This window comes from Juglans regia, chromosome 1, assembly GCF_001411555.2.
Source record: "Juglans regia cultivar Chandler chromosome 1, Walnut 2.0, whole genome shotgun sequence".
In the NCBI taxonomy this organism is placed as follows: Eukaryota; Viridiplantae; Streptophyta; class Magnoliopsida; order Fagales; family Juglandaceae; genus Juglans; species Juglans regia.
This window is the reverse complement of record NC_049901.1, coordinates 7,459,865-7,531,953: the sequence shown is the minus strand read 5'-3', so window position 1 is coordinate 7,531,953 and position 72,089 is coordinate 7,459,865. Positions and strand designations below refer to the sequence as shown.

Below are 72,089 nucleotides of genomic sequence, written 5' to 3'. Positions count from 1 at the left end.
ATCGTTAATTGGGAAAAATGCTTTATATAGACAAGATCGACGGTTGATCTCCTGAGGCGATAGGAACTCATGCGCTCCACTGGACACTAGAATCTCACAATCGCCACTATTCCAACAGAGCGTATCCAATGATGCGATGTGGGAAATAAATAACCGCCTGATGCGAAGTAATGATAAAGGGACTGAAGGGGGCCATTTAATGCGGAACGGAACAGTAAAAATACAGCCATGAAAACTAGAGACGAATCGTTGCAAAGTATAGAGTAAAGACAAAAGGCAACTCGGACATAGCTGGAGAACAGGAAGGCAACAAGCAACCGCCAAGAGGTCTACAAACCCCACCCCAGGAAAGTGAAGAGTGCATAGTCCCGAGTGCTAAAGCTGGTTAATCAGGGGAAAAAAAGGAAGAATTCTCCTCGGACTCGTCCGAGTGGAATTGGTAGGGTAACTATAAGGAGATTTTTCCCACTTCACAAGCCCCTTGGGCCTAACCCAATACCTGGCCCTAAAGTCCAAGGTCACCCATGAAGCAAGACGCCTACAAGGAAAAACAACCAAGTGGCTGATGGGACGGACTTGCCTGACATCGCTCGACCACACGTTAATCATGGGAACTTGTACAAGTCAGAGCGGGAAATATGGAGAACCATTGATCCTCTGACATGAGAACATCGACGGACAACCAAAGGTAAAGCAAGGTCAGGGAACCATGCTGCATTAATGATGCTATTACTCGAGCTAGACACCACATTAATGACGTCATCGTAGAGTCACACTGCATTAAATGACATTGACAAAAAGAACAGCACAAAGGGCATGAACTCTATAGGGACAGACACAATTTGTCCCCCTCCTAGACCTTGGTATAAATAGCAACTCTCAAGTACGAGAAACTCTCTCTAACTCCTAAGCTCTCATACTTATTTACAAATTTCAAAGAAAATTTACTGACTTTTGGTACCAGAGACTCTCTAATCTCAAGGTCACCCTCTTCCAAATTGCCTTAATCTTCTCCATTTCATAGGCTCAAGTTCTAAAAATTTAAATTGCTAGAACTTTGACCAAAGACGTACGAGAAACACGATGCTAACCGTACCTTAATTGTTTCTTACCCAAAATCCTCTTGTGTCACAACTATTAATGAAATATATATATATATATATATCTCTATTATATAATCTATTATATAAGAGGCTATCAAATGGAAATTCTTGTCAAAACAGAGCTACAATAATTTTAATTGCTTTCTGTTAACTTTCTGTTTGATAGCCTCTATCTCAATTTTAAAAGTTGGAAATTCTCAGATTTTAAAAGTGGAAAATTCCCCCTCTCTAGAAACCAGACCCTCTCTCTCTACAAACTGGCTCGTCCGAATCCAGCTGGGGGGAAGGGGAGCTTCAGCTCCTTCTTCCTCTTCCTCTCTTCCCTCTCCTCGCCGGCCCTTCGTCTCCGGTGGTTTCGTTCGTTTTTTTTTTTTATTTTTTTCAGGTTTTCGGCTGAATAAAGGGGGTAGCCATTTCGAGCTTCCCCGGTGACCATTGTCTGACACGCGCTCCATCGGGAGAAGCCTCACCCGCCGATCTTGCAGTCGATCGGATTGGGAGCCAATCAGAGAAACGCGTGGGGTTCTCAAACCACCGCGATTCATCTTCCGTTTTGTTTTTTCCTATCGGTTCACATATTTCCATTTTTACCCCCTCCATTTTGTTTGTTTCCCCTTTTTGTCCTTCTTACTTGCGTCAGACATGACTCCACCGCACGCCGACATTGCACAATCTTTGTTTTTGTGACGGTGCTGTGTGGATATGGTTTTTGTTGATTCTATTTCTTTTCACTCTATGGGATGTGAATTTGAAGGATGGTTTGATTTTTTTTTTCCCATTTCGTGTGGATTTTTTTATTTCATTCTTTTGCTTGTTGGGTTTTTGTTCTCCATTTTTTTTTTATGTGAATCTGCTTGTTGGATTTTTGTTCCTCGGTATGGACCATTTTCTGGAATTTGAGGATGTTTTGAATTATTTTTTTTCCTGTTTCGTGTGGATTTTTTTATTTCATTTTTATGCTTGTCGGGTTTTTGTTCTCCAATTTTTTTTTTTTTTGGATTTGTCAATTGCTTGGATGTGAGCTTCTTGTTCATTCTTCTAGGTATGTTTTAGTTTTTAGTGTGGATCCTCTCTCTTCTCTTTGTGGGATATGAATCTGAAGAGCAGTTTGAAAATTCTTTCCAGTCTTGTTGTTCAACGACTCAAAACCAGTGTTATTCTTTTTTCATTTTTCTGCTTGTTGGATTTTTCTTTTCCATTTTTCCTTTGTTGGGTGTAAATCTGCTTGTTGGATTTCCGTTCGTCATTATGGACCAAATTTTTTTGGCTCGAGCAGTTGCTTGGATGTGATTTTGTTTTTTGCTTCATCCAGGTATGCTTTACTTTTTTGCTTCATGGTTGATAGATTAATTAACTTAATCATGTATGTCCTACTTTTTTTATGTCCTACTTTTTTTTAAAAGAGAAGCATACCGGATCTTTTTTATGTCCTACTTTTTTTTATCTTTTCTTTTGATTTAAATTAGATCGATCGAGATTCGACCAAAAAGAAAAAGAATGATCATTACCATTGAATTGTTATGGTAAACTGCATTAAGATTTTAATTTTAATTTTCTTTTTAACTTGTTGGAAGGCTTATGCAAGATCACAAATCCTGTAGAGCATCATTTTATTATGCACCAGAACAAATAAGGACAGAGGATATCTTGCTCCAAAATGGTTATTCTTATGCATGTACACAGGCCTGACTATTATTTGGGCATAGCACTGTTCATTGGGGCCCAATTTTTTCCCAGCCCAGTCCGGAACCCCGTGTTCCGGCCAGGATCAAAACGGATCGAGAACTCGGATTGTAAAACCCGGACCAACACAGTCCGGGTACCGGGTTTAAACCCAGTACCTAGGTCTTTTTTAAAAAAAACCCATGTGATTGGCCCCCCCCCCGACTCACTTCTCTCTCTCTCTCATTGCACTGCGGCAGAAGAAGAAACCCTAGGTCCCTAGCCGCCGCCATCATGACCCCGTCGCCGCCCATCACCGCATCTTTGTCGCCGTAGACCTTTGCCTCTAGGTCGTTGTTCCGGTACTCTCTCTCTCTCTCTCTCTCTCTCTCTCTCACTCAATTTGAAGAAACCCTAGCCTCCCTACCTCTGTGTCGACAAAGAAACGCTAACCTCCCTCCCTGAATGCCGATGAAGAAACCCTAGCCTACGTCCCTTAGTGCTGACGAAGAAACCCTAGCCTTCCCCCTCAGTACCGATCGAAGAAACCCCGTCATCCTAATGATCCCATCATTGTCGTTGCCGACTCGCCTCATCCTCGTGACTCAAGGTTTGTTCTCTGCAATTTGGGTCTGTTTTATTCTGATTTGGGTCTATTTTATTACGATAAAAAAATGCTATATGTTGATATTTATTCTCACCTCAATCTCTCTCGCTTCTCACCCTCTCTATCTCGCGTCGTTAGATACCTTGGAATGACGACGATGAAATGCTACGGCTTGTGTAGCTTTTGTTCAAGTAAGATTTGTGCTATGAAATTATGTGCTAGCTTCCATCTTCTTCTGCTACAGCTACGACATTCTGTGCTAGATCTGGATTTTTTTTGTTATTTTGTTAAACATAGGTATAAAGTATATGCTGTTAGTTTGATAGATTTGGGTTTTTTTTTTTTTGTTATTTTGCTAGTAAAATGGGTTAGAGATTAGAATGTATTTCCATTTGGTGGAAGTGTTGGTCCATCGCATATGCTCTATCTCTCTCTCTGTTATCTACGATGTTGAACAGTGGAAGTGCTTGAGCTTGGGATCCAAGAAATTAGAACATATTTCTATTTGTGTATGTTTTCTTTCTTCCCTCTGTTTTGTTCTCTCTTTGTTGATTTTGGATTATTTTTTATGGGAATGTTTGAGTAGTATTTTTATGGGTTAGATCTGTTTGAATGTTTGAGGAGTATCTGTTTAGATCTATTTAGCTACAAAATGCTAGAGCCGTGAGTTTTTATTATTTGGAAGATTTGTTTATATCTGTTATATCCAAAAACATATATATATATATATATATTATAAAATGAAGATTTGTTATGATTTGGAAGAAATGGTTTTTAGGATTTTGTATCTTTCATTTTTCTAGATTTTTTTTTAAAAAATTAGTTGTGTTTTTGGGTGGAGTTTGGAAAAAACATTGGGGCCTTTGGGTTCCAAATTATTTTTAGGAAAAGCAAAAACTTTAGAGAGTTAAGCTAGGTTCAATCTAGTTTTAGACTTTAGAAGTTGTAGCCTTCCGCTTGTGGTCCATTCCCATTGCATGTTCTGGTTCATTGCCCTGGTAGTTTTGTTTAGGTGGGAAGATCTACATTGGCTTACATTTTTTAAAACTTCATATTTCCATCAAGCTGATTCATTATCTTTGGTGAAGTAGCTAGTCCTCTAATCACCTTTCAATATTTAATTGTGAATATCTATTGTAAGTTTCAACCTCATGCATTTATTTTTCTTATTAAATATCCACTTTGAGGCCAACTTTGCGGATCAACAACAATTTCTTCAGGGTCATGGTATTGCACCAACTATTTGAACTATAGTTTGTATAAAAATACTTGAAAAAAAAAAGGTTTGAAATTGCATGCTTCAATGAAACAAAGAGGATGTACATCAATCAAGTTTTGTTGCATGCTTCAATGAAACAAAGTTGAGTACGTACTAGGACAAGTACTACTGTATTAAGCATTTTGATATTCATATTGTTAAGCGAGTGAAGACAAAGAAAATGTGTATCTTTTTTATAGTTGAGTACTCCTCTGTTTTACGTTCTTGTTTACTAATTTTGCTAAGAGAAGTGGTTGTCTAGGGATATTCTATTTGAATGAAAGCTCTACAAAATATTTGTTAGTGTGGGTGTATTTGGAAATAATAATAATAATAAGAATCCATTCGCATCTTCAATCTTTAATTTCTTAAGTGGAACTTGTCATAATCCTTGTAAATAATCATTGTTCAAAACTGTATGTTTTGCAGGATCTCAGTCAAATTACTTGAAGTTGCTATTTGGTGTGGAGATAAAATCATTGATGGACATGTTACTGATTTTGCAATTTATATATTGTAATTTTGTATATTATAATGTAATGTATAAATATCAAATAATGTAATACATAATGGATTGCTTTGTTATGCATGCATGGATGAATTTATGCATTTAGTATTTAAAACACATTATGTATTCCAACTTGACTTCTTTATAAAAAAATTTTAAAAAATAAAGGCTTTTGAATAAAAAATAATTATGGTTTGAAATTTTTTGTGTTTTGCTAATTGAGCTTTTAGAACACAAATATTTTTAATAAAATAAAGGCTTTTACTAAATATAAAAATAAGAAAAAAAAAATCAGTGTACAACCTGGAACTTGAATTTCTGGATTTCAAAAACTCGAATACACCCGAGTTCCGGCCTAAGTCTGACCTGGATTAGATCCGGATTTGAAACCCGAGTTCCCGATTCGGAACTCGGATGAACACCCCTATTTGGACATTTCTCAACACTTTTGCATTACAAGTGATTGCCTTCATCGTCATAATCTCAATATGGTGGCAGGTATATTAGCTAGATAGGCTTGTTTGTAGACTCTTATATATACACTACTATATGCTCATTGGAATCACCTAATAATCAATCATCTGAACTTCACCTATCAACGTTCATTTAATGAATATTGGCGTAGCTGGTAAGCCTATAGTAAACTTTCATATTAATTGATTAGTTGTTATTGTCACTACGTTTAATTAATATAATAATTTTTAGTAAAATATATATATTATCGCTCAGGCTGCTTTTGACATAAGCGCCATACATGTTCCATACAGACACAATTATGGACCGTCAAATTAGATACCCTTACAAAGTTTGTTAATTTTCTTTTACTAATAAATTGAATTAAATTAATCCCTGCATTTTGTAACATTAATAGTAGAACTCATGCATTCAGCCTCAAAGTCGTCAAATTCAGTATCTGAAAATATTGTGTACACCGTTGTAGGAGGATCGAGATAGATATTGATAGGAATGATTAGAAGTTTGTCTGTATATGTAAATAACTAATTTAAACCTATCCTCTTGAAATGAAAAACAGTAATATTCTAACATATATTAATCTTGGGGCGTCGGCCTAGTAGGTGAGATATATTACCCCAAAGGTAATATTGTAAGAGCATTGGCATTGGATTGGTTATTTTACTCTTTAAATTTTGAAGAATATGTAACTTTTTCACTTTTAGCTAATCATTCAAAACTTAAAGTCTATATTAAATTAGTCATCACACTCTCTATAATAATAAAATATTATTATTTTTTATTTTTATAATTAATTTTTATTTTTTAATTAATTCTATTTTCATAACCTCCTATAATGTCTAACAATCATATGGGGAAGAAAATGGGGAAGAAGAAAAACAGAGAAGAAGAGAAAAAAAAAAAAACTAGAAAAAGAGAAAGAACGAAGAGATGCGGGAGAGAGAAGAAGAGAAGAAGAGAAAAAAAAATAGATAAAGAAAATAGAGAAAGGAGACGCGGGAGAGGAAGAATGAAGAAGAGAGAGAAAGGAAACACTGGAGAGAGAGACGGATATTAATAAATAATTAATTTGAAGATAAAATAGTGCTTTTCATATTTGAAGAAAAAGATAAATTTACTGTAGTTAATATTTAGGATGAAAAGTGTTTGGCTAATTCAATAAAATTATTTGAAGAAGTCAATGTGAATGCTCTAACTGCGTAAAGATGCCTCAGCCGTACGCGCCTGCTTCGGAATTTAATACCAACATCCCCCACTCAATTCGCTTTTGGTAAAAGTAGCATGGATGACTTGAGAGTGGTCGGACCGTCGGAGGTCCTCATAATCAAAGAAGGAAAGAAAACAAAATTAAAATATCCTCTTAATTATCAAGTGCGTGCGTGGTAGCTAGCTAGAAGATCAAGACAAAGACAAATAAAAAATATCCTGAGTTTGAATTCAATTATTTAAGATTTTGTATGGTAAGGACTATAAGGAGTTACACTTTATCTGAATATATTATTTTTAATAATTTTGTCTTTTTCTTTCAAATAGATAAATGTGACAAACGCAATTTAAACCTTAAATTACTGTTAAAAAATTTCAGATAATTTATTACTATTGATTTTTGTTTTTATAAAAAATCACATAATTTTTATAAAAAATCTAAACTAGACACGTCTCTCGGACGTTGCTCTATTATTAGTGTGTATATTATAATCAATTCTGCTGCTTGCAACCGCCGGTGCGAAACCGGCGCGGAACCGGCTGACTGTCACGTCAGCCGGTATTTAAATAATAATAAATTAAATTTAAAAAAAAAAAAAAAGGGGGAAACGAATGAAATGGCTGAAAGGGAGGGAAACGGGAGAAAAGAAGCTCGAAGCGCGTTTGTCATCGCTGAACCCCCAGAGACCCTCGGAAGTTGATTCCTCTGTCCTTGTCGCTGCCGTGGAGTAAAGAAGTGGTTGTTGCGGTCGTCGTCCGTCACATGGCCCAAGGATCTGAGCCGGCTTGGTGGTTCTGCTCTTGATTTCGCCGTCTCCCTTCTTCCACTGTATAACGACAACGTAAGAATTTCTCATTTGATTTTCTGTTGTTCTTCACACATTCTGAACGAAATATATAGAAGAATTTGTCTTTGTGTTAGATTTGATTTTCTGTTGTTCTTCACACATACGAAATATACAGAAGAATTTGTCTTTGTGTTAGATTTGATTTTCTGTTGTTCTTCACACATTCTCAACGAAATATACAGAAGAATTTGTCTTTGTGTTAGATTTGATTTTCTGTTATTCTTCACACATTCTCAACGAAATATATAGAAGATTTTCTCTACATAATACATCCTCATACATTCCCGGGTGAGACTTGAGCTGATGACATCAATACAGAAAGTATCACGCTACTATAAAATTGAAGATTTGCATCACAAAATTAGAACATATTCAAATTCAACCAACCTGTTGAATGATCTGTTCTCTTACAAAGCATGGTACTCTGGATATATTTACCATTGATCAGATAAAGCACGAAACTGAAAAAATACAGACCAAAAAGATGTCTCTTAAGTTCATAATATTGGGAAATGCATAAGTGGAAGGTATTTTTGGTACAAGAAACAACAATAGGTAATAACAATACCAACTGTAGCTGACAAAGGAACCACACCTATCTATCATACAAGGTTTTTTTTTTTTTTTTTTCCCTCTCTTTCCTTTTTGTGAACTGATAATATGCTCAAATGAAACATTTAAATAGCAGGATTACCCTCAATCCCAGAAGAAAACTCAAATAAAGGTTTGGTACCCTCATCGGATGCTTATTAACTATTCAATGCGCTTCCATATACACTAGTCCCAAATTACTTGGGACCCCTTTCCCACTTTGAAATTGAAGAAGTCTGAACCCTAACTATGCATTTTCATAAAAATAAGGCTGATATCCTTTTGCAATATATAGTTTTTTTTAGGTTATGGACTCGGAAAGAGAATAAAAGATATGATCAGCAACTGACATAAAACATGCACTATAAACTGCATAGGCATTTGATAAATTAGATCACTTTATTGCTGTTTTTTTATTTTTTTTGTTTACTGTCCTGATATCCTTTTGCAATATATAGTTTTTTTTAGGTTATGGACTCGGAAAGAGAATAAAAGATATGATCAGCAACTGACATAAAACATGCACTATAAACTGCATAGGCATTTGATAAATTAGATCACTTTATTGCTGTTTTTTTATTTTTTTTGTTTACTGTCCACAACATGGAAACTATCATTCACATTTGCAAGAATTAAGTACTTCAACAGAAAAGGTAATGAGGAAAAAAAAAACTAACCTGCCAGTTACCATCTCCTGTTTCTATAACTGATAAAAATGTACTAACAACTCTTGACAAACAAATTTCTTTCAAAGGCAATTTCACAAGGGCCACCACATAACACTTGTGCATGGCCAAGCAGATGCAAATGGGGTCAACACATGGAGGGAAGGCCAAATCTTTATCAATAACATGGGAAACCAGAAATCAATATCAATAACACCCAAATCTTTAGGCTTTATATGAACAGCTGCTTACTAATTTGAATTGAAAGGTGAATTCAAAGGTAGAACCAAGTGATTTAATGAAATCTTCACTCTAATTCTCCCTATACTAAATTACAACGCTGCCCAAATACCAAACAACATAGTAATTGCTTTCTTTTTTAAGCAATATAGTAAGAGTAGTTTTAGTTATCACTTTTTTACAGCTATTATTGTGATATGCTTGAAAGGTAAGAGTAGTTTAATTCCCTCTACCCTCTCCCAATTATTAAAAAAGCTCAAAATGGCATTTCATTCTCCATCTGCAATCCTACCTTTCTCTGTTATCTTTTTTGATAAGCAAATATCACTCTTGTTAAAAAAAAGGGTCTAGACCAGTACATAAAGAAGAGATAACAGAAAAGAAAAAAAAAATTACTCCATAAAGCGCATATCATCCACGTACACTCTTGCATCGCCACATGCTCAAATAAATATTAAATATTTTATTTGAAATGAGATCTATTGTACGAGTTCATATATTTTAATGTGGTTGGAGTTAAAGGAGTTTTGCTATTGACAAGATTCCTTTGTGTCCCTCTTAGCATGGAAAAAGAAAAAGAACAGCCATCTGCCTTAAGACCATCTAGCTCAAATCCTCCATCCGCGGTATGTTATTTTATTTGCAATATATCAATAAAATTAGATTCGAGATTAGTTGATATTTATTTTCTCAATACATCAATAATTTATCCAATAACATTTCAGGAGATACCATCAACTTCTCCAAACATCCCAATGCACGGTTATTATGGACCAGTGCCTGCATGGTCACCGGGTTTTCTTCCATTTTCTGTTGTCAACCAATATCCAAACAATATACAGGTGGTGATGTCATGTTCGCCGTTTAATTTTAATAAGTTAGTTTACTTGGGATATTAATTGTAGTTGGTTTTTTGTTTTTAAGAGTTTAATTGCACTTTTTATTTCCTTGTTTCCAGAATGCTAATTACACATTTCAACCTGGCATGGAAGGCCAGTTGTCTCTCAGCAATACCTCCGTTACAAGCAGATTTTTGGGTACCGAGGATACCGAGGATAATAGACCCTCAGTTGGGCAAACTGAATCGCCAGCTACATCTTCTGATGTTGAAGAAATTCATCCTAATAGAGCAGGTGCAGAAGAAATCGAGTGTGGTAGTGCTGGAACATCAGAGAAAGTGCAAATGGATGGTGATGATGATCCAGTTTCGGGGATGATGTTTAATTCCGTAGAAGATTTAATGACTTATTATAAGGAATATGGCCAGTTCACTTGGATTAATCCAAAGAACTCATCACTGCTTGATTAGCCTTGGTTTTGAAAACTGAAAACTGCACATCCAAATTTTATTTTATTTTCATGTAATGAATAATTAAGTATTACTTTAAGAAATTTGTGAACTTTATAAATATTGTGCAAATAATAAATTTGCACTATCATTAGCATGCAGAAGTTACATTGTAATGTGCAATAAAGTATTTCCCATAATGGTTGAGATTTGAATGTGCAGTTCATCGTGTGAAGGCATGCGCACCTGAAGCCAATCCATGTTTTAATCATTTATTTATTTTATGTTTTAAATTGATTACTTTTAAGTAAGACATTTCGGTATTTGAGGTAGTTTTTATTGATTGTGTTCACAGATTAGTAAGCATGAAGACGAGAAGCCGTCACCTGAAGCCAATCCATGTATAGTCATAATGAATTTGCTCCAAATGTACTGCCCTTGTTTTGATTTCAAAGGAGTTTTGGGAGTCATGGCTTGTATTCCGTTCAGCACCAAGCAGTTGTTTAAGTCTCGTTGTAATGGCTATGTATATGATCTGTTATAAAATGTATAGTGACTTATGAGACCTTAGAACTGATGTATTAATGCAGTTGGTTTGACTTTTGGGTTTGGTTTGATTTGTAATGGGACGAATGAAATGGAAATTATTATTTATACATTTACATGGGAATTGAGCTTGTACATGGCTTTGATTTTTGCCAGCTAACAGTAAGGGAAAAAGAAACACGTAAATCAGCAAATCAATATGCCCAGGATGTGTGAAAACCTATCATTGTATCAGGAAAATTGAGTAAAATCTGAATATTGTGGCAACCAGAAAATTTCGGCAGCATGTGTTGGACTACAAAAATTTCATGACAGCTTGCCCATCTGATATAAGCAGTACAAGATGGATGCAGTTTAGGATATTTAAGCAACATCCCATTCTTACACAAGTTTCAAAAAAAATCACTCTTACAAGTTCACAAAATAAGGAAAACAAAAACAAACCGAAATACATTCAGTGAAATAAACCATCTATAATGAACATCTGCATTAATTTTCCTGATCTCATCCAACAAAAGAGCAGCAGAAATTTATCCGAACCAAGCAAACACTATTACAGTGATAATTTATCCGAACCAAGCAAACACTATTACAAAAGTGACAACCCAATACAAACACAATAACTTTCGCTTTTCCTTTCTTAGAGTCTTTGCCATCTCTCTCACTTTATCTTCTCTTTTGCGAACGGCATGCTCGCGCTTTAATACATCATCCCACGTCTTCGAAACCTTATTCTCCCTTAATAAAATGTTCTTTTCTACCAATTGAAATATATCCGGCCATACTAAGAAATCACACATCGCATCTCCCTGTACACAGTACATAAATCCAAGTTAACATGGATCCCTATACACCATCAATCAGCAAATCAATATGCAAATCTAACCAATTTAAAGTTGATTTACCGTATTATACTTTGGGCAGGCAAAGAATCTCCTTCCAGGATTTTTCTTAGTGTAGGACGTCTTTAGTGGTGTTTTTAAACCACACCAACAAGTTGGTGATTCTATGACATTATCATTAAATGAAGCTGATGATTGAGATGATGCCATGTATGATTCTGAAGAATCAATTCGTGGATCCCTTGTATTAGTCAATGCACACTTAAAATTGATAAGTAAAGCCATGAATGGTTTTCCAAGTTATTTTCATGCTTGATATATGCTTAGCTGAAACCAAGTGCATGCATAGTACTAGGAGCAGTTTTACTTTAGTTGAATGTAAAAATCACTCTTGTTGATAATTTAGACATTGACAGACCTGAGATAGTTGGTAATATGTTTGATGTGAACATGAGCCCCCCGTGGTGAATTAGACAAACAATTTTCAGCCCTTTCAGATAGAATAAGCATGGAGTAGGAGCAATGGCAAAAGTTGTAGGGGTTCAAAATAAGTTAAACTAATCTTGGCTGGGGTTTAGTTGTTAGTCATAATCATGCTGTTAGAGTTGCTGAGCCTACTTAATCTGAAATCCAACCTAAAAGAAATGACAAAGTAATTCCTATTCATAACAGAAATTGAAAGGTCAAATTTATAATCCACCAAAAAACCAAAGCAAATCTAGACTAAAAACCTCTAAAGACTGGTTTAGTTTCATACACATTTCAAACCATCTCATCTCATTTTGTCTCATCTCAATATCCAAATATCATTCAAACACACATTTTTCAATTTTAGATATTCAATTTCGATAAACCCATACAGTACACGACAGCTATAAAGTTATTAAGATGTTTTATTAAAACAAAAACCTTTTCATGAAGTAAGTCACACGATAGCTAGGTAAAGATATTAAAAAGTTGAAGAGGGTTTGAGCCTAATGGAATCAAAAACAAAAGAAAAATGTAAGAGAATAATATTGGTAGATGCTGATGAAGAGTTTGAGTGAAATGCCCAAATTCTAGTACTATTTATAAGTTGTTAGATAAGACATCAATTATCATGGATGATGCGATCACCCATTGTATCAATTTCATAGATATTAAAACAAAAATACTATTTTATAAATTTGTTAACTCATGCAACAAATTTCCCCAACAATAATGTATTTAACGTTTGGGAATAAACAGAGTTGCAGATATATATATATATATTTTAGGGTCTGCTCTTGCACATCATTGGACATGATAAAGAATGCAGAAACCCATTCGGCATTCACACCTTCCTATACCCAACCCAAGGTATTAAGCTAGAACTTTTATTCCTTGAGACAATAATATAAAATCACATTAAACCAACTGGATGAATCAATTCATCGCATGAAATTAGGCTAGTAAAAGAGAACAAGGATACCTCAAGTTCACTGTGTGATTGTCTTTGTGTTAAATTGCTCGTAAAAATCATTCACCTCTTTCAAGAGCTGCCCTTGCAGTGCCTGTTGACGCCCTTTTCCAGCAGCAACTTCTTATTCTGAATATGGAAATCAATCTTAAATTTCAGATCTCAACTTCTGTTAGGATCATAAATCAATTAGGAAATAGAAGCTTACACCAGTACACACACACACACACATATATGTATGAATGCATGTATTCACATTCTCAAAGACAATTCAAAGAATTTCAATGGTGCATACAATGATATTAATACCATGAGATGAATACTTGCAGCAGAGTGAACACTAAAGTAACGCAAAAATTAATATACAAATACAAATGAAACCACATGGAAGTCTCGAGCACATAGTAATATTTATCTCGATCCATTTAATATTTTCTAACTAATAAAATATGATATTTATCCCTCAGAATCCATTGCTCATCAAAATAAATTCAGTCCACTACTTCTAAGAGAACTAACCTAATTTTGAAAATCGGCCCAATTGATGACTTTGCCAAATTATTACGGGTTAGGGTACAGGCTACGGGTTAGGGTTCATGTTACGGGTACGGGTTAGGGTTACGGTAAACGATGGGTTAGGGTTACGGGTTAGGGTACGGGCTACGGGTTAGGGTTCATGTTACGGGTACGCGGGTTAGGGTTAGGGTAAACGATGGGTTAGGGTTACGGGTTAGGGTACAGGCTACGGGTTAGGGTTCATGTTACGGGTACGCGGGTTAGGGTTAGGGTTAGGGTAAACGATGGGTTAGGGTTACGGGTTAGGGGTTCACATTTCGTCTTCTAGTGTTTGAACTCGTTGTTCATCGTGAGTTCAAATAAGTTGGTGCTGGTTCGGTGATGTGGTAAGAGCCTGTGGTTGCAGGGTTTGTGGGTCTTGGGTTTGAGGAGAAAAGAAGCTCGAAGTGCTTACCTGCTCTGTAGGCTTCGGATTGCCGATATGGTGGAGAAGAACCGGCTTCGTGGCTGTGGTGGAGAAGACGAAGTGGTTCGTGGAATTGGTGAAAAGAAACTCGTTTCTCCGCTGACCGAACCAGTGCGGAGGAAAACGATGGGATTGGGGACGAGAGGGGAGATCGAGTGGGAGTGGAGGAAATAGGTCAGATTGGGGACGAGAGGGGAATTCGAATGTGAAACAAAAAAAGTGGGGGAAATGAATTTCCATTTTTGTTTTAACTCTAAACGATACCGTTTATCGCCACGTAGGACCAGGTTCTGCAGCCGGTTTCCCAAAGCGGTTGCAAGCAGCGTTTTTGTATTATAATATACATATGGCTGTGCATTAATTGCATGTCTCGATGTGATGGTGATTTCCCACCTCTCCTACTTCACAGTACGTGCACTTTTAACCGGGAAATATTAAATGGGCCATTTATTTTCTCTGAGAAGCCAACAACTTCAGCCATTCTAACCGAGAAATAGGATCAAGAAAATACATTAATGCAGTCATGAGCTGTCACAACGAACATTGACAGAAGTATCACATGATCAACTGTACGTAACATGAATCTAGCTATTAGGTGGGCCGGGGGAAGACGTTGATCAGCAACTCCGAAGGCAATTTCATGCATTCTCGAAGCCTCAAGCTTTTTTATTTTTTAATTTTTTTCACAAATGGACCGGTTCCGCGTTATGATTGACCAGTACTGGTTTAATTAGTTTTGTATTCAGCATTAATTAATGAATTGATGGAGAGTTGCAAGCTGGGCAGTAGTACTGATCTTTATGGTGCTGGAGAGACTCAGACCTGTGAAGTTCAAAGGGTCGTCGTCGTAATTAAGGGTCAACTCTCATGAATTAGCGCACTATCGATCGATGCTACTGGCCGGAGTACTCTCAACTTTTCAAATGGTGACTTTGACGGTACGAGTCACTATACTAAACATCCTCCGGAGGCAACAACTCTTTTGGTAATTATTATTTTTTCTTTCTTGTATTGTTTATGTGTACGCTAAGTATTCATTTTCAATTCAACCAAATTGATAAAAAAAAAACTGAATATGAGTAATAATCAATACATTTATAACTTTCTAATTGCTAGTTTACAATTATTTATTCAACCGAATTGATAAAAATAACTGAATATAAGAAATGATACTCACAAATGTGAGTATACAAGTATAGCACAATTATTTTTAAAAAAATTAATAAATACAAAAGTTACATGAAAAAAATTAATTTCTTAATAATACAATTTATTTTTTTTAAAACGACTATACAATATCTAGGTATTCCACGATTTTATATAATATTATAGTTGAATATAATAGTATTGTTTTTGGACAGATTTATAATAGTACTGTAGGTTAATTTGTTTGGTTGAAAGTAGGTCAGTAATTGAATTTGAGAAACTAATTGGGGGATGTATCGAATTATATTAAATTTGTTTTCATGAAAAGATAAAACTTGGGCCCCTCCTCGTAAAAGCAGATTCTTTCCGAGTAAATGATCCATTAAAGCATGAGGGGTACTTGTTTCCTTCTATTTTCTCTCTTTTTGGAAAGCGAAAAGGTGCGAATCCAAATAGAATTCTCCAGTTCTATTATTTATGGATCGGTTCCATTTCTCCATTTATTTTTATTTTCTATGGAATATATAATGTCCTATTTTTGTAAATATTAACTTATTGAGATCCCAATTATATCTATCATCCTTTTTTTAATTTAGTAATCTAATTTACTCGTAAAAAAACTATATAGTTGGATTCTGGTTGAACATCTCATCATCTCTACTTAAAGTTTATTACTTGTCGAAAATCTATGCCTATGCGCTTCAGTCAATCAAACTAATTTCATACAATATCTACATATATAAGAAAAATGATGTACTTCATTTGAGATTTTTCCATGTCAACTATATTTCCTGATACCGCGTAATATTTGAAATTATCCTCTATTTTAATGATAGCTAGTCATATTATAATAAGATCACTTAAAATATAATATATTAACAAGTGAGACTTGAAAAGGAGTAGGTGACACATGATATAATCTTTTTATTAAAATAATACTTTAGATTTGATAATTGATGTCACCACGCGGCCGAGGACCTGAAAAGGAGTAGGGGATTAACATATGATATAATCTTTTTTTTTTTCTCAGGAATATCCTACTACGATCATTTGTCCTAATTCAGGCTTTCTAAGAAAATTGTTGCTTTATCAAAAGCAAGCCAGTACCAACCAATTAACAATTGTCAGTACTTATATATATAATTTTCTTTTTAACTTAAAGTTGATAATTTGTCCTGTCATTATTTTCTATCACGTGGTAAGTTTTCCATCTTGGGGCAATGGGGCCAAACTAGACTCTAGAGTAGTCTTTTTGCCTCTTTGCTGAGGTTATCCTCTCACTGGGTATCTGACCAGACCTGACTGATCTCTCATTCGCTCTCTCTCTACCTGGCGGCCGTATGTTTCCTCATGTCCTTCCACGCAACTCTTTTTAATTTGGTCACTTTTGTCTTCCTCGGTCTACTGATCCCCCATGCATGCCCCCACCATGTTCACGCGCACACGTTCACTACTCGGTTGCCCTTCTGTTTATATAGCTCGCGCACCTTTGCCTGCTTCCTTCATCAACTAGCAAGATTGTGTCAGCTTGTCATCCCACACCATGCAACACTCGTGCAAATATTCCTACGTCCACCTCAGCTTCTCGGTTTTCGTCTTCCTCAATTATCTAACAATCATAACCAGCAATCCCTTCTCTCCAGATTACTTCCCCATTCCTAATTTGGCGCTTAATTGCGGTTCCTCTGCCATATCAACTGATCCAGATGGCAGGGAGTGGATAGGAGATATTGGCTCACAATTCTTTTCCCCGCAACAATCTAAGGATAGCTCAATAGTCTCAAATTTCATCTCTCAAGAGCCATCTTTCAATCGTATCCCTTACTCTACTGCTCGGATCTTTGTTTCTCAATTCACTTACACGTTTCGTATCAGTCCGGGCCCAAAATTCATACGCCTCCACTTCCGTCCAGCTAAATACAAAAGTTTGGGAAGGTCTAAGGACTACTTCACTGTTACTGCTGGTCCTTTCACCCTCCTTAGGGATTTCAGCGCTTCCCATACTGCAGATTTTCTAGGCTCAAAGTTTTTGGTCAAAGAGTTCAGCGTAAACTTGGAAAAGCATAGGAGCCTGAAAATAACTTTTACTCCGTCTAAAGATGCCTCACATGATGCGTATGCGTTTATAAATGGGATTGAGATCGTCTCGATGCCCACTGGCCTTGATTACACTCGTTTTGGAAATAAAGGTGCCGGCCGTAGATCTGATTTCCTGGTCAAAAAGAATACCAGTCTTGAGAGTACCGGACCCCAGCCCAAAGATTCATTACACCGGCCTCCTGCCCCAAACCCCACAACCTACTCCAAGAACAAAAAGACATTATTGCTCCTTACCATTGTTGGTGTTGCCCTGGGTGTCGCAACCATTTTCTTTCTCTTGGGCTTAAAAATATTCTTGCAGAGGAAGAAAGTAAAGACCAACGATATCAAAACATCACCATCTCTTGAAGGATTGTGCCGCCGCTTCACATTGGAGGAGATTCGTGCTGCCACAAACAGCTTTGCAAGGAATCGTATCATTGGAAGAGGAGGTTGTGGTCAGGTGTTCAAAGGCTACATCGATGGCGGACGCACCCCGGTTGCCATCAAGATCATCGGGCCAGCTTCGATGCAAGGGTCTCAAGAGTTTAGAACCGAGATCGAAATGCTATCAAAGCTCCGTCACCCCCACCTGGTCTCTTTGATCGGTTACTGCGACGACGAACAGTCCATGATCATTGTGTATGACTTCATGGCTCATAAAACGCTCCGCCATCATCTTTACAACACGGATGATCCTCCATTGTCTTGGAAGCAGAGGCTGGAGATTTGCATCGGTACTGCTAGAGGGCTAACGTACCTCCACGAAGGTGCGGAACCCACGATAATCCACCGCGACGTCAAGACCAGCAATATTCTTTTGGACGAGGACTGGGTGGCCAAGGTTTCGGACTTTGGGCTTTCCAGGCTGGGCCCAACAAGCTTGTCCAAAAGCCATGTCACCACGAAGGTGAGGGGCACGTTCGGGTATTTGGACCCGGACTATTACTTGACCTGTCATCTAACGGTGAAGTCCGATGTTTACGGGTTTGGGGTGGTGTTATTCGAGGTGTTGTGTGCCAGGCCAGCAGTGGATAATGGGCTAGACGAGGAGCAACACAGTTTGGCCCAATGGGCCAGGCGTTGTTACGAAGAGGGTACGGTTGATCAGATCATTGATAGCCGTCTGATGGGTGTGATTGCCCCAGAGTGCTTGAAGGTGTATACAAACATAGCGTATAGATGTTTGTGTGAAGAAAGAAATCAACGGCCCACGATGGCAGAAGTGTTGAGGGCCCTCGAGGTTGCGAGGGAATTGCAGGAGATTGCCGATGGTGGGGGTGGGGCTCAGAGGATCGTGATAGACGAGGAAGTTCCACTGTGCGGGGGAGGAAATCTGGTGGGAGCTGAAACAGGGAACAATGGAGATCTGGTGCATTCGTGTCCAACGTTTTGGAAGAAAAGTGCATCTCGGAAGGAGCTGCTTAGATTTTTCAGTGACAAGGCGGGGCTTAAATGGGTGAAACGGCCAAACCCACGTTGTGTCAAGGGATGTCGTCTGGTGAGTCCAGAGTATGCTGCCTTGCCACGTGTCCAAGTGAAATTACCTGATTTGAGTTGCTGCGGGCCACATACGACACCGGGGAAGATTTTAATTGAAGGACAATAATTGTTGACGAAGAGGGAGAGAGAGAGAGAGAGAGAGAAGACAATTGGGTTTAGTTTTATAATATTGTGAGCAATTATGTTAATTGGTTGACGAAGACTCTCATAATAAGGAAATGGAAATGCTGATGTCCTAACGTTATAGAAAAGATGGATGGGGTTGTTATTAAAGGTGTGGTGTTATTTGGTTGGAAGGTATCCCCAGCAGAAAAGGTGCCAAGAGAAAAAAGGAGTTTGGAAACATCACATCCTTACAAGTGATTATTAGATGCGCCCACCAAATATGAATCATATTATAAATTTTTTTTAAATTTTTTTAAACATTTTTAATTATTAAAAAAAATAAAAAATTATTAAAATCACTTTTTTAATTATTAAAAAATAAAAATAAAAATAAATAAATAAACACATTTAATAAGCATACTTAATAATCATATTATCGTTATTTTAATGCGCAGTTGAATGCAAGCCAGGGCATTATAAATATTCGCTCTAATCTCCGCTATTGATATGACATATCTCGTAACGTAACAGTGTTTATCTTGCTTGCATTTACTTGGTGAAGACCAGCAGCATGCTTTTATCAAGATCAGGTTAATTACGTGCATCGGATGGTTAGAATCAGAGTCGCCCACGTAATTTAAAAAAGAACAAAAGAAAAATAGATTAAAGCTACATTTTCTAAGCCCACTCAACCGTAAGTGGACGGACCACCCACCCTAGTCAATGACAGAAAGGTGTGGTCCAATTTTACATGTCACTACAAATTAAAAATTAGAAAAAAAAATAATTAAGAAAAAAAATGTTTGAGCAAATTACCCTCGCAATCAAAACGTTAAAAAGTAAGTTGGAGCCATATGGAGGCGTGTGACCCATGAATAATAAATAAGTACATATAATTTGAAATGGATACTAAATAGATCTATTTAGGTATTTTATTCATTTTATATTACCCCAAATCTTTTATCGTAGTCATAATATCTAAAAGTAGTTGAATTTGCAATAACTATCGTATTTTTGTTTTCATTTCATTTTAGGGTTCTGAAATCCATTTATCTAGCATCTCTTTTTTTCATTTTGTTAAAAAGTTGGTCGTCGACCAGAATCGATGATGAAACTAATGGTCATATCAGTTTTTCATCATAATTATAATATACTCACCCACACACAATCAACATTTATAATTCTTTTCTTAAAAGAAAAATACAAACTAACATGGTGATTGTTAATTGGATTCCAAATTAAACAAACTTCGAGTGATGGCTGGAATATAAATCATGACTTAAAGACTCTTTAAAAAAAATAATTAATATTAGAATTTTTAAGAGTTACGGTTCGTATTTTAGACTTTTGAATTTTTCCTTTTAAAATAATTTAACTCTGTGGTTTTGTTTTTGTAAAAATGGTAGAATCTACCATGAGATGGTAACGTATGATTGAAGAGTAGTGTAAAAGGGGCTATATCGTGTATGGAATATTTTTGATAAGTGAAGTGTCCAACTTGCTTACACCTTTGAGAACATATACATCACAACAATTCACAAAACACTTGGAAAAAGACAACATTTTTGGGAGTATCTCCTTATACTTAAAATAGTCGATAAACAGTAATGAACAATATAAATTCCGTCTTCCACTTATGTCCCTTGATCTCAACCTCACAGCAATCATAGTCCAAACTCATCGTAAATCATCTCAAAATCACCGTATGATAATCACAAACTCATCGTAAATCATCATATTTTTACAAATCACAAAGTCACAAAATGTACAAATTCACAACATGGAAGAGGTAGCAGCTCGGCTGGGCATGAAGGAGCAGGGGAGGTGCCATGGAAGGCTAGTGGTGGCGTCGTGGGCTGTAGGTGGCAGATCTAGGCCGTCATGGTGATGTAGTGGCGTGGGTTGGCTAATGGCAGCGCTACGGGAAGAAACTCGTGCGTGTAGAGGCGCTACATGGGTGGGTTACGGAGGAGCTACAGGTGGTGGGTTCTATGGAAGTGGTCCAGAGCATGAGGAGAACTCGATAGTGGTGCTTGGTGGAGCTCGGGCTGAGCCGCAGTAGCGCAAGAGTGGAGAACCCGTGTGTTGAGACCCATTTCGGGTTGCTCGAGTGCACCTAAAGGAGGAGTTGCCAAAGGGTTTCGACGATGGTATTTGGTCACCGGCGTGAGGGGAAGTCGATGAAGTGGTCTATGACGCACAGTGGCGTTGGGCTGCTTGAGGGAGAAGATCAGGTGAGAGAGTGCGAAGACGGGGCTCTGAAACGGAATGAGAGAGAGGGAGAAAGGAAAAGTGAAGGGAAAATGAAAGTTTTAGGGATTTAAATCACAACCTTTCATTTTAAGTCCCTAGATTTGATCTAACATTAGAAATTTAAACACTGATTTAAACTAATTTAAAATTAAAATAATTAAAATATAAATAGCATATCATACATAAACTATCAAATTTAATTTATAAAATACTAATATTTCATCATTAAATAAATGATGAAATTTTATTAAATATTTTAAGAAATTAAAACCATATAAATAATTAGAGTTTTAACATAATTTAAATATAATAATATTCTTAATTAACTAAATTAGACAAACGTCCCTTGAACGTCACTCTATTATATATATATATATATATATTTATATAGGTTTTGATTTTCTTGGATTTCATAATAATTGGGTTTTGGCGTTGGCACAAGCTTACAAAATTGGGTGGAAAAATCGACGCATGTACAATCTATAAAGTCACCTAGAAGTTGCACAAAACATTATGTATATTCCATGAAGTCGCCAAGAACTTTCTTAACGTGGCACAAAACAAAGTACAAAGTATGTTTTCTTTAAGTACAAAATGAAATACTAATGTGGCACAAAACACAAAATCAATCATGCTAATGTGGCATGCCAACTCAGCATGGTCAAAGATCATATATTATTGGTTGTGTTAAGGTGGCAATGTCATGACATGCTGCCATGCACATAACACAACTCTATGTGCTAACTGTTCTGATCCTTTTAATGACTAGTTATTCTTCGTGCATTTAACTTGGATTCTCAAGGGTTCTTACGAGTTGCATTTAAGGTTTTGATAATAATTTTACTAAATGCAATTGTACATGACCAGATATGATACATACATTTTTTTTTTTATATATAACTTTCTTCTAAAATAGAGGGTAGCTATATAGAATATAATAAAAAATAATACTATTTTTTTTTTATGAAATGAAACTATCACATAAGTTGGTAGTAAAATAAGTTGTAAAATAGTTACATGAATCTCATTGTTTGATAAGAAAAATTCTACTATCATCATTCTCACACAACATAATTTTTTTTTCTTTTACTAAATGTGTGGTATATAGATGATGAGTACGTAAGAGAATTCAATAAGTTTAAGAAGAATAAAACTAAAAAAAAAAATTTAAATTTAAAAAGTTAAAAAAAAAATATAGTGTGTGGAGATGATGAGTAGTAAATCTCATTTTATATATATTTTAAAATTTGATTAACATACGTAGCTCAAGTCTAGAGATATTCTTTGGACACCCTATACAAACTTAAAAGTCTACCAATCTAAATAGCTTAAAGGGTACAACAATTAAGAGTGAGATTGGAGGGGACATCCCGACCGGTTAAGCTCCAAGGTGGGCCTAGGCCCTCACTTATGACTAAAGCCAGCCTTATTATCGAGAAGCCCAACTCAACACCAAGAGAACCTAGCTCATAGCCATTACCGACGGGATAACTATCATGTCGATGGCAAGGGATAGAAAGGGTGATCATTCAAATCTACTAAGAGATGAACACTCATCTCTATATTTGAATTCAAATAAAAGAAAACCATTATCTGATAAGAGAACAAAGATAACTATAGGGTTCTATATAAAGGAAAAACTCAGGTAAGTAGAGAATATAATTTTTTTGGTTATTATTATCCAAAAAAGTCACTGACTTAGGCATCGAAGGCGTTCCCTTGAACAGTTGAACAACCCTACTTGAACTCTCAAGCTTTCCACTCTTTGGTTGCAGGTGATCGTAAGGTGATGGGGGTGAAACACGTCCATAACAGTTGGCGCCATCTGTGAGATTTCCTAAGTCTCACACTTAACGTGCCTTTCACATGACCATTATCACACGGTCTCAAGCAACTAGAGATAAGAGAGAAACTTCACAAAACATGGAGGAGAAACTGGCAAAAATGAAAGGAATAATAAAGAAACTTTCCACAGAGGTGAACTTACTGCGTAAGGAAAAAGAGACTCTCAAGTCATGAAACGGGCCATCAGGAGAGGATACTACACCCAGTCAGGCTAACATGGTAGAAGTGGAAGCAAACAGTGCAGGCAAAGGCCATCAGGAGGATGAGGAAGCAAAAAAGTTGCACCACGATGTATGGAGCTTGATGTACAAGTATGAGAAGATAGCCAAAAAGATAGGGACGTCCTATTCGGTCGATCAGTTGTTGTCCAGCACAAATCTATCATTTTCTACAAAAATTATGACGATGCCTCTGCCTTCCAAGTTTAAAGTCCTGTTGATAGATCTGTATGATGGCTCAAAAGATCCCATGGAATACCTTGAGACTTTCAAAGGTCATATAACACTTCACGGCTTCCCGGGAGAGATTGCATGAAGATTCTTCCCTTTGAGTCTAAAGGGATCAGGAAGAGGATGGTTTGTTGCACTACAACTGAATTCTATAGAAAATTTTTAAGAATTGGGCCGACATTTTTTGACCCAATTCATGGTGAGTAGAAGGCGTAAGAGGCCAGCCGCATACTTGTTAACTGTCAAATAGTGAGAGGATGAAAGTTTGAAAGCATATTTGACACGCTTCAATAAAGAGAAGATGATAGCTGATGATCAAGACGAGAAAATCATGTTGGCGGCATTATTGGAAGGTATTTGGCCAAGGAGCCCTTTTATGGCCGAGCTGGCTAGAAAAACCATTTTCACTTTACGGGAGTTCATGGATAGGGCTGATGATTTTGTTAATGCTGAAGACACCTTGATCGTCTTAACCGTCCAACTAGAAAGAAGGAGTAAACAATAATAGAGAGAAGGACTGAGGAAAGACCAAGATGGAGGCCAAAAGGCGAAAAGAGACCAACAGGAGCCAAGGCGGGGGAGAGTAACTTAAAAAGACATAATGGTGGTTATGTGCACTACTTAGAGAAAATAAAAGAAGAAGAACCAGTCAACGATAACGAGCGGCAAGCTAAGAAGTACTGCACTTATCACAAGACAATGGGACACAGAACCAAGGATTGGTACAACTTGAAACGAAAACTAGAAGAGAATAGGGGAAGTGGCGAGTTGGAACACTTGATTGCCCAGAACATCAACCCTCCATGGCGTACAAACGAACGAAAAATTGAGCACCAAAAATGAAGAATTAAGAGCCATAGGTGATAGAAATCACCAAGTAGGGAGAGAAGGTCAAATGAAACTCGAGATCGAAGAGCAAGAGCAAATGAAAACCGCAGGAACCCACCATTGGATGAGATACAAACGATCGCTGGTGGATATGCATGTGGTGGCCCAACTTCCTTAGGAAGAAAGGCCTAGCGGGTTGGGAAAGATACGAAGAAGTTCATAATGTGAAGAGACCCGCCAAATAGCCCCAAGTACAGGTATCCCCATGATATCTTTCGGCGACAAGGATTGCCGAGGGGTTGTATATCCCCATGATGATGCTTTGGTAGTAACAATGCTGGTAGCATATTTTACCACAGGAGAATATTATTTGACAATGGAAGTTCGGCGGATATTCTATTCTACGATGCTTTCAGCAAAATGGGAATCGGCGAAGATCACTTAAAACCAACACCAGCTACGTTGAAAGGTTTCACTGGAGATGCGGTGCAACTGATAGGGTCCATTACATTGCCTAGATATGTGGGTGCCGACCCTTATGTCACCACGGCGATGACTGAGTTTTTAGTAGTAAGAACTCAATCAGCATATAATGCGATCATTAGGCGACCAACGTTAAATACTTTAAAAGCTATCACCTCGACCTATCATCTAAGAATGAAGTCCCAGACAAGAGCTGGGATAGGCGAGGTGCATGGCGAGCAGGTCTTAGCCAGAGAATGTTATGTACAAGAACTCAGACAAGGTCAAAGAGAGGCCAGCATTGGAGATACTAAAGAACATACTGTCCTCCCACCAAGGCCCCAAGTAATGATAACGGAGCTAGAAACTAGAGATGAGGATGCTCTAAAGCAAGGGGAGGCAGATGAGCCCCTGGAGTTGGTCACTCTTGAACAGAATCATCCTGAAAGCCATATAAAAATCGAAACTAAATTGGCACAGAAGGAAAGACAACAACTAATAGATTTCCTTCTAGACCATAAATATGTATTCGTATGGAATCATAAAGATATGCCCAGGATAGGCGAGGAGGTCATCGAACACAAGTTGAATGTAGACCCAAAAGCACGCCCAGTAAAATAAAAAGAGAGAAACTTCTGCACCGAGAAATACGAAGCAATAGCAGAGAAGTGGATCAGTTACTAGCAGCTTGATTTATCAATGTTTTGAATACCGTACCGGACGTCTTACCGGTCAAGGCACTGGAACGAAATATTTCGGTACCGGTACCGTTTCGGGATAGCATTTTGGGATAAAGTTTCGGGATAATCGATATATAAAAAAATTATATATATAAATATATATATAAATTATATTCTAAAATAATAGTCTATATATAAATAAATTATATATAAATACATATATATAAAAATTATAAATAGTCTAGTCTGAATTAGGTGTTAAAAAATAAGTTTGTAGTTTGAAAAAACGAAAAAAAAAAAACACCCAGGCCGAAATTTAGTCCGGTATGGCCGGTACGGTCGGTATTTTAGCCGGTACGGGACAGATATAATACCTGTACCGGCCGGACGGCCGAAACAAAAAATTTCGGTCGTACCGGTCGGTACGGTACGAAATTTAAAACACTGTGATTTATGAAAGAAGCATAGTATCCAGAGTGGCTATCATACGTAGTATTAGTAAAGAAGTCTAACAGGAAATGACAAATGTGTGTAGATTTCACTGATCTCAACAAGTCTTGTCCGAAACACATTTTTCCACTACCGCAGATAGATCTAATAGTAGATGCAATAGCAGGCCATAAGATGTTAAGTTTTATGGATGCTTATTCAGGATACATCCAAATCAAGATGAAGGAGGCTGATCAAGAGAAAACTACTTTCATAACCGACCGAGGGTTATACTGCTATAAGGTGATGTCTTTGGGTTTGAAGATTGCCCCGGCGACTTACCAAAGGTTGGTGAAAAAAATATTTAAAGATCAGATCGGAAGAAACATGGAGGTGTTTGTCGATGATCTCCTAGTGAAAAGCAGGGAGTTATACCAACACGTGGAAGACCTTAAGGAGGCTTTCCAGGTTTTTCGTTGGTACCAAATGAAACTCAATCCAACAAAATGTGCATTCAGAGTGCAATTGGGAAAGTTCCTTGGTTTTATGGTGTCAGAGAGCGGAATCGAAGCAAACGCCAAGAAACTCAGAGTTATAATAGAGATGAAGTCGCCCACAAACTTGAACGAAGTACAGAGGCAAGATTGCAACTGTTAACAAGCTTATATCCCGATCAACGAATAAATGTCTTCCTTTCTTTCAAGTACTTAAAAATGCACGAGAGTGGGATGCTAGGTGCGATGAAGCATTTACCCAGCTAAAAGAATATTTGGTCAAACCACCATTACTCAGTCACACCAAACCGGGAGAGCCATTATCTTGTACTTAATAGTAACTCCAGACACCATGTTAGCAGCACTGGTGCGAGAGGAAGGAAAGGAACAAAAGCCAGCGTATTACTTAAGCAGGGCATTGAGAGGAGTAGAGACCAGATATCTAAAGGTCGAGTTGGTCGCCTCCGTCGTAGTAGTAGTAGCAAGACGATTACGACCTTATTTCCAAGCACATCCAATAAAAGTGATCACCTCGTCGCCTCTACAAAAGATTTTGCAGAAACTAGACACCTTGGGACGATTGGTAAAATGCTCAATTGAACTAAGTGAGTACAACATCAGTTACATACCAAAAAGCACTGTGAAAGGACAGATATTAGCCGACTTTGTAGCATAATTTTCAAATTTCAGATAAGAAATCCATAAACCGCCTGAGAGGAATCGATGGCAAGTATATGTAGATGGGTCAGCCTGCCGAGCAGGTGGAAGAGCCGGTGTGTACATAGTAACGAGTGATGGGGAAGAATCGTACCAAGCTGTATGATTAGAGTTTAAAGTGACAAACAACGAAGCTGAATATGAAGCAGTACTCACCGTTGTGGCAATCACGAGGGTATTAATACGCGAAGAAGTCGAGATGAAAGTAGATTCACAGGTAGTAGTCGGGCAAGTCATAGGGGAGTATTTGGTGAGGGGATCCAAGCTAATAAAATACCTTCACCAAGTCCAGGAGCAGAGCAAAGACCTCAAATACTTTCGAATCAAGAAGATACATCGAGGAGACAATTTCAAAGTTGACCGATTGGCACGTGCAGCCTCATCAAAGCAAGAAGAAGCTTTACCATGGAAAGTTGAATTAGAAACGATGGCTAGTCCAGTAGTAGGAGAAGAAAGCTTGCAGATCGGAGAAAGTATGCTAGGGTGGGCGGATGATATAAAAATGTATTTAAAGACAGGTGATCTTCCCCCATCTTGGAAAGAGGTAAGAAAGTTAAAATGCAGGGCAATGTGGTTCACCATAGTCGACGGAGTGCTCTACAAGATTTGCGGGATGAAATAAATACACGAGAGGATTTGCGGAAGTCATTCAAGAGGGCGATCACTCGCCGCAAAGATTGTAAGGGTAAGGTACTATTAGCCAAACACACTCAAAGATGCGAAGGAATTCGTGAAAAAATGTGTCCAGGTCCAGGTTCAGGTTCATGCACCAATCCCAGGTGCACCTCCTGAAGAGTTGCGATCCATAACGTCTTCATGGCCATTCACCCAATGGGGAGTAGACTTGGTAGACCCTATGCCCACCAACAAAGAAGGAACTAAGTTCATCATTATAATCATTGATTACTTTACAAAGTGGACAGAGGCTGAGGCGATGGCTACCATAACCGCCCAAAGTGTAACATAGTTTCTGTGGAAGGAAGAGTATGCAGGTTTAGGATTCTACTAAGAGATGAACCCCCATCTCTATATTTGAATTCAAATAAAGGATAACCATTATCTGATAAGAGAACAAAGATAACTCATGGAGCTTTATATAAAGGAAAAACTCAGGTAAGTAGAAGATGAAATTGTTTTGGTTATTATTATCTAAAAAAGTCACTAACTTAGGCGTTGGTGGCGCTCCTTTGAACCTCCAAACTTTCTACACTTTAGTTGCAAGTGATTGTAAGACGGTGGTGGCGAAACACGTCCACAACAGAGATGATTGTGAGACCACACTTTACACTGTTTTAATTGCTAAAAAGAAAAGTCTACCCAAGTTTTTTCACGCAATTAGACAAATATCTCTGGTGGGGTAGCATTTTCGATGTCACATAATATTCATACACCTAAGCACACGGCACTCGGTATGATTTGTGATTGTGACACCAGACCCATTATATTAGGTTGACTTTTCTGATTTGATTTCTTACTAATTAAACGTAGATTACTATAGAAAATTATACGTGTGGGGAGGATGAAAGGGACTGTGTAGCTAATGCTGAAACTAGGGGGGAAAAAGGAGGGTTAAAAACTAGCTTCATTTCAGCTACCCAAATTTTGTACCAAGAGAGAGAGAGTACAGAGGTATTTGGCATTAATTTGCCATTTAGCAGATGATGCTGAAATCCAATGAACGTCTGTGCATGCAGGCTCCATAATATGGCGTGAACGATACGTTTACAACTTTGAAGATTGCAGACAGGTGATGCTAAATATTAAAAACAGCGTCGGCCCCTCACACATTGCTCATGGCTGTCTGCTTTGGGCATTACCTTTGAGGGATCACATTGTAATTTCAACTCTTATTAATTATAAGCATGCTGCTCTTGTACCACATAATTTGCTGGATCAAATAATTCAGAGTCATAAATATGAAGATAAAGAGATAAGTTGGAAGTTTTGTGTTTAATATTTTGTTGCTACGGCCGGTTAGTCAATGAATAAAATATCAAAAGATCATGAAATGTTTTGGGGCTTTTACCGGGATGCTGAAGTTTTTTACTGTTGCATTCGACCACTGCAAGTTGCTTACGGTAATTACTGTTTCAACTATGGATTAACAGTAATTAAATATTGTTATTGTATAAGCAGATTTCGTTGTAAAAGATTTATTAATTACTGAAGAATTCTTAAGTACAGCAAAAAAGTATGAAATGTATATTAAATGAAAGAATCATATTAACATCAGCATTGAGTCTCTTCATAATTTCTATATTTTTTATTTTTAATGAAAGGAGACTCGGGGAGTCAAAAGTCAGAAGCAGGAGTTTTTGCCCCCAAGTAAAAACTTATCTTTTGGGTAGTAAGAAATGTCGAGAAATGTTGAGAATGTTTATGAATAGTAATAAAAAAGTAATAATAAAATATTGAATATTAGTAAAAAGTAGGTGAAAAGTAATAAATAGTAGAAAAATAAATAAAAAGTAATAATAAAGTAAAGAATAGTAGTGAGAGTACTTGAGGTACTCAGACTTGCCAAACATACCAGTTTGAATGTTGAAGTGAGTTGAGTTGAGTTGAGTTGAGATGATAAAATATTGTTAGAATATTATTTTTTAATATTATTATTATTTTGAGATTTGAAAAAGTTGAATTGTTTATTATATTTTGTGTTAGAATTTGAAAAAATTGTAATGATGAGTTGAGATGAGTTGAGATAGGTTGATGATCCAAACGAAGCCGGTTGTGTTTAGATGTTGAAGTGAGTTGAGTTGAATTGAGTTGAGATGATAAAATATTGTTAGAATATTATTTTTTGATATTATTATTATTTTAGAATTTGAAAAAATTGAATTATTTATTATATTTTATATTAGAATTTGAAAAAGTTATAATGATGAATTGAGATGAGTTTGACATCCAAACGAACCTTGGTTGTGTTTCGATGTTGAGTTGAGTTGAGTTGAAATGATAAAATATTGTTAGAATATTATTTTTTAATATTATTATTATTTTGAGATTTGAAAAAGTTAAAATATTTATTATATTTTATGTTTGAATTTAAAAAAATTGTAATAATGAGTTGAGAGGAGTTCATCAACCAAACGTAGCCTTAGTCTCTTTTGCCTAGCTATCTGATCATGACTCATTGTTTGTAAAGAAAATATAAATAACACTCTACTGTGTATAACTCACGCTGCATACTAAGTGTATTAGGTGAAAAAAAAAAATCACAGTACGGATATGCTGTGGCTATTGGCTGATATCCAGAAGAACTCTCGTATGTATTTTATTAAAAAACATTTTCACAATTAACGAAGACTTTTCCACTGTTCAATGACCCACAGCCTCCGGGAAACACCTCACCTTCTTCCTCGCTCGATTTGTGTTTTATACATAGCAGTCTTCTAAACTTTACCAAAATACCTCCTCTGTCTCTTCTAACTGCTACAATGAGGCCGAACCCACTCCTACCATGTTTCGCCCCTCTCTGCCTTGTCGTCATCTTGCTGCACCACATGACCAGCACCGTCGCCGGTAACTCTCCGTATCCTTACACACCGGTCGACCAAATTCTCCTCAACTGCGGTTCCTCTGGAAATTCAACTGCATCAGATACTCGGATCTGGATTGGAGACTTCAATTCAAAATTTCTCACTCACGAAAGCCAGTCATCTCTTATCAGCACAGTTAACGAACCGCCGAATGTCCCCCAACTCCAAGTGCCTTTTACCGATGCAAGGCTATCTCTAACCCCGTTCACCTACGTATTCAACGTCACTGCGGGCCAAAAATTCGTTCGACTATACTTTTACCCCGCTTCCTACTCCAAGTTCGACCGCTCTAATGCCCTCTTCTCTGTCAAAGTTGGTGGTTTTACCCTTCTTAGCAACTTCAACGCTTCACTTAACGCAGATGCCGGCGGTTCTGGACCTACCATATCCAGAGAATACTGTGTCAATATCGAAGAAGATCAGAGGTTGAACATAACCTTCACTCCAACTCCGAGCGTTTATAATTCCTATGCTTTTATCAACGGAATCGAAATCTTGTCGATGCCTACTAATCTCTATTACACTCGCGCTGACGATCAAGGGGCTCATCTTATCGGCCAGCAGAACCAGTACTACCTCATCGAGAACAGCATTTCTCTCGAGATGGTATACAGATTAAACGTTGGAGGGAAAACCATCTCATCCGCTGATGACACCGGAATGTTCCGGGAATGGCAAGACGACTTCAGGTACTTAAAAGAATATGGAAGAATGTTATTCTTACCTTTAAACACTACTATCAAACCGAAGTTTACCGCCGAAGTACCCCAGTACACTGCACCAGAAGATGTCTATCGCACTGCCCGATCCCTGGGGACTAACTCAACTATCAACCTGAGCTACAATCTCACCTGGCAATTCCCCGTAGATTCTGGGTTTGATTACTTCATTAGGCTGCATTTCTGCGAGTTTCAACCCGAAATTACTGAAGCGTCAGACAGAAAATTCCATATTTTCATAGCAAATCAAACCGCCGATGAAGCAGCCGACGTGATTTTGTGGAGTGGTGGAAATGGTGTGCCCGTGTATAAAGACTACGCCGTTTCGATGCGTGCAGGAACCGAGAAGAAAGTGAATCTCTATGTTGCGATAGGAGCGCAAAGGTGGAAGACTTCATACCAGGATGCAATCTTGAACGGCGTCGAAATCTTTAAAGTAAGAGACTTTAACGGCAATCTTGCAGGACCCAACCCCGATCCACTTCCACCGAACCCTCCAACAATTGCGCCACCAGCACAGGCAAAAAACTCGAAAGGGAATAAAACAACAATATTTGCTGCCGCCGCTGGTGGAGTCGCCGGATTTATTCTTCTCTCAATTCTCGGCTTCTTGATTCTCTGGAGGGGAAAGAGAGTCAAGGAATCGGGCTCCAGTGATGGGACCTTTTCGTTCACTACGACCAAGTCAACAAAGATCCGCAAGTCGTCTCTTCCATCCGCTCTGAGTCGATACTTTTCATTGGCGGAGATTAAAGCAGCCACCAACAACTTCGACGACATTTTCATCATTGGTGTTGGGGGGTTTGGTAACGTTTACAAAGGCTATATAGACGGTGGGGACCACCCAGTGGCGATCAAGCGTTTGGTACCAGGTTCTCAACAAGGAGTACACGAGTTCGAGACCGAGATTGAGCTGCTCTCACAACTCCGCCATCTGCATCTTGTTTCTTTGATTGGATATTGTAACGATGGTATGGAGATGATTCTCGTCTACGATTATATGGCCCGCGGAACCCTACGTGATCATCTCTACAGGTCCAGTAATCCTCCTCCCTCATGGAAGCAGCGTCTTCAGATTTGTATCGGTGCAGCACGAGGTTTGAGCTACCTACATACAGGTGCGAAACAAACAATCATTCATCGTGACGTGAAAACCACAAATATCTTACTGGATGAGGAATGGGTAGCCAAGGTGTCTGATTTCGGGTTGTCCAGAACGGGACCCACCGGCGTGTCTATGACCCATGTTAGCACTGTCGTCAAGGGTAGCTTTGGGTATCTAGATCCCGAGTATTACAGGCGACAACAATTGACGGAGAAATCCGACGTGTATTCATTCGGAGTTGTCCTGTGTGAAGTGTTGTCTGCAAGACCACCAATATTGAAAACTGCTGAGAAGAAGCAAGTGAGCCTTGCTGAGTGGGCCCGACAAAGCTCTCGCAATGGAAAGTTTGATCAGATTGTTGATCCAACTTTGAAGGGTCAAATTGCGACCGAGTGTTTGAATAAATTTGGTGAGGTTGCTGTGAGTTGTTTGCATGACAGTGGAGTCGAACGTCCATCGATGAATGATGTGGTGTGGGGCCTTGAGTTCGCATTGCAATTGCAAGAGAGTATTGAAAAAGTAGGCAAGCCTGATCATGTGATTGAATTGGAGATGAATGATGCTGAGAAGGCTCTCTTGCCTCAATCCAAGAGTGATGATAGTAATAACATGTTCAGTAGTAGCGGTGGGCAAGTGTCAAGTATATACAGCAATAGCGAGGTGACGATGACAAGTAGTGGAGATCAGCAAAGTTCTACCTCTAAGGATTCAGATAGACTGGGGTCCTCTGGAGCTGTGTTTTCTGAGATTATGAATCCTCAAGGACGCTAAAAGAAGGTACTTGGTATATTGATCTGTATACTATTGCTTTGTTTATATATTTAGAATCATGTATTTATTATTTAGAGACAGGATGACAGTGGTAATGCGAGTATGTGATAAATTCTAATGTAAATTCTAAAATGACAGTGGTAATGACAGTGGTAATGCGAATTATATATATATAGTGTTAGAAATAATTACATTTGTAATGTAAATTCTAAATTCTAATGTAAATTCTAAAATTTGAATTTTATAAAAAAAATTATACATAAAAAATATGTGATGTAAAAATTTTCAAATAGCAATCACGTAAATCTAACCGTATTTAAAAACTCAAGAGACACGTACACGACTAGGGGTGTAAACTCAAACCGGAAAACCGGTCCGGTCCGAAACCGGTTTTTAAAATATAAAAACCGACCGGTTCCGGTCCGGTTCTGGTTCCAGGATTTTTTGGCCCGGACCAGACCGGTTGATTAAAAAAATAAAAAATAATATTTTTATATATAAGTTTTATACAAAATATTTTATATATATTAAATAGTAATATATATAAGTTTTATATATAATGTATAATTATAAATTTTTATGTAAAATTTTATATATAATATATATATTCATATATGAAATAATTTCTTATTATAATTTATAAATTATTACATAAAATGTTAATACTAAATTACTAAAAGTTTATAACTAATACTAATATATAACTTATAACTATACCAATAGTCTAATATTAATACTATTATATAGTTTAATATATTAATAAAATTATAAAACAGTTTTTTTTAAATCAATTTTTTTTTTATAAACAAATTTTTAATAACAAATTGTGAAATTTACATTTTAAAAAAATCAAAAAACCGGACTAGACCGGACCGGAAACTGGTAAAACCGGAAGTACCGGTTTAGGAGAATAACCGGTGCGTAATAAGTTTTGAAAAATACAAAACCGGTACATACCAGTTCGATCCTACATTTTATCCAAAACCGGACCGAACCGGACCGGTTACACCCTATACACGACAAACATCCATCTGAACTCCCCCTCCCCCCATTCAACAAAGCGGAGTCCCTAGACTCGCCACGAAGTTGGATCCCTAGACTCGTTGAGGGGTAAGGCCAAGTCTCTAGACTCGCCGACCCCAGTTCAACAAAGTCGAATCCCTAGACTTCTCTCCAAGCCAGGTCCTTAGACTTGCTACGGAGAAGGCCAAGTCTCTAGACTCGTAGACCCCTCGTTCAACAAAGAGTCCATAAACTTGCCTCAAAGTCGGGTTCCTAGACTCGCTGTAGGGTAAGGCCAAGTCTCTAGACTCACCGACCCCCTATTCAATAAAGTCGAGTCCCTAGACTCAGCAGCCCCGTGCACGCGCTCTATGCGGCCGAACTCGACCCTCGCTCTCCTCGTTGAGACAAGTTGTCTGCCCGCACACTGTGTAATCGAGCTCATCTCTATCCAGAGTTCGGAAATGTTTGTCGCTCAAGCCAAAGGAACAAATGCACGGGACTGGTCTCCGAAATTTATTTCCATGAGTACTCGGGCAGACCAGTTCGATCGCATATCTTAAAAGATTCTTAATGTCTTTTTGCCCTTAAAAATCACGAGGTACTGTCAGGGGGTAAAAATAATAAAACATCAACAGTAGTTCCAGCCTAAGGCCTGTCACTATAAGACAAAATAGGGGCTGTCAAGGAGGTAAAAGGGGGAAGAGGGAGTTCAGATGGCAGGTGGGAGGTGTCAGGGGGTTGGGGCCATGGTGTCTGGGAGTGTAATGGGCTCTAAGGGGAAAGGGCGAAAATGCTTAGAGGGTTGCCAAGAGAAATGGGACAAAGGAAGGCCTGTTTGGCACGCGTAGCAGACCTTGACTCCACTGAAGGGGGTAAGCAGGCAAAGCAGTCAGATAAATAAGGGGGTTCAGACGATTTCGAAGGATTTTCTTCTTCTTCAGTTCTGTTTCTTCCTCTTCAACCTCTCCTTTAACCTTAGAATAGAGAGCCCTGGCAAAAGGTTTTTCTCCAGTAAATATATCCGAAGTCACCATTGTACAGTAAGGAATGAGAAACCAATAGAGACTGTAAACAAGAATATTATAATGGATTTCTCGTCTCCAAACGCCCAAGGACGTAGGCATTATGCCGAATCACGTAAACTCATGTGTCCATCTTCTTCTTTTTTTCTCTACACATTTTTCTGCTATGAAAGTACGCATCGACACCGTACAGCCACACCGGCACGCTTTCGGGAGCTCCTAACAACACCAATCGAGGTCCAAGTCGCCCAGTAGGGTGGGAATGAATTTTTCTCCCATTCTGGTCTATTGTGCGATTTTTAGAGTACCAACTCACTTCAGTCCATCTAAATATACCAAAGTTTGGGAAGGTCTAAGGACTACTTCACTGTTACTGCTGGTCCTTTCACCCTCCTTAGGAATTTCGACTCTTCCGTTACTACAGATTTTCTAGGCTCAAAGTTTTTGGTCAAAGAGTTCTGCGTAAACTTGGAAATGCATAGGAGCCTGAGAATAACCTTTACTCCGTCTAAAGATGCCTCACATGATGCGTATGCGTTTATAAATGGGATTGAGATCGTCTCGATACCCACCGACCTTTATTACACTCATTTTGGAAATAAAGGTGTCTTCCCTAGATCTGATTTCCTTGTCAAAAAGAACACCGGTTTTGAGATGGTATACACACACTAAATGTGGGCGGGAGTTCCATCCCAGCAATGAAGGACTCCACCATGATGTTTCCGGAAATGGTCTGAGTATCACATGATCAACTGTACGTAACATGAATCTAGCTATTAGGTGGGAGAAGACTTTGATCAGCAACTCCGAAGGCAATTTCACGCATTCTTGAAGCCTTAAGCCTTTTTTTTTAGAAGCACTTGGGGCCGGTCGGGTGTCAAGTCGTGTTTTACACCAGCAAATAACAACATGCCACACATGAATTTCAGTAATATTGTAAATAGAATCGCATGTAGCATATCACTACTTCAAGGAAATTTCATTTCCTGTGAGTCTTCTGACGCTTAACATCTGAACTCACGAACACCTTCCCGGAGACAACAACTCCTCTCTTCTCCAGTTTTATCTTCTCTCTCCTCCTCCCCCCACTCCCGTCGGCCTCCTCCCCTGCCTCTCTCTAAAAAAAATTGTCACGTCAACCTCCTCCCCTATAGCTTCCGAAGAATTTGAGGGGTTGTTATTCTACAAGGGTTGATCAAGATCATACAAATCAGCTCATTTGAGCATTTTATCAAGCATCTTGCATCCATTCCCATTTCTGAATACAGCCAACGAACCCAACAATCTAATCTTTCCTCATTGCATCACAACAAGCATTCACCATTACATCACAGTAACTATTTATCAGGTTCATCACAGAAAGCATTTACGCAGGTCCATAACGAATTACCATGGAATACACAGCAAGAATCGGTATAAACAAAATAGAAGAAAATTCTGAAAATTCTTCCAAACATTTATGTAGCCTAATGTTCAAAAATAGTACTCAATTATCTAATTAAAGAAAATGACAATTATAAGATATTTTAACAATTATAAGACTTTTGAACAAATTATGCATCGTATGTACGTGTTTCAACGGAGGAGTGCCTCGGACGGGTCTAGAAAATGAATAAGATTTTAAAATATGTGGAATTGGAAGAACTGAACGAAAAAGAAGAAAAGAGAATAAATGGAAGAGCAGAATGAAAAAAAAAAGCTAGAATCGGAGAGAGGATAAACAGAAGAGAGGAAGAATCGGGAGAGAAGACGGAAATGTTTTTTACAATAAGATGTGGTTTATTGTAAGACAAATACACTTGTCACATGCTGTGTTTCTGTTGGCTGGTGTAAATAAGAGTTAGACACCCAATCGTTTACGAGCCCTCACGAATGGAGCGCATTCAGACGCTGTACATGGAAGAGATATAAGAATATGGGTCATGGTTCCGCGTTATGCTTGACCAGTACTGGTTTAATTAGTTTTGTATTCAGCATTAATTAATTGATGGAGAGTAGCAAGCTGGGGCAGTAGTACTCTGATCTTTATGGTACTGGAGAGACTCAGACCTGTGAAGTTCAAAGGGTCGTCGTCGTAATTTTGGGTCAACTCTGAATTATATCGATCAATGCTACTGGCCGAGTACTCTCAACTTTTCAAATGGTGACTTTGACGGTATGACGAATCATGACCACTCTTTTGGTAATTACCTTTTATAATCTTTTTTCTCTCTTTTATTGTTTATGTGTATCGGTAAATTTCATTTTCAATTGATAAAAATAACTGAATATGAGTAATAATGAATACATTTATAACTTTCTTATAGTTCGTTTACAATTATTTATTTCACAATTCATTAAAAATAAAATTTAATTTTATAATTGGGCCCTCGTAAATTGATAAACTAATTGGCGCGATGTAACGAATTAAATTCGTTTTCATGAAAAGATAAAACTCGGGCCCCTCCTCTTAAAAGCAGATTCTTTCCGAGTAATGATCGGGACATGAATATGATCCATTAAAGCATGACGGGTACTTGTTTCCCTCTATTTTCTCTCTTTTTGGAATGCAAAAACGTGCGAATCCTAATAGAATTCTGGGAAAAGTGTACTTTAACTGTAAATTTTTAAATTCAAAACCTGAGTTTTGCTCATAATCAAATAAAAACCGTCTGATTAGATCAATTTAATCCAATAAATTATGCTAAGGTTATGCTCCAGTACTATTATATGAAGAAAGGACTTTTTTCTTCCAGACCTTATAGTTATCTCCCTTAAGTTCAGGGATATCATAACGAATATCAGATAAATTTACAAGTTGTGCAACTGCATAAAATTATAAGCTTACGTTAAAATTGAGACCTAAATAAATATTCATGTTTTACTAGTGTAAATCATGCTTAAAAATTGAATCTAATGACATAAAATTACATGTGGACTAAATTTTTAATTCAAGTAGATTAAATTAATCTTTATGTAGAATTTTATCAAATTATTTACTTAATTCATAATTCTAAAGGGTATATTATGATTTGATGTATATTCTATCTTAAACTTTTATGATAAAACTATCAAATTATTTACTTACTTCATAATTCATGTGGGTAATTTATGAATAACTTGATATTTTATCTTAATTAATAATATAAATATAATAAAAATTCATGTGGGATAAAATTTATTATATTAAGTATAATTAATTACAATTAATGTCTAATATTCTTTATGTGATCCTAATCAATCATAATAATTTTACTTAATTAAAGGTAATGTGGCTATTCTCTAATTAACATAAAATTATATGGATCACTAAACATTTAAATTGAATAAGACTAGCTTAATATTATGAATTACATAATTTTAACTAATACTAACATGTTATTATTATGCACAAAATATTCATAATATAAGCATAAAAATTGTATAATCAAAACTATAATACTATGCATAACATTTAATTTCATGCTTTTTAAACTATATACTCATCCAAAAATTGCATGTATTAATATAAAGCAAATTTAATCAATTTATGCAAATTAAATACGAGCATAATAAACAAATTTACACTACAATTATTCAAATTATATATATTTAAATTAAATAAAAATTATAAGCACAAAGGGAATGGGCCAAAAAACCCACTTTACAAACTATCTATAAAAGTGGAGAAAAAAAAAATTATTTATTTACTATTATTATTATTTTTTTTAAAAAAACTGACTCATATAAACAACGTGTCGTTTTCCTTACTGTTTGAAAAAGAAAAACAACCATATAAACGACATGTCGTTTTTATTAAATTTATAAACGACGTGTCGTTTAGTTCGCTATACTGAATGAACGCTGGCCAACTAAACGATATGTCGTTTTCCACAAAACTGAAAACTACATGTCATTTATCTTCACAATGGATAAATGGCTTCCGAACTAAACGACGTGTCGTTTATCATTATACTGGATACAAATTCCTGAGGTAAACGACATGTCGTTTGGGCCGTCTTCAACCTCCAGACAACACGCAGATTCGAATTTTTCCAACCATTTTCACGTCAAAAATCACGTTTTTATTCACAGGAAGTTTAGAAAAACTATTTCTTTATGATTTCTAAACTTTTTTCAAATAAAAAAAAGGTCCAAAAATCAAAACTTAAATTTTTTTTCAAAGTTTCGGCCAAAAACAGAGATGAACAGAGTATTGATTTTAAACACCCAAGTAGAGGAAATCGGAGCTCTGATACCAACTGTTAGACAAAAAATAATTCTACAATGCGGAATAACACTTTAGAAACAAGAATCGACATATTTTAATGCCAAGAATGATACCTCCAGCCATTGATGTTATTCACTGGTTTTATTACGTTTCTCACTGTGTTTGGCACTTCCAAACTATTCTCCACTCTATCTAGATGGTGTAAGACTGAAGGAATTGAGTGAGTGAGTCTGGAGACCAAACATTGTATTTATAACCGAAGCCTCCATCAAATTTCGGTGTTATGTGTCCCACGTGATCCTATTTTCATAGGATCAGTTATGAACGTGATGAATAAGAGTGGTGGACCACTTAAAGGACTCCTAAGCGAATAGACTCATTCTCATGAACGGTTCCGTGAGAAACGGTCAACATTCCATCCCAGCAATGAAGAACTCTGCCATGATGTTCTGGAAATGGTCTGAGTATCATATGATCAACTGTATGTAACATGAATCTAGCTATTAGGTGGGGGAAGACGTTGATCAACAACTCTGAAGGCAATTTCACGCATTCTCGAAGCCTCAAGCCTTTTTTTTTTCCTCACGAATGGAGCGCATTCAGCTGCTGTACATGGAAGATTGAAGAAAATGGGTCATGGTTCCACGTTATGCTTGAGATCATTCCCATCGGTTCCGTAATCTCTTTTTTTCTATAATTTGAGAAAAAATTTAAAAAAAGTTTCAAAACTTCCTTCCATCCGAAATTCTATCTTAGGAAAAATATTTAGGAAATGAATAGTATTCATCTCCTAAATTATTTGTATTAATATTTTATTCATTTCAATTAAATTATTTTTTCTTCCAATCATCTATAGTTTTTCTCATACTCATATTTGTTATAGTTTTAAATAATAATTTTATAAATAATATAAATAATAAATAATACTCATTCCAAACCCATCCTCTTGCAACAACTCTTTTGGTAATTACCTTTTATAATTTTTTTTTCTTGTATTGTTTATGTGTACGCTAAGTTTTCGTTTTCAAATCAATCGATTTGAAGAAAATAACTGAATATGAGTAATAATGAATATATTTATAACTTTCTTATAGCTCGTTTACAATTATTTATTCAACTGAATTGATAAAAATAATTGAATTTGAAAAATAATATTTATAATTGTAAGTGTACGAGCGTTGCATAATCACTTTAAAATAATTTAATAAATATAAGAGTTATATAAAAAAATAATTTTTTAATAATGTAATTAATTTTTTTTTAAAACGATTACACAATATTTGAAGACTTTACGATTTTATAGAATATTATTCTTGAATATAATAGTATTGTTTTTGGACAGATTTATAATAGTATTGTAGGTTTGTTTGGATGATGAGCGCGTTCAGCCTTGGGAAAGTAGGTCAATAATTGAATTTGAGAAACTAATATATAATTGGGCCCATCGTAAATTGATAAACTTATTGGCGCGATGTAACGAATTAAATTTGTTTCCATGGAAAGATAAAACTTGGGCCCCTCCTCGTAAAAGCAGATTCTTTCCGAGTAATGATTCATTAAAGCATGAGGGGTTCTTGTTTCCCTCTGTTTTCTTTCTTTTTGGAAAGCAAAAACGTGCGAATCTTAATAGAATTCTGGGAAAAGTGTACTTTAATTGTAAATTTTAAATTTCAAAACCTTAGTTTTGCTCATAATCAAATAAAAACCTTCTGATTTGATCAATTTAATCCAATTAAATTATGTTAAGGTTATGCTCCAGTACTATTATATATGGATCGGTTCCCTTTCTCGATTTATTTTTATTTTCTATGGAATATATAATGTCCTATTTTTGTAAATATTAACTTATTGAGATCCCAATTATATCTATCATCCTTTTTTTAATTTAGTAATCTAATTTACTCGTAAAAAATTATAATAAGATCACTTAAAATATTATATATTAACAAGTGAGATCTGAAAAGGAGGAGAGGATACATGATATAATCTCTTTATTAAAATAATACTTTAGATTTGATAATTAATGTCACCACGCGGCCGAGAGACCTGAAAAGGCGTAAGGGATTAACACACATGATCCTTTTTTTTTTTGAGGAATATCCTATGATCATTTGTCCTAATTCAGGTTTTTCTATAAAAAGGAAAGAAAATTGTTGCTTTATCAAAAGCAAAGCCAATACCAACCAATTAACAATTGTCAGCACTTAATATTTTCCATCACGTCGTAAGTTTTTCATCTTGGGGCAATGGAGTCAACTTCTCCTTTAGTAAGCTAGAGTAGTCTTTTTGACTCTTTGCTGAGGGTATCCTCTCACTGGGTATCTGACCAGACCTGTCTGATCTCTCATTCTCTCTCTCTCTCTCTCTCAACCTGGCGGCCCTATGTTTCCCCACGTGCTTTCCAGGCAACTCTTTTAATTTGGTCACTTTGCCATCCTCATCAGTCTACTGATCCCCCATGCATGCCCCCACCATGTTCACGCGCACACGTTCACTACACGGTTGCCCATGTTTTTATAGCTCGCGCACCTTTGGCTGCTCCCTTTACCAACTAGCTAGATTGTGTCAGCTTGTCATCCCACGCCATGCAACACTCGTGCAAATATTCCTACGTCCACCTCAGCTTCTCGGTTTTCGTCTTCCTCAATTATCTAACAATCATAACCAGCAATCCCTTCTCTCCAGATTACTTCCCCATCCCTAATTTGGCGCTTAATTGCGGTTCCTCTGCCATATCAACTGATCCAGACGGCAGGGAGTGGACAGGCGATATTGGCTCACAATTCTTTTCCTCGCAACAATCTAAGGATAGCTCAGTAGTCTCAAATTTCATCCCCCAAGAACCATCTTTCGATCGTATCCCCTACACTACTGCTCGGATCTTTATTTCTCAATTCACTTACACGTTTCCTATCAGTCCGGGCCCAAAATTCATACGCCTCCACTTCCGTCCAGCTAAATACCAAAGTTTGGGAAGGTCTAGGGACTGCTTCACTGTTACTGCTGGTCCTTTCACCCTCCTTAGGAATTTCAGCGCTTCCCTTACTGCAGATTTTCTAGGCTCAAAGTTTTTGGTCAAAGAGTTCAGCGTAAACTTGGAAAAGCATAGGAGCCTGAAAATAACTTTTACTCCGTCTAAAGATGCCTCACATGATGAGGCGTATGCGTTTATAAATGGGATTGAGATCGTCTCGATGCCCACTGGCCTTGATTACAGTCGTTTTGGAAATAAGGGTGTCGGCCCTAGATCTGATTTCCTTGTCAAAAAGATTAATACCGCTCTTGAGAAGACCGGACCCCAGCCTAAAGTTTCATTACACCCTCCTGCCCCAAACCCCGCAACCTACTCCAAGCACACAAAGACATTATTGCTCCTTGCTATTGTTGGTGTTGCCCTGGGTGTCGCAACCATTTTCTTTCTCTTGGGCTTAACAATATTCTTGCAGAGGAAGAAAGCAAAGACCAACAATATCCAAACATCACCATCTCTTGAAGGATTGTGCCGTCGCTTCACAGTGGAGGAGATTCGTGCTGCCACAAACAGCTTTGCAAGGAATCGTATAATTGGAAGAGGAGGTTGTGGTCTCGTGTTCAAAGGCTACATCGATGGCGGACGCACCCCGGTTGCCATCAAGATCTTCGGGCCAGCTTCGATGCAAGGGTACCATGAGTTTAGAACCGAGATCGAAATTCTATCAAAGCTCCGTCACCCCCACCTGGTCTCTTTGATCGGTTACTGCGATGACGAACGGTTCATCATTGTGTATGACTTCATGGCTCATAAAACGCTCCGCCATCATCTTTACAACACGGATGATCCTCCATTGTCTTGGAAGCAGAGGCTGGAGATTTGCATCGGTACTGCTCGAGGGCTAACGTACCTCCACGAAGGTGCAGAACCCACGATAATCCACCGCGACGTCAAGACCAGCAATATTCTTTTGGACGAGGACTGGGTGGCCAAGGTTTCGGACTTTGGGCTTTCCAGGCTGGGCCCAACAAGCTTATCCAAAAGCCATGTCACAACGAAGGTGAGGGGCACGTTCGGGTATTTGGACCCGGACTATTTCTTGACCTGTCATCTAACGGTGAAGTCCGATGTTTACGGGTTTGGGGTGGTGTTATTCGAGGTGTTGTGTGCCAGGCCAGCAGTGGATAATGGGCTAGACGACGAGCAACACAGTTTGGTCCAATGGGCCAGGCGTTGTTTCGAAGAGGGAACGGTTGATCAGATCATTGATAGCCGTCTGATGGGTGTGATTGCCCCAGAGTGCTTGAAGGTGTATACAAACATAGCGTATAGATGTTTGTGTGAAGAAAGAAATCAACGGCCCACGATGGCAGAAGTGTTGAGGGCCCTTGAGGTTGCGAGGGAATTGCAGGAGATTGCGGATGGTGGGGGTGGGGCTCAGAGGATCGTGATAGACGAGGAAGTTCCACTGTGCGGGGGAGGAAATCTGGTGGGAGCTGAAACAGGGAACAATGGAGATCTGGTGCATTCGTGTCCAACGTTGTGGAAGAAAAGTGCATCTCGGAAGGAGCTGCTTAGATTTTTCAGTGACAAGGCGGGGCTTAAATGGGGGAAACGGCCGAACCCACGGTGTGTCAAGGGATGTCGTCTGGTGAGTCCAGAGTATGCTGCCTTGCCACGTGTCCAAGTGAAATTACCTGATTTGACTTGCAGCGGGCCACATACGACACCGGGGAAGATTTTAATCGAAGGACAATAATTGTTGACGAAGAGGGAGAGAGAGAGAGAGAGAAGACAATTGGGTTTAGTTTTATAATATTGTGAGCAATTATGTTAATTGGTTGACGAAGACTCTCATAATTAAGGAAATGGAAATGTTGATGTCCTAAAGGTGTGGTGTTATTTGCCAGGGGTTTGGGGCCCAGAGAAAAAGGAGTTTGGAACATCACATCCTCACACGTGATTATCAAATATGTACATAGTATAAATGAATTTTGATTTTAATATTTTTTAAACATCCTTAATTATTAAAAAAAGAAAAATCTATATAAATTCATTAATAATTATTTTCTTAACTATTAAAAAATTAAAAATAAATATAAATGAGTAACCATATTTAATAACCATACTATCATTTTCCTTATTTTAACGTGCAGTTGATTGGAAAACAAATAGAGAGAATAACATGCAAGTCATAAACTCTCTTCAAGGAGAGGGGAGAAATGATACTTTTACACACAAATCTCTCTCAATAGAGAGTGCAATCAAGATGAGGAGAACTAATTTGGATTATCAACCAAAATAAATACTCAAATGAAGATATAATTTTAAGATTCAGGCATGAAAATAAAAATAAGAACATTTACACAAGTGTAAGGTTTTGCACAAGTGAGAAACACAAAACAAATAACAAGTGTCATCAAGGTGGTGCTCACAATCATCACACCAACTTCATCTATGCCTGCAAGAACATACTGAATTTCATTAGCAGAATTTTATGACACCAACTTCAACTTCAACTATACCAACACATGTCAACATAACATTTGTAGCTCACAATTATCAGACCAACTTCAACACAGATTCATAAATTTACTCTGTTTCTCACATTAAACTTGAAACAGGAAACAACAAATAAATAAATATAAATGACAAACTTACAAAAAAATAAATAAAAAAGCACAAACTCATCAACCTAAAAAAGCAAACAAATAAATACAAGTGACAAACTTAATTACTTCAAACTAAGAATTGGAAATAAGCATGATTTATGGGTAGATATAGTATAAAAACAACAAACAAAACAAATAAAAAAAAGAATTATAAAGTTCAAGTCAATTTCAACTAAAAGTTCTCAAAACCCAAATTCTCAGGTTAAACACCTTGTATATACTGACAATATTCATTTTAAGGGCTTGTTAGCATCCACAAAATAATTGTGCATTTGGCACCATAAATAAACTGTATAAACACCGACAAAGTACCTATCTTGTGCAGAGTAGGTTAGCACATTTTCATTAACATCATCAAACTCTACAAATTCGGGCCATTTGAGAGACTTGGACTCAAACAGAGCAAAACCAAATTCTGGTTTTCCCCTCTGTATGTACCTAACCATTTAACAAGGGAAATATCAAGATAAAGGATACCCCGCACAAAATGTAGGAAAAATCCCTAAAACCCATGGACTGCACAATTAAAATTCATTTCGCAAAAATTTCATGGGAGTGGTAATTAACTTGAAGTGAATGTGGATGTGTTCGTGAGAAACAGTGAAGGAAAAGGGCCTTACCACCGATCGGTAACTCATAACTCCAACAACGAACACAAATGCACAGCAGCAAACCCACAAGAAATCTGCAGTGGAGAGAGACAGAGGGTCTATTGTGAAGAGAGAGAGAGAGAGAGATGGAGAGAAATACCTGTAGGTTTTTTGTGCACCGTGTGAGAGACAAAGATGGATTGGGGAGAGAGGGGGGAGCGGCTGGAGAAAAATGAACAAGGGCAAAAGACGGGTGAATTAAATTTTTTTGCGGCGACTTATTATCGCCGCAAAAAATAAAACTTTCGCCGCTCAAGATGTTAAGCTCATTCAGCGATTAACAAAATCTCTTTTGCGCCAACTAAAATTCGCCGGAAATAGTCTCATAAATTTGGGAAAAGGCTTACGAATTTTATGACAACTATTATCGCTGCAAAAAAGTGATATTGTGGCAATTTTGAATTTTGACAGGAAGAAAATTGCCGCTACAGTAAAAAAAAAAAAATTTGCTATGAAAATAGTCGCCGCAATAAATGAACAATGAATTTAGCATCAGAATGTCTTATGAATTACGTTGGAATTCAACGGCGAATTAAAAATCGCTGCAAATAGTCCTTATTTGCGGCGATTTTGTTTGCGACAATCTAAAAATTGCTAGAAAATGTCCGATTTCTTGTAGTGGGACCTCCCTTGCTAGCTCTTGATTTGCTAGCTCTTGCAGAGTCATACACTCTACAAGAGCTAGCATATATATATATATATATGGACGATATTGCAAATGCGAAATGGGGATTGGATGGAGAACCATTTCCGGGTAGCCAGCCACCCTGTCATGTGAAGGTCGCTATCCGAATTGATCTCTAGCTTGAAATGGATCTTCTAGGGCATACAGTACATACACATGCAGTTTGATCTCAAGCTTGTCCCTCAGTTAGTCGATCATTCCATGAAAGTGGGTCCGCCCACCAATGAACGAAAGGTGTGGTCCAATTTTACATGTCACTACAAATTAAAAATTAACAAAAAAATAATTAAGAAAAAAAATGCTTGAGCAAATTACCCTTGCAAACAAAACGTTAAAAAGCAAGTTGGAGCCATTTGGAGGTGTGTGACCCATGAATAATAAATAAGTCCATCTAATTTGAAATGGATACTAATTAAATAGATCTATTTAGTATAAATTATAAGGTGTCAAACACATACAAGACCACCAGATTGATGAGTCATGAAGAAATTAAATTTATTTGATGAGCTGTAAATACACATTGTTTATTTAATATTTCATTTACCAATTCTATGTAACTATAAATAGCCATTGTATATGACAGATCAATACGCAGAATCATTCCTTCAACCACTTTGTGCATCTCTGTTATGAGCCTATGCATTATGTTATTTGCATTCTGTCTGCATGTGTGCGAGTCTGTTACATCATCTTCTTCCTTGCTTCTGCATCTTCTTCTTGCTTCTGCATCATTCTTAATATGGTACCAGAGCAATGATCGAAGATTCTGACACCAACATGACATGTCGAGCTCAAAATAACCACCAAAATCCTGCAAGCCCATTTCTTATTCAACCAGGCGAAGGTGCTTCTTCTTCCTTAGTCCCTAATTTGCTGACTACCGAAAGCTATGTCACATGGGCGAGAACGATGTGCCGAGCTCTCAACATCAAAAACAAGATTGGATTCATCGATGGAACCATCACCAAGCCATCAAAGACTTCTGATCCTCTCTATGCTCCCTGGGAGCGCTGCAATGACATGATTATAGCATGGATACAACATTCGGTTAGCTCAAACCTTTAGATCGAGCATTGCGCATGCCGATACAACTGACGATTAACAAAATCTCTTTTGCGCCAACTAAAATTCGCCGGAAATAGTCTCATAAATTTGGGAAAAGGCTTACGAATTTTATGACAACTATTATCGCTGCAAAAAAGTGATATTGTGGCAATTTTGAATTTTGACAGGAAGAAAATTGCCGCTACAGTAAAAAAAAAAAAATTTGCTATGAAAATAGTCGCCGCAATAAATGAACAATGAATTTAGCATCAGAATGTCTTATGAATTACGTTGGAATTCAACGGCGAATTAAAAATCGCTGCAAATAGTCCTTATTTGCGGCGATTTTGTTTGCGACAATCTAAAAATTGCTAGAAAATGTCCGATTTCTTGTAGTGGGACCTCCCTTGCTAGCTCTTGATTTGCTAGCTCTTGCAGAGTCATACACTCTACAAGAGCTAGCATATATATATATATATATGGACGATATTGCAAATGCGAAATGGGGATTGGATGGAGAACCATTTCCGGGTAGCCAGCCACCCTGTCATGTGAAGGTCGCTATCCGAATTGATCTCTAGCTTGAAATGGATCTTCTAGGGCATACAGTACATACACATGCAGTTTGATCTCAAGCTTGTCCCTCAGTTAGTCGATCATTCCATGAAAGTGGGTCCGCCCACCAATGAACGAAAGGTGTGGTCCAATTTTACATGTCACTACAAATTAAAAATTAACAAAAAAATAATTAAGAAAAAAAATGCTTGAGCAAATTACCCTTGCAAACAAAACGTTAAAAAGCAAGTTGGAGCCATTTGGAGGTGTGTGACCCATGAATAATAAATAAGTCCATCTAATTTGAAATGGATACTAATTAAATAGATCTATTTAGTATAAATTATAAGGTGTCAAACACATACAAGACCACCAGATTGATGAGTCATGAAGAAATTAAATTTATTTGATGAGCTGTAAATACACATTGTTTATTTAATATTTCATTTACCAATTCTATGTAACTATAAATAGCCATTGTATATGACAGATCAATACGCAGAATCATTCCTTCAACCACTTTGTGCATCTCTGTTATGAGCCTATGCATTATGTTATTTGCATTCTGTCTGCATGTGTGCGAGTCTGTTACATCATCTTCTTCCTTGCTTCTGCATCTTCTTCTTGCTTCTGCATCATTCTTAATATGGTACCAGAGCAATGATCGAAGATTCTGACACCAACATGACATGTCGAGCTCAAAATAACCACCAAAATCCTGCAAGCCCATTTCTTATTCAACCAGGCGAAGGTGCTTTTTCTTCCTTAGTCCCTAATTTGCTGACTACCGAAAGCTATGTCACATGGGCGAGAACGATGTGCCGAGCTCTCAACATCAAAAACAAGATTGGATTCATCGATGGAACCATCACCAAGCCATCAAAGACTTCTGATCCTCTCTATGCTCCCTGGGAGCGCTGCAATGACATGATTATAGCATGGATACAACATTCGGTTAGCTCAAACCTTTAGATCGAGCATTGCGCATGCCGATACAACTGACAGTGTTTGAAATGATCTTAAGGAGCGTTTCTCCATACAAAATGCCCCTAGGATCTTTCAACTCGCCAAATCTATTTCCTCCTCCACGCAAGACTCTGATTCCATCAACCAATACCACAACAAACTCAATACCTTTTGGGATGAGCTTGAAATTTATGAGCCCATGCCCACCTGCACTTGTGGTGAGGTCAAAACCTTTCTGGATTATACCCACACTTATAAGGTGATGCAATTTCTTATTGGTTTAGATGATTCTTACGACTCTGTTCGTGCACAAATTTTACTTCAGGATCCTCTTCCACCTCTCAATCGGGTTCTATCACTTGTCCAACAAGAGGAGAGGCGATGACAGCTGCACTATGTCCCAACTCCACTTGCCATGGCCATCAAGACCTCAGAAATTTGGAACTCACGCCTTGAATGACTTTTCTGCTCCCACTGCAATATTCCTGGACATTCATTAGAGCATTGTTTCAAGGCGAATCCAACTTTACCAGTTTGCTCTCATTGTCACATACCTGGACACACGCGGGAAAAATGCTACAAGTTGAATGGGTTTACTCTAGGACTCAAGAACAGTTCAAAATACAAATTCAAAGCTAATCAATCCTCTCTTGTGCAGGAAGAAATTAACCATGGTCCATCTTTCTGTCCAGAGCAGTACTCACAGCTCATTGCCTTGCTAAGTCCTACTCACAGCAACGCAAACACTCCTGTTGCGAACAACGTCAATGCCAACTCCCCTCCCGTGTTTGGTATTTCTTCCTCCCTTTATACACATACACTAGCTAGCACCACAACTACTCAAACACCTTGGATCATAGACACCGGTGCTACAAATCATATGATTTGTAACCCCAAATTCTTCACACAAAATATCACTCCAACATCTCGCATCATCAAGCTGCCAAACGGATCCACTACAATTGCTTCTCATGTTGATGATGTCCATTTAGCGCCTCATTTAATCCTTCGTCATGTTTTATGTGTTCCTGCTGTTACCTTCAATTTGATCTCTGCCAAATCCTTAACCCAACATTCTAATTGTTGTCTAATTGTTTTCTCCAATTCTTGCTATATTCAGAGCCTTTCATCTTGGATGACAATTGGAGTGGGGACGGTGTGTAACGGCTTGTATCACCTGATATTGTCCAGACCAGAACCTTCTCTCTTGCAATCGTTTTTCCACAATTTATTTCCTTCAATATCTGTCAATCATACCTCTACTTCAAAATTTACTCAGTTTATGTTATGATATTATAGGCTTGGACATAGTTCCATGACTAAGCATATCTTACATGATGTTAATCTTAATTTCAAATGCTCAGATCATTCTCAACATCCCGGTGTTGTTTGTCCACCAGCAAAACAACACAAAATTTCTTTTCCCGAATCAGAATCCAAAGCCACAAGACCATTTCATATTGTTTCGGTTGACATTTGGGGGCCCAACTCAACACAAGCTTACAATGGTGCAAAATATTTTCTTACTCTTGTCGATAAATTCACAAGATGCACTTGGATATACCTTCTTAAAAACAAAGCTGAAGCTCGAACCTCTCTAATCAATTTTTTTGCACTCACCGAGACCCAATTCAATAGCCATATAAAAATTCTTCGATCCGATAATGGTGCCGAATTTTACATGCCACATTTATACAATTCCAAAGGCGTCATCCACCAATTAACATGCGTCGCCACACCTCAACAAAATGCCCTTGCCGAACGTGAGCACCAACACATCCTCAATGTGGCACGTGCACTCAAATTTCAATCCGGTTTATCCTTACCATATTGGTCTGATTTTATCACAACCGTAGTCTACCTAATCAATAGAACACCAACACCAATCCTTCAAAATAAAACCCCATTTGAAGTCCTCTATCAAAGCAAGCCTTCTTACTCACACCTTAAAGTATTCGGGTGCTTGTGCTTTGCCTCTACCCTATTACATTCCCAAACTAAATTCGACCCTCGAGCAAAAAAACGCCTCTTCCTTGGATACACATACGATGTCAAAGGATATAAATTGCTTGATCTCACCACCAAACAAATTTTTATCTCTCGAGATGTCATCTTCCATGAAGAAATTTTTCCACTAAAAAATAAAACACCTTTTCCCACCGAAACCATTTCATCAACACCCACCAATGCCCCATCCACCGACACCCCTTTATTCCTCTCAATTTTCTCAATTCACCCTCTCATACCAAAGAACACGAGGCCTCCTTTCCCACTACCTAGAATAATGAAAACGTGGCCACTTTTCCCACCACCCAGAAAAACAAAAACGTGGCCTCATTTCCCAGTACCCAAATTGACGAGTCCAACCCCACCAACAATTCACTCTCGTTACCTCCTACTCCAGCCACGTCTAACCACCAGATTGATGATCCAATCTCAACACTCCCACAATCTCGCCGAACAACACGCACTCGCAAAGCCCCTGCTTACCTCCGTGACTATCATTGCCAACAAGCCTCCACACTTGCTGTACACCATTCGACATCCATGATGATGCATCCTGAATCACATGCTCTCTCAGGTAATGTTCTTTTTCCCATCTCGTCTGTTTTGTCTTATGCCTCCCTCTCACCTTCATTTCGTGCCTTTACCACCTCTATTTCCACTCATTCTGAACCCACCTCAAACAGCCAAGCCATCCAACAACCCATTTGGCCTGAGACAATGAACCAAGAGCTTACTGCACTTGAGCTCAATGAGACATGGACCATCGTTGATCTCCCTCCAGGCAAGACACCGATTGACTGTAAGTGGATTTACAAGTACAAATTCCAGGCTGACGGCAAAATCGAGAGGGCTAAGGCTCGACTATTTGCAAAGGGATTCGCCCAACATGAAGGTATTGACTTTCACGATACATTCTCCCCTGTTGCTAAATTAGTTTCAATTCGTTGTCTACTAGCAGTTGCTGCCATCAAATGTTAGGATCTTCAACAACTCAATGTCAACAACGCTTTCCTCTATGGCGATCTCGATGAAAAAATTTATAAGCGATCACCTCCTGGTCACTATGCAGCCAAATCAAAACAAGTTTGCCGTTTACAGAAAAGCTTGTATGGCCTTCGCCAAGCTTCTCGCCAATGGAATACAAAGCTGACCTCAACATTTGCTGAATTCGGCTTCACCCAATCAAAGGCGGATTACAGCTAATTTACCAAATGTATAGATGATTCATTTCTTGCCCTCCTCGTGTACGTTGATGATATCATTCTCATGAGTTCAAATTTCAGCTCAAGCCTTGCTGTCATACACTTCTTGGAAACTAAATTTCGCATCAAACAGTTGGGTCCATTACGTTACTTTCTCATAATGGAGATTGGACGTTCCAAAGCAGGGATTCAAATCTGCCAGCGCAAATTTGCACTGGATGTACTCTTGGAGACAGGCCTCCTTACAGCAAAACCCTCCCCATTGCCAATGGAACCGAATAGCAAACTCAGGAAAGATGAAGGCAATCTTTTCTATGATCCTACACTCTATCGGAAATTAGTTGGCAAACTGCTTTATTTAACCAACACACAACCAGATTTGAGTTATAGTGTCAACTTGTGTATTCATTAGGAACCCTTGGCCAGGGTATTTTTCTTCCTGCTAGTTTGAGTTATGGAACTTGTAGCATAAGCCGATGCCAATTGGAAAAATTGGCCAGACACGAGACGGTCCACCATCGGATTTTGTGTATTCATTAGGATCTCTTTGGTTTCATGGAAATAATAAAAAAAAAGAAAAAAAAAAAAAGAACACCATTTCCATGTCCTTCCCCGAATCGGAATATAGAGCAATGGCTGTCATCGTATATGAACTTACTTGGATTTGCTACTTACTCAGTGATCTGCATCTCACCGTCGGCACTCCATCTACACTCTACTGCAACAATAAAGCTGCTCTGCATATTGCCGCAAATCCCGTCTTTCATGAACGCACGAAGCACATCGAACTTGACTGTCATGTAGTTTGTGATAAGATCTCCGAAGGCCAAGAAAAAACTGCTCATGTTTTCTCCTCCTTTCAGTTAGCAGATTTGCTTACCAAGCCATTGCACTCTCCTACATTCAATCGATTATTGCTCAAGATGGGAGTCAACAATATTTACTGTATCTTGCGGGGGGCTATTAAAGTTACAAGAGGAATATTGTCAAACACATACAAGTCTACCAGATTGATGAGTCATAAAGAAATTAAATTCATTTGATGAGCTGTAAATACACATAGTTTATTTAATATTTCATTTACCAATTCTATGTAACTATAGATAGCCATTGCATATGACAGATCAATACACAGAATCATTCCTTCAACCATTATGTGCGTCTCTGTCATGCGCCTATGCATTCTATCTGCGTGTGTACGAGTCAGTTGCATCATCTTCTTCCTTGCTTCTGCATCTTCCTCTTGCTTCTGCATCATTCTTAATACATTACCCCAAATATTTTATCATAGTCATAATATCTAAAAGTACTTGAATTTGCAATAACTATCGTATTTTTATTTTCATTTCATTGTAGGGTTCTGAAATCCATTTATCTAGCATCTCTTTTTTTCATTTTGTTAAAAAGTTGGTCGTCGATCAGGATCGATGATGAAACTATTGGTCATATCAGTTTTTCATCATAATTATAATATACTCAACCACACACAATCAACATTTATAATTCTTTTCTTAAAAGAAAAATACAAACTAACATGGTGATTGTTAATTGGATTCCAAATTAAACAAACTTCGAGTGATGGCAGGAATATAAATCATGACTAAAAGACTCTTTAAAAAAAATAATTAATATTAGAATTTTTAAGAGTTAAGGTTCGTATTTTAGACTTTTGAATTTTTCCTTTTAAAATAATTTAACCCAGTGGTTTTGTTTTTGTAAAAATGGTAGAACCATGAGATGGTAACGTATGATTGAAGAGTAGTGCAAAAGGGGCTATATCGTGTATGGAATATTTTTGAAAAGTTAAGTGTCCAACTTGCTTACCTTTGAGAACATATACATCACAACAATTCACAAAACACTTGGAAAAGACAACATTTTTGGGAGTATATATATATATGGCTTTTGATTTTCTTGGATTTCATATTAATTGGGTTTTGGTGTTGGCACAAGGTAAGCTTACAAAACTGGGTAGAAAAATCGATGCATGTACACTTTATAAAGTCATCAAGAACTTTCTTATCGTTGCACAAAACACTACAAAATATGTATACTCCATGAAGTTGCCACGAACTTTCTTATCGTGGCACAAAACTCTACAAAGTACAGAGTATGTTATCTTAACCTAAGTACAAAATGAAATACTGACGTGGCACAAAACACAAAATCAATCATGCTAATGTGGCATGCCAGCTCCGCATGGTCAGCTCCGCATGGTCAAAGATCATATATTATTGGTTGTGTTGAGGTGGCGGCAATGTCATTACATACTGCCATGCCAACCCGTGCACATAACTAGGGCTGCAAACGGTCCAGTCCGGCGATGGACCCATCATTTTTCCGAACCGGACCGAACACCCAAAGGGACCGGACCGGACCGATAGGTCCAGTCCAGTCGGTCCGTCTTTTTTTTTTAAATTTTTAAAATAATTAATAAAAAAATTTATTTAAAATACTAAGTTAAATTAAGTGACTTATTAATGTAAATTATGTAACAAACTCAATAAAAAAATATTTTATATGATCAATGATAATAAATTAGATGAAAATTATATTATTAATTTATATAATTACTATATAATTAACTAATTTATATTATATATTTATTAATTCATAGAATATTAACAAGTGTTAATAGCATATTTAAAATCTTTATTGTTAATAGTGATAGGTTAGATGAAGATATATATAAAATATTGTTAATTTATAGAATATTAACAAGTATTAATAATATATTTAAAAATTTATATTGTTAATTGTACAATTATTATATATAAAATATATATTTTTATTTTTATTTTTCATTCGGTCCGGTCCGGTCCGAAAGAACCGTGGACCGTGGACCGGACCGAAAACATTCGGTCCTCTAAAATATGGACCGGACCGGACCGGTCTAAGTCTCGGTCCGGTCCGGTCCGGACAGAAACAATCGGTCCTTTCGGTCCGACCGGACCGTTTATCACCCCTACACATAACACACTGTTCTGATCCTTTTAATAACTTGTTTTTCTTCGTGCATTTACTTGGATTCTCAAGGGTTCTTGCGACTTGAAGGTTGTGTTTAGATGTTAAATTGAATTGAATTGAATTGAATTGAGATGATAAAATATTGTTAAAATATTTTTTTTAATATTATTATTGTTTTGAGATTTGAAAAAATTGAATTGTTTATTATATTTTATATTAAAATTTAAAAAAATTATAATGATGAGTTTAGATGAATTTAGTAACCAACGTACCCTAAAAGTTTTTATAGCAATTTTACTAAATGCAATTGTACATAACCATATAATAAAAAAAAAAAAAAAGAATTTTTATGAAATGAAACTATCACATAAGTTGTAAAATAGTTACAAGAATCTCATTATTTTATATGTAAAATAAGTTTAAGATAAATAAAATTAAAAAAATTAAAAAGTAAAAATAAAAAAAAATATAAAGTGATGTGTGAAAATGTTGATCAGTTTTTGCTTTTATATATGTTTTAAAATTTGATTAACATACGTAGCTCAAGTCTAGAGATATTCTTTTGACACCCTATACAAATTTATAAGTCTACTAATCTGAATAGCTTAAAAGGGTACGACAATTAAGAGTGAGATGATTGTGAGACCACACTTTACACTGTTTTAATTGCCAAAAGGTAAAGTCTACCCAAGTTTTTTCAAGCTATTAGACAAACATCTCTTGTGGGGTAGCACTGTCGGTGTCACATAATATTCATACAACTAAGCACGCTGCAAGAAAAATAATAAGTATTTGGGATGATTTATTTGTGTTGATAATGATTATTTATAATAAAAATATTTTTTTATAAAAATTAAATTTTTTTATTAAAAATAATTGATTATAAATAAATAATTTTTTTTCAAACAATTACACAAATATATCTGGTGGGATAGCATTGTCACGTCACGTAATATTCATTAAAGTAAGCACACGGCACTCGGTTCGATTTGTGATTGTGACACCAGACCCATTATATAAGGTTGACTATCCTAATTTTATTTCTTACTAATTAAACGTAGCTTACTATAGAAAATTATACGTGTGAGGAAGATGAAAGGGACTGTGCAGCTAATGCTGAATCTAGGGGCAAAAAAGAGAGTTCAAAAACTAGCTTGGGTTTAATTAATTAAGACTATTATCATATTTAAATTATGTTAAAATTCAATTATTTATATAGTTATATTTTTTAAAAAATATTTAATAAAATTTGATCATTTATTTAATGATGAAATATTAATATTTTATAAATTAAATTTGATAATTTATTTATGATATGATATTTATATGTTAATTATCTATTTTAAATTAATTTAAATCAGTATTTAAATTTTTACCATTTGAGCAAACTTGGTTATTTTGAAATTAGTGATACTTGTGTAAAATCTTGTATGGCGTAAGATTTTCTAATTGATAAAAAAAAGCACGTTTGCCACATCTGTCAAATTGAATAAAAAAATAAAGTGTAATTTTGAATATTAAAATAATCTAATATATAAGAATAAAATTATTATTTATTTATGTTCATCATTTATTATGAAATTAAAAATTTAAATTAATTAAATAGTTTTTTTCTCTTAAAAATTTACAGTAAAATTTCAGCATTTATTTAATGATGAAAAATTAGTATTTTATAAATTAAAGTTGATTTTTAGTGTATGATATAATAAATAGTAATAAGATATGCGAAAAAAACATGTGAAGAAAAAAAACAGTTTTTTTTATTGTTCATTTAAAACTAAAAAATCAACATTTTTTTCCACTTTTTCTTTTTTCCTCTCTCACATTCCCTACGCACGATTGCGGTATTATGCTGCACATTGACATTCTCATGGATAAAAAAAAAAAAAAAAAAAATTTACGGTTCATTACTGTTCATCATATTATTGATGAATAGTAATAGGATATGCAGAAAAAAAATGATTTACTGTTTATTACTGTTGATGAATAATAATGAACAGTATACTTATAGATGCTTTTAAGTAATAGGTATATATATATATATATATATATATATATATATATATATATATGGTCGATATTGCAAATGCGAAATGGAGATTGGACGGAGAACCGTTTCCATCTAGCCAGCCATCCTGTCATGTGAAGGTTGCTATCCAAATTCCAAGTACCACACCATACTTGGTGGATCTTCCAGGCCACTACAGTACATACACATGCAGATTGATCTCTAGCTTATCCCTCAATCGATCATTCTATGAAAGTGGGCGAGTGGTCCGCCCACCCCAGCCAATGACCGAAAGGTGTGGTCCAATTTTACATGTCACTACAAATTAAAAATTAGAAAAAAAAAATAATTAAGAAAAAAAATGCTTGAGCAAATTACCCTCGAAAACAAAACGTTAAAAAGCAAGTTGGAGCCATTTGGAGGTGTGTGACCCATGAATAATAAATAAGTCCATCTAATTTGAAATGGATACTAATTAAATAGATCTATTTATTATAAATCATAGGGTATTTTATTCATTTTATATTACCCCAAATCTTATGTCATAGTCATAATATCTAAAAGTAGTTGAATTTGCAATAACAATCGTATTTTTGTTTTCATTTCATTTTAGGGTTCTGAAATCCATTTATCTAGCATCTCTTTTTTTTCATTTTGTTAAAAAGTTGATCGTCGATCAGGGTCGATGATGAAACTAATGGTCATATCAGTTGTTCATCATAATTATAATATACTCACCCACACACAATCAACATTATAATTCTTTTCTTAAAAAAAAATTAGAAATGCAAACTAATGGTGACTGTTGGCCACCGGACTCTGGCAATTGTTAATTGGATTCCAAACAAACTTCGAGTGATGGTTGGAATATAAATCATGACTAAAAGACTCTTTAAAAAAAAAATTAATATTAGAATTTTTAAGAGTTTAGAGTTTTGAATTTTTCCTTTTAAAATAAAGTCACCAAGAACTTTCTTATGCTTGCACAAAACACTACAAAATATGTATACTCCATGAAGTCGCCAAGAACTTTCTTATCGTGGCACAAAACATACTACAAAATACAAAGAATATTATCTTACCTAACTACAAATGAAATACTAATGTTGCACAAAACACAAAATTAATCATGCTAATGTGAAATGCCAGCTCAGCATGGTCAAAGATCATATATTATTGGTTGAGTTGAGGTGGCAATGTAATAATATTATTGTTAGATATTATTTGTTTAATTTTAAAATAAAAATAATATTTAAAAATAGTTTATTCAACTCATCTAAAACTATCACATATTATTTCATTCCTCAATCTAATCGGATTAAGAGTAAGATGATTGTGAGACCACACTTTACACTGTTTTAATTGCTAAAAGGAAAGGTCTGCCAAAGTTTTTTCAAGCAATTACACAAAGTCTCTGGTGGGGTTGCATTGTCGATGTCACATAATATTCATACAAGTAGAGCACACGGCACTCGGTTCTATTTGTAATTGTCACACCAGACCCATTATGTTAATGTTAGGTTGACTATTCTAATTTGATTTCTTACTAATTAAACGTAGATTACTATAGAAAATTATACGCGTGAGGAAGATGAAAGGGACTGTGCAGTTAATGCTGAATCAAGGGGAAAAAAGAGAGTTAAAAAACTAGCTTCACCCAAATTTTGTACCCAGAGAGAGAGAGAGAGTACGGAGGTATTTGGCATTAATCTGCCATTTAGCAGTAACGTCGTCTGTGCATGCAGGCTTCATAATATGGCGTGAACGGAACGTTTACAACTGGACTCAACTTTGTAGATTGCAGCCAGATAATGCTAAAAACAGATGAACGTCTGTGCATGTAGATTGCTGCCAAAAACAGCGTCGGCCCCTCACGCATGGCTTATGGCCGTCTGCTTTGGGCATTACCTTGAGGATCACATTGTAATTTCAACTCTTAGTAATTATAAGTATGCTGCTCCTTGTACTACATCCACTCTCATCACCGCATAATTTGACTGGATCAAATAATTCAGAGTCATAAATATGAAGATAAAGAGATAAGTTGCAAGTTTTGTGTTTAATATTTTGTTGCTACGGCCGGTTAGTCAATGAATAAAATATCAAAAGATCATGAAATGTTTTGAGGCTTTTACCGGGATGCTGAAGTTTTTTACTGTTGCATTCGACCACTGCAATTTGCTTACACTAATTACTGTTTCAACTATGGATTAACAGTAATTAAATATTTCGTTGTAAAAGATTGATTACTGAAGAATTAATAAGTATAGCAAAAAACTATGAAATGTGTAAGTAAACAATATAATACATTTGATTAAATGAAAAAACTTCTCTCTAGTCTCTTTTTGCCTAGCTATCTGATCACGACTCATTGTTTGTATTTTATTAAAAAACATTTTCACAACTACCGAAGACTTTTCCACTGTTCAATATTGACCCACAGCCTCCAGGAAACACCTCACCGTCTTCCTCGCTCGATTTGTGTTTTATAGAGCAGACTCTAAACTTTACCAAAATACCTCCTCTGTGTCTTCTCACTGCTACAATGGGGACCCCACTCCTACCATGTTTTGCCCCTCTCTGCCTTGTCGTCATCTTGCTGCACCACATGGCCAGCACCGTCGCCGGTAACTCTCCGTATCCTTACACACCGGTCGACCAAATTCTCCTCAACTGTGGTTTCTCTGGAAATTCAACTGCATCAGATAGTACTCGGATCTGGACTGGAGACGTGAATTCAAAATTTCTCACTCACGAAAGCCAGTCATCTCTTATCAGCACAGTTAAAGAAGCGCCGAATGTCCCCCAAGTGCCTTTTACCGATGCAAGGCTATCTCTAGCCCCGTTCACCTACGTATTCCCCGTCACTGCGGGCCAAAAATTCGTTCGACTATACTTTTACCCCGCTTCCTACTCCAACTTCGACCGCTCTAATGCCCTCTTCTCTGTCAAAGTTGGTGGTTTTACCCTTCTTAGCAACTTCAACGCTTCACTTAACGCAGATGCCGGCGGTTCTGGACCTACCATATCCAGAGAATACTGTGTCTATATCGAAGAAGATCAGAGGTTGAACATAACCTTCACTCCATCTCCGAACGTTTCTAATTCCTATGCTTTTATCAACGGAATCGAAATCTTGTCGATGCCTACTAATCTCTATTACACTGATCCTGCTGACGTTCAAGGGGCTCAACTTATCGGCCAGCAGAACCAGTACTACCGCATCGAGAACAGCACTTCTCTCGAGATGGTATACAGATTAAACGTTGGAGGGAAAACCATCTCATCCTCTGATGACACCGGAATGTTCCGGGGATGGCAAGACGACTCCAGTTACTTAAAAGAATATAGAACGTTATTCTTACCTTTTAACAATACTATCAAACTGAAGTTTACCTCCATACCCCCGTACACTGCACCAGAAGATGTCTATCGCACTGCCCGAACCCTGGGGAATGACTCAACTATCAACCTGAGCTACAATCTCACCTGGCAATTTCCCGTAGATTCTGGGTTTGATTACCTCATTAGGCTGCATTTCTGCGAGTTTCAATTCGAAATTACTTCAACGTCAGACAGAACATTCCATATTTTCATAGCAAATCAAACCGCCGATGAAGCAGCCGACGTGATTTTGTGGAGTGGTGGAAATGGTGTGCCCGTGTATAAAGACTACGCCGTTTCGATGCGTGCAGGTACAGAGAAGAAAGTGAATCTCTATGTCGCAATAGGAGCCGAACCGCAAAGCTCGAAGACTTCATACCAGGATGCAATCTTGAACGGCGTCGAAATCTTTAAAGTAAGCGACAACGGCAATCTTGCAGGACCCAACCCCGATCCACTTCCACCGAACCCTCCAACAATTGCGCCACCAGCACAGGCAAAAAGCTCGAAAGGGAATAAAACAACAATTTTTGCTGCCGCCGCTGGTGGAGTCGCCGGATTTATTCTTCTCTCAATTCTCGGCTTCTTGATTCTCCGGAGGGGAAAGAGAGTCAAGGACTCGGGCTCCAGTGATGGGACCTCTTGGTGGGGTCCATTTTCGTTCACTACGACCAAGTCAACAAAGACCCGCAAGTCGTGTCTACCATCCGCTCTGAGTCGATACTTTTCATTGGCGGAGATTAAAGCAGCCACCAACAACTTCGACGACACTTTCATTATTGGTGTTGGGGGGTTTGGTAACGTTTACAAAGGCTATATAGACGGTGGGGACCACCCAGTGGCGATCAAGCGTTTGGTACCTGGTTCTCAACAAGGAGTGCACGAGTTCGAGACCGAGATTGAGCTGCTCTCACAACTCCGCCATCTGCATCTTGTTTCTTTGATTGGATATTGTAACGATGGTATGGAGATGATTCTCGTCTACGATTATATGGCCCGCGGAACCCTACGTGATCACCTCTACAAGTCCAATAATCCTCCTCTCTCATGGAAGCAGCGTCTTCAGATTTGCATCGGTGCAGCACGAGGTTTGAGCTATCTACATACAGGTGCGAAACAAACGATCATTCATCGTGACGTGAAAACCACAAATATCTTACTGGATGAGGAATGGGTAGCCAAGGTTTCTGATTTCGGATTGTCCAGAACGGGACCCACCGGTGTGTCTAAGGCCCATGTTAGCACTGTCGTCAAGGGTAGCTTTGGGTATCTAGATCCCGAGTATTACAGGCGACAACAATTGACGGAGAAATCCGACGTTTATTCATTCGGAGTTGTCCTGTGTGAAGTGTTGTCTGCAAGGCCACCAATATTGAAAACTGCTGAGAAGAAGCAAGTGAGCCTTGCAGAGTGGGCCCGACAAAGCTCTCGCAATGGAAAGTTTGATCAGATTGTTGATCCAACTTTGAAGGGTCAAATTGCGACCGAGTGTTTGAATAAATTTGGTGAGGTTGCTGTGAGTTGTTTGCATGACAGTGGAGTCGAACGTCCATCGATGAATGATGTGGTGTGGGGCCTTGAGTTCGCATTGCAATTGCAAGAGAGTATTGAAAAAGTAGGCAAGCCTGATCATGTGATTGAATTGGAGATGAATGATGCTGAGAAGGCTCTCTTGCCTCAATCCAAGAGTGATGATAGTAATAACATGTTCAGTAGTAGCGGTGGGCAAGTGTCAAGTATATACAGCAATAGCGAGGTGACGATGACAAGTAGTGGAGATCAGCAAAGTTCTACCTATAAGGATTCAGATAGACTGGTGTCCTCTGGAGCTGTGTTTTCTGAGATTATGAATCCTCAAGGACGGTAAAAGAAGGTACTTGCTATATTGATCAGATTCAGTATACTAGTGCTTTGTTTATATATTTAGAATCATGTATTATTTAGAGGCGGGATGACAGTGGTAATGCGAGTATGTGATAAAATTAGTTGGAAGGGGTTAAATTATCGGGATTTTACTTTGCGTGAATAAAGGTATTGATGCTCAAGTACTGTATCTAATCATGTATTCCAGGGGTTTTGGTTTCTTTCAAAGAACAAAATATGGATATGCGAAAGATAATCTACAGTTCGGAGTAACATCTACAGTCCTGCATTCAATCTGTTTTATGGGGGTTCTCGATCTGCATTTGGTATCTTCCTTGAGCATAATAATTTTATTGCTGTTAAGTAGGGCTGGGCTCCGGAGTTGGAGTAGCCGTTTCTGTGTCGGAGTCGGAGCAAATTTTTTGCTCCAATTCGACTCCGAACGGTTGTACTTATCATTTCATACTCTATATTAATACGTGATTTGTCATTTTTATTATTTTATTTAAATATATATATTTACACATCAATATATATATGTTTAAATAGAAGTCAAATAACAAAAATGACAAATCGTATTTTTTTAAAATATACAAATTATATATTAGTATTTGGTGTTAGATACAAATGATATATTAGTGTGAGGTGTACGAATGAGAGAAAAATTTTTCCATGGAGAAGGGTAGCGGCAGAGTAGTTAATACAGCTGGAGCAGTTGCCCGAGGGACACAATGGGGGTGCACGGTGTGTTGATTTTTTAATAGACGTACTGTATTCTCAATTTGATGTATAAAGCTATTTTAAAAAAAAAAATTGGTGTATATAACAAATAATTTACATTATTTAAATAATAATCTTTAATTTTTAAATTATAAATTTTTAAATTTATCTTTGAAATTAAATTAAGACATGGGTCATGGCTAGGGCTGGGCTTCGACTCCGACGGAGTCGGAGTGCTCGTTTCCGACCTCCGACTCCGACAAGAGTTGGAGCCAAATTGGAGCTCCGACTCTGACTCCGACTCCGACTCCGAACTGGAGTCGGAGTCCGACTCCGATCGGAGGTCGGAGCTCCGACCTCCTATAGGAGCTCCGACATAAGATCGGAGCTCGACGTGCGCTCGACATGGCCTCTCGAGCGGAACTCTTTCAGGGAGGTTCGCTCGACTTCTGCTCGACTTGTCGCTCGAGTGGAACTCTTCCAGGGAGGTTCGCTCGACTTCCGCTCGACTTGTCGCTCGAGCAGAACTCTTTCAGAGAGGTTCGCTCGACTTCCGTTCGACATGTCGCTCGAGCGAATGTTCAATACAACGTGTGCTCGACTTGAGCTCGACACCTCGCTCAAGCGCAAGTGTTCAGTAAAAAAAATTTCAGAGTCGGAATCAGAGCTTCTTGGAGCTCCGACTCCGACTCCGACTCCGAATAGATATTCGGAGCTACTCCGAATTCCGACTCCGAATTCCGATGACTCCGACGAAATCGAAATCAGAGTCGGAGCGGAAGTCGGACGGAGTCAAAATTTTCGAAATTTTGCACACCCCTTGTCATGGCCATATGTATGACTTGGGTTCTTTTTAAATTGTTGCGGTTATTATTTAATTTTTAAAACTTATGTATACCACCACGTACACAAATTTCGTGACCTATGATGTTACATATGTTCCCTAAGATTAAGCACTCTACCTTTGCCTACCATCAAGTTAATGAAAACTGATAATAAAATATTGGATCAAATATTCTAGCTAATTACCATTAAAATGGATGGAAAATAAGATACAATTTTTTTGGTCCTTTCTTGGTGAAAGAATTAATGTTGTATATTATAATTTTTCAATCATTTGAGTCATGTGTACCATGCAAGGTTTTTTACAAGCAAGTAGCATGTCATCATCAACTTTCGGTTCAAAATGCATATAAGAATTGCTCTGGTAAATTAAAATCAACATATGTGATGTCAAACCGCTGTGGTAAATTAAAATCAACCTGTAAAGTTTGCCAAAAAAAAGACTTATTAATAACCATAGAAGACATTTATAAAATTCAAAACAATCTTTTTACCTGATCCAATCATTATTAATCCATAGGCACATTAATTAAATTCCGTAAAATTTGAGTTCGGAAATTGGCTGTATGCTGGTTGGGCACTGCCACTTCCTTCCTAGAGTCCTCCTAGAGCATCTTCAATCCTAAGATCTGTCGTTGGACCATAAAAGGCACCACCACTTTTGTCAAGTTCATAGCTTCTCCCATATATATATCTCATCTCCTCTCCAGTAAGCACCGCTGCACCAGCAACGGATTCAAGTACTTCAATAGCCTTCCTGTCAATAATGTCCAATAGATTCAACATGAGGCCCCAGAACAAACATCCCACCAGTCAAACCTGGCAAGCCTCAATAATGTACAAACCTCAGCAACATATACATAGATTTGAAAACCTTACACCTCATTTACTACTACTTTATTACTTAATTATTTTCTTTTTATTTTTGCAATTTGAATCTGGACTAAAAATCCAAAAAATTACTTTCTTACATAATCTTGAAGAGAATAAATTCAATCAACCAATGTATATAATTATATAATTTAATTAAAACTAAATTTAATTTTATAAAAATTAATATTCTTTTTCTCTTTAAGTTAATTTTTATAAAATTGAATTTATTTTTAATTAAATTATATGATTAAGTTGGTTGATTGAATTTAGCTTCTCTTAGATTATACAAGAATGTCATATTCTGAAATTTTTAATCCAAATCCAAATAACAAAAAAAAAAAAATCACTCTACTTAATTTTTACCGCTTCTACTTACCGTTCGAGAAAAAAAATTATTTTTTATTTTTATTTAATAATTAAGGAAGTAATTTTATGTGTATTGTTATATTCTTTTTAATTTTTAAAAAATATTTAAATATATTAAAAAATATAAATAGAAAAATATAAAATATAAAATATAAAAACAACTAGCGTTAACAATGATCTTAACAAAAATTTGGATAGAGGATTTTGGTAGAAATCTTATATAGGCATAGTATTTTCCCAACAACAATCTAGCCAAGCCGAGCAAGCAAGCTGTCAAGCCCAAGTCAACCTTCCATTCATGGCCAATAATCAAGCAATGAAGATATGCATGACCGACACTCACGTGATGAAGATTCCATGACCAAACCCGCTCTTGCAAATTAATGGTCTGCACCAAGCTGTCCTCCTAACGGGTAGTTATTGTAATGATGTGGGTAAAAATCTAAGCAAAAACTTGAGTTTTAGCAAAATAATCGCGAGTGAAAGAGTACATAAACACAATTCCGAATATGATCGGGTGCGGCTGTACGGTATGATCTCTAATAGTAAATAATAGATAAATGTAAAGATAATAAAAAATAAAAATACACAAATTTATATAGTTTGACACTGAGTCTATGCCTACAGATCGTTTGGAGAGTAAATCTCCTATAATATAATAGTTTTACAGTCTCATGATTTCTCATCCTCGTTGTACAATAGAAGTCAGAAATATATTCTCTAGTGGAGATCTTCTCTCTGGAGCTCTCGTCATCTGGTTGAAGAAGCTGAATAAGAAATCGTCCCAAAATCCCCCTTTCTCGTTCGGTTTGATGTCTTTTATCCTCTGTCCATCTTTGCTTTATGTCACATATCTCCCTCCTTTATATCACATCCCCATTTCCCCTGACACACTATCCATCCTAGCCTTTTCTCCCTTTTTTCCTCTTCTCTCTTTCCTTTTGATGAGATCCATCCTTTGGGCTTGGCTTGATAGATCGTATTGGGCTTGTGATATTTTATCCCCTTCAGTTGTCCACAATTCTTAAAGTCAATTTTCTCCAAACGAATGCATTAAGAATCTTTAAGATAAAATATACGACAGAGACAATCCGTAGAAAAATAAATTCCGGTGTAGGTCCTTGGTTTTCCATTGGGTTCATGTTAAGTAAATTTCAAGAGATGTAGTAAACCGATTTTGGTGCTAGCGCAAAGCTTGACTTTGGCCGGAAATAAGCTTGACCGCGTTAGGTGCGAGCGCGAGACTTGGCGAGATAAACGAGAGGTGTACTCGACCGCATTAGGTGTGAGCGTGGAGCTCGTCTTGGCGAGATAAGGGGAGGTGTGCTCAATTGCATTAGGTGCGAGCGTGGAGCTCGTCTTGGCCAGATAAGCAGGAGGTGTGCTCGATCGCGTTAGGAGCGAGCGCGGAGCTCGAATTTTATGTGCACGAGAGAGGTTGGGCAATTAAGTGACTTGCCTGCCTATCGGGGGCCTAGGAGGTCGAGCGGTCCTTGACCTTTCCGCTAGTGCAGGGCAATGGGTGAGGTCGGGCAATCGAGAGACTTGCTTGTCTGTTGGTCGCCTGGGAGGTCAGGTGGTCTGTGACCTTTTCCACATGTTGACTCATCACGAGTAAGATCGGGTAGTCGAGTGGCTGGACTCGCCTGTTGACTCTAGGCGAGGTATGAGTTGGCTTTGAGTTTGTTTGTATGAACGTTTATCGTTAGTAAAGAGTATTTATCCTTCCGAAGTTTTTTATGGTGTTACTAGATTTTTGCCCCTTGATGTGAATTGTTGTTAGCATTTCTATTTTGATATTGATGCTAGAGTTTTTTTTGTAGTAACCCATACTAAGTGGTCAGGGAGCCCATCGACCTCTTGGATCCACCTTACGTAGTTGCCGAGCCTGTCGATTAGTTCCCGAAGGTAACCTGTGCGAGGCTTGTTCCTGAAAGTAATTTGTTGGCGATGGTTATGGCACGAGTGTTTGTTCGAGAAGATGTTATGTTGGTATTGCTATCCAAGTGAGGGAGGTCGGGCAGTCACGTGGCTGGACCTGTCATGATTTTTTCAGGAGGGAGGTCGGGCAGTCGAATGGTTGGACATGCCTATTGACTCTCAACGAGAAATGAATAAGGTCAGGTAGTCGAAAGGCTGGACCCACTGTGATTTTGCCTTGAGGGAGGTTGGACAGTCGATGGTTGGACCCACATGTTGACTCTCAAAGGGAAATGAATAAGGTATAGCAGTCAAAAGGCTGGAACCACCGTAATTTCTCCGTGAGAAAGGTCGGGCAGTCGAATGGCTGGACCCACCAGTTGACTGTCAACGTGAAATGAATAAGGTCGGGCAATCAAAAGGCTTAACCTGCCATGATTTCGCTGTGAAGGAGGTTGGGCAGTCAAATTGTTGGAACTGCCTGTTGACTCTCGGGGTGGTGTGACTTGTCTTTTGTTTGAAGATGCTTGACCATGCTAAGAAAAATCAAACCAGTTAGTGTGGATAATCTAAATCAGAAATGTGAGATTGGCAAACTTGAATTGTCTTGTTAGAGCTTGGCAAAGGTTTAAGGAGCACCAGGGAAGCTAGTGGGGAGCCATGCTTTAGAAATATTGAAGATCCAGAGTGCCCGCATGCATGTTAATGCTAAGAAATTTATGCCCAAGTGGTGCCCTAGTGGGAATTTATGCCCGAGTTAGTGCCCGAGTGGTGCCTTAGTGGAAATATGTATCCAATGTCCGTGTTGCTCGGGTGAGTTCCAACAAAGTATGTTCTCAGGGTGTGCTGATAGCTGAATTTCCGTGGAACCTTGAGGAGTTTGGTGAAGAGAGACTCCAAAATCTAATTTTATCAGTAAAATTAAAGTTTAAATAGCAAGCTTGAGGGAGACAATATCAAGGTGATGAGGCCATTGTTTCTAACTTTCACTTGATTGAATTTGTCCTTTGCTGATTTTTCTTCTTCTTCTTTTTTTTTTTTTTTTGTTTGCCGAGACTGTTTACTATTGGCGCTCCATGGAGGGTGCCCGTGATGAGTCAGGTTTCTTCTCTGTGGTCAAGGGTCTTTGAGTGGCCAAGCGGTGGTTGAGGAGTTGGGTGTCCGAGCAATGGTTGAGGAGTCGAGCAGTGGCTGGGGAGCGGTGTGTCCGAGCAATGGCTGAGGAGTTGAGCAATGGCTGAGGAGCGGTGTTTCTGCACAGCAATTGAGGAGCTGGGTGTCCGAGCTGTGGATGAGGAGTGGTGTGTCTATGTAGAGGGGCTTAGGCTGAGCTCGTTCAAGCCGAGCAATTGCTCAGGCCTGTTTGCTTGGTGGGTTGTTGCCTGCTGGCATGGCCAAGTCAATGGTGGCCAAGCTGCTCATGGCCGATTTGTAGGTGGCCGAGCAGTTTGTGGCCAAGATGCAGGTGGTCATGATGCACATGGCCGATAGGCATACAATCAAGTCACTCATCCCAACCGAGGAGGATGGGGCCAATGGGAAAGGTCCCACCGACGTTCTTTGTCGTTGAGGCCAGCATGCCGGCGACAGAAAGTGCTGGTGTATCCAGTCGTGGCTGCTCGTGACTTTAGCAGCGCGTCAGAAGGTGGCGAGTGGTTACTCACCTGCTGCCAGGTCCACAATGGAGAGGAGTTGGCATGAGAACTCTCTCCGACTTTGTCTGGGGAAACTGCAACGCGACTAGGTCCTCGCCGTACCTTGTGGGGGAGGTAGAGAGCTCTCATGCCCGTGGTTGCTCTCATCTCGAGTGCACTAGGTTGCACGGGTGCTCCGACCTCAATGGTTGTTTGGGAAGGGTGATGCCGCACTAGTGACAGACAAAGCTAGCAACCAAGCTGGTGGCCATCAGGTGCTTCATGAGCTCATGATTGGGTGTCGTTAGCCTCAAGCCATGCGCCTGTTGTTCTTCCCCCCGGTGCCGGATCACCTTGGAGGGTGGATGGAAATCACTGACAGACCACATGGTGGTCGCCAGTTCTTCTAACGAGGCTCATGACGGGCTGTCGTGTGCCTCTTAGGTGCATGGCAATGGTGCACCTGTTCGGTGCACTGTGCACGATCCCTGTTGGACAAGGCGGCGTGGAGTAGATAGAAACTACCGGCAACCCACATGGTGGCTGCCGTCGGGTCAAACAGACTCGCGACAGGCTGCCGCGAGCCTCCCAAGTGCATGGCAACGTGCACCTGTTGTACATTGTACATACACAGCTGGAGTGTGGACGACAAACGACACTATGCATGGTGCTAAACCTGACATGTGCAATTGCACAATGCTAGGGACTTGGACATGTGCGTGTGCACAATACTCGCCTATGTTCTCCTCTCTCTTTTTGCACCGAGCACTTGCAACTAGGGGTTTAAAAGAAAATCGGTAAACCAGTAAACTAGATCGGACTGAATCGAACTGGTGGATTTGATCCGATACCGAGTTTGGTCTGGTTCAGTATTAGTTCTATTTTTCTCAAAATCAATCCGACTCCAATTTTCATTTGTCTAACACCGAACCGAACTGGACCAGATCGATTCATATATATTTTAATTTTTTATATTATATAAAATATTTTTTATATGATTTTTTATATATAATATATATAATTATATATTAAAATAATTTTATATTATATAATAAATTATTAATTAAAATAATATTAAAATTTAAAATTTTATATAATAAATTATATCATTTACCTATCAATGCTTTATGTCACGTCTATTCCTTCTTTATGTCACATCTACTTTCCCTTGCCACACTATCCATCTCCGAGCCTTTTCTCCTTCTCTTTCGAGGAAATCCCTCCTTTGGGCTGTATTTGTTAGTTCATATTGAGCATGTGATATTTTATCCTTTATATATATTAGCTTTGAATACAAATAGTTTTGTCCTATAGATTGCTTGCTGGATTCTTTGGTTCTCTTGTGATTTCAGATATTTTATAAATATTAATAAAAAATAATAGAATAAAAAATAATAGTTAATAATATAAAAAAAATAGATAAAAAATAATAAATAATAATAGAGTAAACTAGTTCGGCCGCCGTGATCTATTTTATTGAACGGAAAAAACAAAAAACAAAGAAAAATCACGAGTGACTTGTCTTTCGGCGAAATTGTCGTGACCATCTCTTTTCTCTGGTTCACCGTATATTAATCCGTGTGGGACCCATGAATTATTGATCAAAATTTGTCTCACATCGGGTTCGCTATATTTAATCGTCATATTTTTCTCGTTAGATGAGGTGGATTAAATCAATAGATAATCAAATAACAATTCTCTATTTGTTTCTTTACCATACTCTACCTCACATTAAACTTTTGCATTGAGAATTACTACATAAGATCTTTAAAAACAAAAAAAGCTATATATACGCTGATTTGAGAAGTCTTGATTCAATAAAAGCTTAACTTAAAAATTTAAGTAAAAATATAAATGTCAAACATAAAATGTAAAATCAATTTTATAATATTCTTACGTACGTAGATCAATAAGTTTTCGTTTGATTATATAAATTAATTTATCTTATTTTATTTAATTATTATAATTTTTTATATTTTTACATAAAATATAATAAATAATTTATTTTATTTAATTTTTAACTCTTATTTTATTTTGATATGTGTAATGAAACATTTGCATTAGCTAGCTCAACAATAAACTACTGTAGTTAGTACAGACCACGTACCACAGAACTTGCTTTTTCGTCTTTTCTCAATTTGGATAATTTTGTACTTTTACGTTCTTGGGTTTTCTGTGGCTCTTAAGATTAGGAATTGAGAATATATAAAGTTTTAAACCATCTTTTATATCTTAGAGAGAGATAAAGATATTTTGTGGACCACAAATCATTGAATACAACGTGGAGTACATTGGAATCTATATCCAGTACATATATTTTCCTAATCCTAATATCCTATGACTAGACACGCACCTCGTCTTATATTATAATAGAAAAATGAAATGTACAAGTTATAAATACACAAATTTTGTGCGGATCTTTTATAGAAGAGTAGATCATGTTGAAAAAGTTTGATTGGATTCAAAAATAAATGCGATTTTGAGTCATGAATAACACTATTTTTAAAGTGATAATTACCTCTACTCGAAAAAATTTTCTACTGAATTATAAGCAATTCTCCTCTAAAATACAACAAAGTCACTGACTATATATAACAATTATGAATTTTTTTTTAGAATTTCTTTAAGAAAATTATGTATGAGACTAAGAAACATGTGATAATGGAATAAATGAAATTCATGAGTTTCATCCTCTATTTATAGAGAATGAAGAGGCACCTTATGAAAAAATTACAAACTCTTAACTTATTATTTTTTAACTTGTAATTATTAATTTAAAGGTTATGATATTTCACTTAAAAGAGTAAGAGACATGCCAATGGATAGGCACACCCCAAAGGAATGACACTGATTCAAGTCTCACATGCTTATTAAAATTAAAGCATCAAAGTGTAGTCACGGAGTTTTGAACTCAATCCCTTTCTCCAAATGATAGATGGACTTAGATACTATTAAATCTATAATACTTTTGGGTGAAAGTATAAATGCTCATAAGCGACTACTTAATTTTTTTTTTTTTACTAATGAAGTTTTTTTAATACAAATTCTAAGAAAGACACTAAAAAAATAACTTAGAATTGTAAATAAATATATATTTTCAGTTGAAAGTTTGAATGTACAATAAAATTAAAAAAAGTTAATATTAATTCATGTGCAAATTG

The 72,089-nt window shown here is 37.4% G+C and overlaps 6 protein-coding genes across 6 annotated transcripts in view; all 6 read left to right on the top strand.

Moving 5' to 3' along the window:
- Positions 1–5,223, top strand: part of LOC108988052 (receptor-like protein kinase FERONIA) — a 14,743-nt gene extending 9,520 nt beyond the window's left edge. Inside the window, exon 2 of the mRNA XM_018961150.2 lies at positions 5,060–5,223. The gene's annotated coding sequence lies outside the window, so the exon portion shown is untranslated. The remainder of the gene's footprint in view (positions 1–5,059) is intronic.
- Positions 5,224–16,891: 11,668 nt separating this feature from the next.
- On the top strand, positions 16,892–19,178 carry LOC108988051 (receptor-like protein kinase FERONIA). Its single transcript, XM_018961147.2, has one exon. The coding sequence runs from the start codon at positions 16,948–16,950 to the stop codon at positions 19,090–19,092; it is 2,145 nt and encodes a 714-aa protein (XP_018816692.1). The 5' UTR covers positions 16,892–16,947; the 3' UTR covers positions 19,093–19,178.
- Positions 19,179–23,939: 4,761 nt separating this feature from the next.
- On the top strand, positions 23,940–26,694 carry LOC108987976. The gene is made up of 4 exons (XM_018961057.1): positions 23,940–24,132; positions 24,264–24,360; positions 24,826–25,540; positions 26,197–26,694. The coding sequence occupies exons 1-4, from the start codon at positions 23,940–23,942 to the stop codon at positions 26,692–26,694; spliced, it is 1,503 nt and encodes a 500-aa protein (XP_018816602.1).
- A 3,804-nt stretch (positions 26,695–30,498) lies between these two features.
- Positions 30,499–33,564, top strand: LOC108988049 (receptor-like protein kinase FERONIA). The gene has a single exon (XM_018961145.2). The coding sequence runs from the start codon at positions 30,686–30,688 to the stop codon at positions 33,380–33,382; it is 2,697 nt and encodes an 898-aa protein (XP_018816690.1). The 5' UTR covers positions 30,499–30,685; the 3' UTR covers positions 33,383–33,564.
- Positions 33,565–42,047: 8,483 nt separating this feature from the next.
- Positions 42,048–44,459, top strand: LOC108988050 (receptor-like protein kinase FERONIA). Its single transcript, XM_018961146.2, has one exon. The coding sequence runs from the start codon at positions 42,184–42,186 to the stop codon at positions 44,326–44,328; it is 2,145 nt and encodes a 714-aa protein (XP_018816691.1). The 5' UTR covers positions 42,048–42,183; the 3' UTR covers positions 44,329–44,459.
- A 15,252-nt stretch (positions 44,460–59,711) lies between these two features.
- Positions 59,712–63,062, top strand: LOC108988123 (receptor-like protein kinase FERONIA). Its single transcript, XM_018961252.2, has 2 exons — positions 59,712–62,582; positions 62,781–63,062. The coding sequence occupies exon 1, from the start codon at positions 59,871–59,873 to the stop codon at positions 62,574–62,576; it is 2,706 nt and encodes a 901-aa protein (XP_018816797.1). The 5' UTR covers positions 59,712–59,870; the 3' UTR covers positions 62,577–62,582; positions 62,781–63,062.
- The last annotated feature ends 9,027 nt before the right edge of the window (positions 63,063–72,089 follow it).

Excerpts from the sequence above, each read along its gene's own strand:
- LOC108988049 (XM_018961145.2), top strand. The coding sequence starts at position 30,686 with ATGAGGCCGAACCCACTCCTACCATGTTTCGCCCCTCTCTGCCTTGTC.
- LOC108988123 (XM_018961252.2), top strand. The coding sequence starts at position 59,871 with ATGGGGACCCCACTCCTACCATGTTTTGCCCCTCTCTGCCTTGTCGTC.
- LOC108987976 (XM_018961057.1), top strand. The coding sequence starts at position 23,940 with ATGATAGCTGATGATCAAGACGAGAAAATCATGTTGGCGGCATTATTG. Across the intron at positions 24,361-24,825 it reads GGACACAGAACCAAGGATTG|GAGAATATTATTTGACAATG; the intron begins GTACAACTTGAA and ends ATTTTACCACAG. Across the intron at positions 25,541-26,196 it reads TAGACCCAAAAGCACGCCCA|ATAGATCTAATAGTAGATGC; the intron begins GTAAAATAAAAA and ends CCACTACCGCAG.
- LOC108988051 (XM_018961147.2), top strand. The coding sequence starts at position 16,948 with ATGCAACACTCGTGCAAATATTCCTACGTCCACCTCAGCTTCTCGGTT.
- LOC108988050 (XM_018961146.2), top strand. The coding sequence starts at position 42,184 with ATGCAACACTCGTGCAAATATTCCTACGTCCACCTCAGCTTCTCGGTT.